The 72,089-nt window shown below is 37.6% G+C and overlaps 3 protein-coding genes across 3 annotated transcripts; 1 reads left to right on the top strand and 2 right to left on the bottom strand.

Annotated features, from left to right (window-relative positions):
• The first annotated feature begins 11,802 nt into the window (after positions 1-11,802).
• Positions 11,803-14,085, top strand: LOC107797587 (subtilisin-like protease). The gene has a single exon (XM_016620486.2). It carries the CDS (start codon positions 11,803-11,805, stop codon positions 13,990-13,992), a length of 2,190 nt encoding a protein of 729 aa, XP_016475972.1. The 3' UTR covers positions 13,993-14,085.
• A 26,458-nt stretch (positions 14,086-40,543) lies between these two features.
• Positions 40,544-44,994, bottom strand: LOC107831262 (uncharacterized). The gene is made up of 3 exons (XM_016659015.2): positions 44,838-44,994; positions 41,193-41,537; positions 40,544-41,074 (listed from the first exon to the last, which is right to left on the bottom strand). The coding sequence occupies exons 1-3, from the start codon at positions 44,938-44,940 to the stop codon at positions 40,743-40,745; spliced, it is 780 nt and encodes a 259-aa protein (XP_016514501.1). The 5' UTR covers positions 44,941-44,994; the 3' UTR covers positions 40,544-40,742.
• Positions 44,995-47,445: 2,451 nt separating this feature from the next.
• Positions 47,446-49,058, bottom strand: LOC107831261 (putative expansin-B2). The gene is made up of 4 exons (XM_016659014.2): positions 48,914-49,058; positions 48,433-48,545; positions 47,931-48,127; positions 47,446-47,776 (listed from the first exon to the last, which is right to left on the bottom strand). Exons 1-4 carry the CDS (start codon positions 49,056-49,058, stop codon positions 47,446-47,448), a joined length of 786 nt encoding a protein of 261 aa, XP_016514500.2.
• Positions 49,059-72,089: the final 23,031 nt, after the last annotated feature.

The following is a 72,089-nucleotide window of genomic DNA, read 5'->3' as shown; positions in this document are numbered from 1 at the left end:
CCTCAATGAACAGAACAATGGCATCACTGGGAACACACAGATCATCTTCTTCGTGCACACCGATTTCCTGTCTATCCCACTCAAACTTGACCATCTGGTGCAGGGTAGACGGGACTACTTTGGCGGCATGAATCCAGGGTCGACCCAACAGCAAATTGTAAGAAACAGCCACATCTAGCACCTGGAACTCAATGGTAAATTCAACTGGTCCTATTGTAAGCTCAAGCACTATGTCCCCGACTGAATCTTTCCCTCCACCGTCGAATCCCCGAATGCAGATACTATTCTTGTGAATTCTTTCATCATCCACCTTCAACTTGTTTAGAGTAGAGAGAGGGAAAATGTTCGCACTGGAAACATTGTCGAACAATACCCGAGTAACCACAGAATCTTCGCATTTCACCGTAAGATATAGGGCTCTATTATGCTCAGTACCTTCCACGGGCAACTCATCATCAGAAAAAGTGACTCTGTTTACCTCAAATATCTTGTTGGCTATCTTCTCCAAATGGTTTACTGAGATTTTGTCAGGAACGTGGGCCTCATTCAAGATTTTCATCAAGGCCCGTCGATGCTCGTCTAAATGGATTAACAATGACAACAGTGAAATCTGAGCATGCGTCTTCTTCAACTACTCCACATTGGAATAGTCTTGCACCTTCATCTTTCTCAAAAGTTCTTCTGTCTCTTCTTCGGTAACAACTTTCTTCACTAGCACTGGGTTATCTTTGGAGGTTTTAGCTTTTCTTAATTCCTCGGGGGCAAAGCATCTCCCCGACCGAGTCAATCCGTGGGTCTCATAGACCTTTTCTTTAACTTCTTTTCCTTTGTAAGTTACTGTCACATGCTCATAAATCCACGGGATAGCTTTGCTGTTGACTATCGGTAACTGGGTTACCGGCTTGATAATGATAGGATCTATGCGAGCACCCTCCATAATTACAACAGGCTTGTTCGCCACTCCCGGCACAACCACTTTTGCTCTTTCTTGTTTTACTGCAACATCACTTGAGGTCCCCTTCTTGACTACCGCAGATGGTTCACTGTTTACCCCGCTCAACCTAATTACTGATTTCTCACTAACAGACTTTTCAACCGACCTGGCTTCAATGGACCGAATCATTATGACGGTCTGCGAAGGCTTCTTAAGATCACCTCCCTTATGTACTATCTCGATCATATTTGTCTCATGATGGGCCGACAATGGGTTCTGGTTGGTATTGGGTGCCTCCGAAGCTTGGACTTCAATCCGATTGGAATTAATAAGCTCTTGAATAGCTATTTTCAATTTCCAGCATTTCTCTGTGTCGTGCCCCGGGCCACCAGAACAATATTCGCAACTTACAGAATGATCAAGATTTCTCAAGGGAGGATTTGGCAGTTTTGGCTCGATCGGCCTCAACATATCTAATTGTCTTAGCCTGTGGAACAAACTAGTATAGGACTCTCCCAATGGAGTGAAGGTTTTCCTCTTCTGCAACCTCTCGTTCTCAAATACTTGATTGGGCCGGAAAGCTGGTCTAGTAGGGTTTTGGTAGGCTCGTGGCGGTGGGTAGGCATTTTGTGGAGCTGGGTAGATATTTTGTGGGGCTGGCGCATGCCATTGTGCGTGGGCAGGGAGTTGGCTATATGCTTGGGCATGGTGGATAGAAAAATAAGGGTCTGATAGTAGGTAGTAATGTTGGGGTGGATTATACGGGGTGTGGGGGTAGGTTTGGTGGTGGGATCAAAGCTGATTATAGTGGTGAGGTGAGCCCCTGGGTCCGAACCAAGCTCTTGAATCAATCGTTGCTACATCCTCTTTCTTCTTCTTTCCAATTACCCCCCAGTTCCACTTTGAATGGCCTGGGTGGTTGCCTTAATAGCCGAATAGCTCATGATTTTGTTTGTCTTGAGCCCTTCTTCTACCATACCGCCCATCTTCACCACTTCATTGAAGGACTTGCCTATAGCTGATACCAGATGACCGTAATAAGTAGGTTCTAAGGCCTGCAGAAAATAATCCACCATTTCACTTTCTTTCATTGGAGGGTCAACCCTTGCTGCCTATTCTCTCAACCGAAAACCATACTCCCTGAAGCTTTCATTGTGCGTTTTTTCAATCTTTGTCAAAGACATCCGATATAGAATAATCTCAAGATTGTACTGGAAGTGACAAGCGAATGCCTGGGCTAGATTGTCCTATGTATACCACCTTCCGTGATCCTGCCGAGTGTACCACTCCAGCACCGAACCACTCAGATTTTGACTGAAATATGCCATTAGCAACTCGTCTTTCCCTCTATCTCCCATCATTTTGCTACAAAAACCTCTTAGGTGCGCCACTGGGTCTCCGTGCCCATCATACAAATCAAATTTGGGCATCTTAAACCCCGCCGGTAACTGAACATTTGGAAATAAACATAGATCCTTGTAAGCCACGCTTACCTGACCTCCCAACCCCTGCATATTCCTGAAGGACTGTTCCAGACTCTTAACCTTTCTAAACATCTCCTCTTGTTCAGGATTTTTAGACGGTTTCTCAGTTTCCCCAGGGAGATCAAAACGAGGAGTGTAGGAATAGGGTTCTGGAGCTTTGAAAGTGGGCTCCGGGGGGTTAATATTGGTTATCATGGGCTTGGAATAAGGGCTCGCTAGAGGATCGGCGGAGTGTAGCGGGTGGGGGTGCCACGAAAATAGGAGTGGCTGGTGGAGGAAGGTATGGAACTGGTTTGAGTGGTGGAGCTTGTGGTGTTTGGGAAGTAGTGCCTTAATAGTGGTGGTAAATGGGAAAGCTCGGGGATGAATCGGTAGCAGGAGGTTCCTGAGACTAAGCCAATGGAGGGACGAAGGCAGGGTTGGCAGGATAAAGTGGTGGTGGGTGCCCTTTAACCCATGTTTGATACATCTCGGCCATCTGTTGTTTCAATTTATACACCTCTTCTTTCAAATTGAAACCCGACTCTTCCCCCTCCCTCGAGGGATCGATAACACTCGCATCAATTTCCTGGTTAGCCATGATCAACTTGTTTTTAGACGGAGTGTTGTATGGGTGAGTTTCCAGAATGCCAACTTTTCCTTATGCATTTGATCGGTTGCTTGCGTCAACCCGACTTTTCCTTATTTCCATTTGCAACTTCTCTTTCTCTCTTTTCACTTATGCCTTTCTCTGCTTGATTTCTCATTGTTCTTTACTCTCTCATTTTTCTTTCTTATTTTGCCATTGTTTCTTTCTCACGGTTTCTTATTTTCTCTCTCTTTTCTTTTCTTTTCTCTCTTGTTTTTCCTCTCTTTTTCCTTTTTCTTTTCTCTCTCTTTTTTTCTCTTGTTTTTCCTCTCTTTTCTTTTCTTTTCTCTCTTTTTTCTTTTGGTTATGATCGAATCCTATGGAGATTGCCTACGTATCATGACCCCGCATGAATCAGACTAAGCGTAGTTCTGGGGGATAAGTGTAAAAATAAGTACTAAAATATTTTGGGATTTTCAAATTTTCATAAAAAGAAAAATGTTTTGCTTACAACAACTCAAAAACTAACAGACTCAAAAAGACACTGACAGACTTTGATGAAAATACAGACTCAAAAACAAACTAACAGACTCCAACAGAAAGATAAAAATACAGACTCGAAAATAGACTAACAGACTCCAATGAAAATCATGAATACATCAATGCATCAACTGCCCTTGGGCCCCGCGGGACATCATTCGGTCTCGCTACGGGCCTATGCGCTAAATCCCCTTGGAGGTGGTAGAGATCTTCCATTATCTGGCGGACAAAGGTCATCACAGTGGCAAAGAACATGGATCTAGTCATATCCTCACAACTACTGCACTTCATCGCGATGTAGTCGGCGATCCTTTTGACTCTCTCTCTTATGATACCCTTTTCTTGCAACAACTGCCCAATCTGCTGGGGCCTGGCTTCCAAAGTTTGTTTGGCTACATGATTCTGTTCTTGAAGTTGTTGCAAATCTCTTTCTAATTATGTCATTGCTGTATAACATTGTTTTCTTTCATCCTTAAAGTCTTTCGCATGCTTGATCATTTTGTTCTCAATGGTGATGACCCTTTTCTTCAACCCCGCAACCTCATTGTCGTATTTCTCTTTTAACTATTTAACCAGGCGCACTCGTTCTTCCACATTCTTAGCCAATTTTGTTCGAGCCCTGGCTAGTTCACCCTCTGCTTTGTTCAGATCAAAACCATGCTCACTCACCTTTTACCTAAGGTTATCTATGAGCTTTCCATCTTTCGTGCTTCTGGCGGGGTTTTTCATTTCTCAAATCTGGGCTCGAAGAACGTCATTTTCTTTGGCTAACTTTCTCTTCTCGCCCTCATCTGCGGCGGCCTGCAAACCATTCTCAAACTGAAGATCCCTGACTTGCTTTTCTAGCTTTCCTATTGTGGCCATGTACTCATTCTCCTTGGCCAACTAGTCCCATTGCACCTGTGCCCCGTCGGTAAATTGTTGGACATGGGGTCTCTTTGAGGGCCGTTCGGGCTCTTGATGGACTCGATATCTTTTAACGTACCAAGCAGTGTAATTAGGCTCCAACTCGCCTTTGGATAGATCTCGTACTTGAGTCTTAGGCTCTAAGAACCTGTACTGATGCCAAATCCGACGCACCCTTTCTTATGGGAAAATGGATTTTGGTTCCAACTCAATAACCTACTGACTCAAGTCCTCATCGTGTGGGATGGTCTGATATCTACCCAGCTAATATAGAACTCTGTGCGGAGCATAAGGCTGAATACTTCAAAGACCCATCAATAACAAAAAACACACTTCGGCCGACGTATAAATCACTTCATTGACCGAGAGCCACCCGAACGTCCATTCGATCTTGTTTGCAGTCAAGGATCTCAAGTGAGCATACCATGCTTTTGTACCATCCGGGAACTCATAACCCTCTACCTGCTTTTCATGTTTTTCAATGCATTCGAGGCCAATCATACCACAATTCAAATATCCGGGACAGTGGCAAAGGTGTTCCTCCATCCATAGTTGTAATAGCATATTGCACCCTTCAAAAAAAATTCCTCCTTCTCGACAGAGGGTCAGAGCTCGGTAAATTTCTGCCAAGATCAGCGGTACGATGATCCCATTTACCTTTTTCACCATAAAATCAGCTATTCCCACGAGCCCCAACTCTATGTTCCCATCTTTTCTGGGGCAAATCAAAATACCCAAAAATGCCACTATAAAAGCTAATCCTCTTTGGGCTTCCCACTTGTCTTTGTTTCCCGAGTGAGTAAGACCGGTATCTGGCGTCTCGAAGCCACGGGGATTCTCGTAACGTCGGTACAGAAAGTAGAAGGTACAGAATCCTTTGGCCAAATTTTCATCTCGGATTTCCCGACTGATGCTTAACAGATCCAAAAATTTGTGAGGGGTTACTATTCTAGGTGCCACTGGGTATTGATTTCTAAGATTCCCATCGGAATCAGCGTAACCTGCTATCTCTTCAAGCGTATGAGTTAGCTCAAAATCAGCAAAGTGGAATAGTGCTGACCTTCAAGAGCCCAACAAGACCACCCAATGCCTTTGTCACAATTTTTCTGCTATTTTCCCCCAAATCATGCCACCACATATGCAGCTCCAACGAGATTTCCTCGCGGACTGAGAAAGGTTCATTTTGAGTTGTGCTCATCCTGCACATTTATTAGGGTGATTTTAGGAGAAAAATTAAGACTCATTTGACTCAAGAAAAGGTTATCACTATTTTTTCAAAATTTTCATAAAAATATCCGGCTTTGCCAATACGGCCTTTCAACACTTCGAGGAAGAAGATTTTAAGGTTGTGTTCGCTAGCCGACCAAAACCTTGAAAAATGACTAAAGGCGGCTATTCTTGCAAAAACGGCATTCCGGCACCCTTTTGAGGACATTCAGCTATTTTAGACAAGAATGGCATCGCCCTGCTTATTTACAATAAAAATAAAAATTTTGTTTCTTTTTTGGCCTTTTTCGCAAAAGGGAAGTTGGACTCGATGGGGGTTGCCTACGTATCCCACATCCGGTTAGAATCAAACAGGCATAGTTCAAGCAAATTTACGCAACAGAAAACACAAACTTTGAAACAACTTTTTTTTATTAATTATTTATTTATTTTTTCAGAAAATTTCGGCAGAGTTTCGGGGTATTTTGGACACCAGGTTTTTCACCGGCGGGTAACTTCCTCTCTCTCACCTCAATTTGTTTTTTCTCAATTCTTCCCTTATTCTAGAAGCCGGTCAACATGCATTCTGAATCAAAATAAATGCGCAAGTAGCAAGCAAAATGCATCAGGATGGTCTTTTGATTTCAGGTGCACCTGTCCTAGACGGACCCAACCCCTGTGTTGAGTCCCCAAAGTCAAAATGCACATGATGCAAACAAGCATTCCTACTAGGGATCCGACATGAGGCTATGTTATACTAGGTTTAAAAACCTGGGTTTATTTGTTCTAGACCTGGCTTACCCGAGCGGACAGCTCGAGCCGAAGGAGGCAGCGTACCGGGAATACAGAAGCTTCACCGACTTTGCAACTTGTCCGAACCTCGTTCTAAAATTGGAATAACTCTAACAGAAGAGAAGTCCCACGAAGTGCACACTTCCCAGATGATTTAGAAGACTCAGAGAGAGGAGGGATTCGTAGCAATTTATATACAGTTCAACGATATCAAAGCGGTAAAAAGCAATATTTAGCACATTAGGCCCAAATATGTGAATAAAACCAGATAATAAATAAATCCAAATATAACAATTATTCTAAGCTCGAATTCTTGAACCCTGAACCAGAGATTCTGTGTTCGATCCCCAACAGAGTTGCCAGAGATGCCACACCTCTTTTTTCCTACACCCGAGAGGGTATAAGGGAGTTTTTCCAATTTAAGTGGCAATCGAAATGAGATTATTTATTTATTAAAAATTCAGAGTCGCCACTTGGGATAATTTATGGTGTCCCAAGTAACTAGTTCAAATCCCGAATCGAGGAAAAGATTGACTCTGTATTACAGTCTGCAAACCAGAAGTCCGGGTAAGGAATTCTGTTAACCCGGGGGAAAGTGTTAGGAATTCCTGAGTTCTGTGGTTCTAGCACGGTCTCTCAACTGTTATAGTTGGCCTATTATTTGATTTTAAAACACTTTTGAACCTATGTGCATTTTAACTTCAAACCGTTTTTAATTATTTTAAGGAAGATTTCAACGCCATCTAAAATATGTCTTTGGACCGCGCCACATGAAATACACCCGCAATTCGAAACACATTTTATTCAACGTTGTTAAGATTTGGATTTGGGTCACATGAAATGCACACCTGAGTTTAGGAAGGTAATATTATTAAAATAACGCGCCTAAAGCAACTACGCGTTTTTAACTTTGCGAGGGCCATGAGAAATTTGCTAAATGGCGTGCGTGGAGTTTTAAGGATTTAAAAGAAACAAATAAATGAGGGCCACGCATTTGAGATTTTATTTGGCACGGCGCACCTCAACTTATTTTAAAGGAAAACTAAAAGATTTGAAGGGGTCATAAGCTATTTGTGTTATCTAGTACAACTCCCCTCCACTAATTGATTAAAGGATCAAGGAAAAATGTCACCACTGCTTAAGCTAAAAGTTTGAACCATTTTAAAACAATAAATCCAAGTTCAGGCCAGCCTTATGAAAGAACATTTGCATTGAAGAGAGAAAACGGATTTGACTATTTGAAAACAACGAATGGCTCATGCCATAATTAAGAGAACCAATGGCATGAAGGGGGTAGGCCCAACAATGAAAAACATGCGTCCCTGCTTTGCAAACATCCTGGCCTAAATTAAGGAGAAAGCAGGAGCGAGACTCGAGTTCGAGTCTCTTGGCATGCATTTAAGGTCAGCAACAATTAAAGAGGGGGTCAATATCGCACCCAGCTAACTACCAAAGGCAAATCAGCATTGAACCTTCAAGCTTGGGCCTGAATGAGCCCAAGTCTTAGTGAAAAGCGGCAGTCCAAATAAACAAGTCCACCAATGAACGTGTATTCCCACGATTCCATTTTTGTTTTGTTCAAATTTGTGAATTAACACGGACTATTACTGATTTCAGATCAACAATTGAAGAAGTAACATACCAACTAAGTAAAATCAAAATCAGACCCAAAATTCAAAACTAATGTGAGACAATCATCAGAACATTTCCTGCTTTCACTTATGTGATCAAAACATGACAGTAGGCCTCATTAACAACTAAAAATCAGCACAATGCTACCATACAACCTATGCATTATTCCTTAATGGTATCCATATTTCAAGATCGATAAGAGTTCAGCTACTACACCTAAGATTCAGCATACATGTTTTAATAAAATCCTGAAAGTGCCTATCAAATTTGCATCTATAGCAGTAAAAAACCTTGTGACTTCAGTAATCAAAGAATCCACTCAAACTAAATAAACTACTACTACATTTGACTGATAGGATTCATGCATTGCAAACATTAAATACACAAGAATTTAAACAATTCCAGAGTTTAGAGTGATAAGCTACATTCACACAGAAGAGTATTCAAATGGCAAGTTTAATACACCAAAAAAACACGACTGATCTCTGAAGGACATGCAACTATGTTCAAATCCATTGTCATTTATATGCAAACCCAGGTTGTTTACATGGCTTTGATGTGCAATTCATAGGTTAATGGAATCCAGGGAGAACCTGGAAATTGAAAGAAAAATAAAAAGGGTGAAGAGTCAGCAGAACAACAACAGAGTAACACCCCACTTCAATCAAACAGTAACTTCAACAACCAAACTCAAACCAGTCTTCAAAAAACCAAATTCAAGCCATGGAAACCAAGATGTAGGACTCTAATCTTCTTAGAAAAGAAATTTTCTAGCCAAATGAAACCAGAAAATACCAAATATGCAAGAATTAAGCACTTTTCTAAGCTAGAAATGCAGAGAATTCAGAATTCTCTCAAAGGACCTAGCCGTTTCAATTTTACGGATTTTTTCTCTTTCCCCCCCGTCTCGCTTGATTGGCAAGGAAGTGTGCCTTTATAGGCAAGGAAGTAGGGCAGCAATAGAGAAGTTAGATTTGCACTTCTACCCTTCTCAAATTCTCATTTTAGCTTAGAAGCCAATTATCAGATTTTCCTATTAATCCCCCAACCCAGCTTCTTAGAAGCTTCCCCAGTTATTACTGATAGATTCCCTTGTCTAATTTCCAGACTACCCCTACAAACCCCTAAAATTACCCAAAGAAACCAAGTGAGTAAGGGTCAAGTAGACCCAGTGGCCCAGCTTGGTATGGGTGCATGTGTAACCCCAATCGAATTCCCTTCCGGACTCTTGAAATTTTTAAAAAAAAAAACCAATTCAAACCAAAGAGAAATCCATAATTTAAGAACTGGCCAAGTTGGGGGATTCAAACCAATTAGGAGAGAAAAATAAACAGAAAACCCTTTTAAAAGGAATCATGGACAGAAGATAAGATAGTGATGAACTAAATAACAAAACTAATGAATCAAAACGTGCTATTAAGCTAGACATGCAACACAGACAGACTAACAGATGAACCTAAAATGCAGAGAAGAAAACGGATACAACAAAGAATAAAATAAAATTAAAATGACAACAAGAAATCATGCAAGACCAGTAAACGAACAGAAATACCTAGCAAGGACAGCCAACCTTGAATTTCTTCCTCAATCTCTTGACCTTGACCGAAAAGGGTCTCAGTCATGTGTTCTCATATGAAAACACATGACCAAGGTCCATTTTGGTCTTAATCGTCACCAAATCGGCCGATTTTAGAGTTTAACATTTTTTAGGTCTCATCTTCAACTTAAGATTCGACGAGCTCGGGGCATATTCGAAGGAAAAGAATTATGGATTCGGAAAGAGGGGAGTGAGGGGGTTCTAGGATGTTACTTTGGTAGTGTTTGGAACCGGCGCCGCCGGTGGATGGTGGTGGGAAAAGGGGGCGGCTACTAGGGTTTATGCTTAATCTTTGAAGGTGAGATGAGATGAGAGAGACAGATTTGAGAGGGGAGGGGGGTTAGGGATTTCGACAATTTTATACCAAGTAACCTCCACTTCCGAATCGTTGGATTAAGTGAGTTTAACGGCTCAGATCACCTGCTTGCTGAAACGGCATCATTTGGATAAGTGGGGAGACCAGGTAATTTGGGAGTGGGTTTTGGATCGGGTTTGGTTGGTTTTCTCAATTAATTTTGGCCCAAAATTCTATCTCTTTAATTCCCTTTCCTCTTTTCCAAATTAATCCTTTTTATTTCAAACTCTTTTTTAATTAATTTCCAAATAAAACTCAAATAAAACCCAAACTAAATCTTAAATCAAATCAATCCTAACACATTAAATTAATTAATTCTAATTAAAACCAAATCGAAGGAAAAACTACCAAAATTCAAAATTAAAATGAAAAGTGCAAATTAAACCATTTTTCGTGACTTTTCCCATTTTTATAAAACAACTAATTTGTTAATTAATCCTAAAATGTGAAATTAAATTCTAAATGCAAATGCAACGTATTTTTTGTACTTTTTATTAATTAAATAAAATAAACATGCACAGACAAATGCAAACAATTGACAGAAAATGCTACAAAAATCTACGAAATTGCAAATAATGAAAAAATTTATTTTGTTTTGAATTTGTGGGAGTAATTCATATAGGGCAAAAATCACGTGCTCACATATGGTACTCTCAACTTAATGATTTATGATTAAGAAAAAAGTAATTTTGAATAGTCAACGATTTATTAAAAAAATTGAGGCTTTTACAAGGCTAGTTACATACAATTGCATAAAGTTCTACTAGGCGAGCCTAGTACGCTAAGCGTTGGGCGTGTCCAGGGCGTAAGCCCCGACGGCCGAGGCGTAAGTCTCACAGAACTAAGTCTCACATATAATCACAGAGGCATTTTACGAGTGTTCCGCCCCAGGGCGAGTCCCAATTCTGCCTTTTAAAAACAGAGGTTATAACTTTAAGCGACTTAATATCAATTATTAAAGTGTTAATTGCCACTCCTCTAAAATTTGATAGAATTTCTTTCAATTCTGTATTAATAATCTTTACTATTTATTTGTCTGTTTAGTCAACTAATAATTAATTAAGGATTATGATTAGCATAATTTTTTTTCTGAATCAGATTCCTATTTAATAAGTAGCTAAAGACGATTTTCTAGCACAAAATAAAATTGTTGACCACAAGAGATTTGTAATCTAATCACGAATATACTCTACAAATATACACACACAAAATAAAATATATCTTTGACTGTTTCTACTATAGTTAATTTATATGTTAATGTGAATGTCAAATTGATATTTAATTGATCCATATCTATAAATGGGGCATAATTAGTGATTTGATTTTTCTGCTAAAATTAATGCATGAGAATCTCTGATTTGCATATATTGTGGTAATTTGTTTAAAATATTAAATTGAGTTGAACCAAACAACAGCCTCGCGTAGTCCAAGTGTGATCAGCCTTATTTCAATGTCTGTTCAGTCAACTTATTAGTTATAGATTACCAGTAGAATAATTCTTTTACTAAATCAAACTCTTATTTAAATAGGCTAATTATAGGGATATTTAGCAGAAACTTTGATTTACTGCCATATAAGAAATACACGACCAAATACGATTAGACATACATATTAGGAAGAAAATTTGGAGTGTGTACACTATAACAAGTTTAACAGGTAATGTAATTGATCCAAATTTGGAACATCCATAAAAAAGAACGTAATCAGTGCAGATTACATATTGATGGAACTGCACAAAAAGCACTATATATGCACATCTTTGCTAAATGTGATAGTCACCTCAAAACCATGGATTTTAGATCTGTTTTCACCCTGGTTTGCATTCTCATCCTTCATTCTTCAGCAACACTTGCTGGTCATTTCACAAATCAAAATGATTTAGAAACTTACATTGTGCATCTTGAGTTTCCTGATGATATTTTTTTCTCTGATTCAGACGATTTATATCTCTGGCATCAGTCATTTTTGCCTACAACTTCAACAAATTCTGACCACTTGTCGCGCATTATATATTCTTATCGTCATGTGTTTAATGGTTTTGCTGCTCTGTTGTCATCTGAGGAAGTGAAGACGATGGAAAAGAAACCAGGTTTTGTATCTGCGCGTCCCCAACGGGTACTGCAGATGCATACCACACACAGTCCAGATTTCCTTGGCCTGAACCAGAATGTTGGCTTGTGGAATACCTCAAATTCTGGTGAGGGTGTGATTATTGGTTTATTGGATTCTGGAATAGCTCCGCGACACCCTTCGTTCAATGACAACGGAATGCCTCCTCCCCCTTCCAAATGGAAAGGCAAATGTGAGTTCAATCTCACAGCCTGTAACAACAAGCTTATTGGAGCACGAAACTTTGCACGATCAATCAATCTGTCACCTTTGGACGAGGAGGGACACGGGACACATACTTCAAGCACAGCCGCTGGAAATTTTGTGGAGGGTGCCAATTTGCTTGGTAGTGCTAATGGCACTGCTTCTGGCATTGCGCCCCGTGCTCATGTGGCTATGTACAAAGTCTGTACCAGCGAAGGATGTCAAGAATCTGATATCGTAGCTGGTATTGATGCAGCCATTGGAGATGGTGTGGATGTACTTTCCATTTCCCTTGGAGCATCACCTGTACCTTTTTATGAAGATAACATAGCAATTGGAGCGTATAGCGCGATTGAGAAGGGGATTTTTGTAAGTTGCTCGGCAGGAAATAGCGGACCATTTAACGCTACTGTATCAAATTCAGCCCCCTGGTTGCTAACTGTTGGTGCTAGCACAACAGATAGAAAGATAAGTGCAGTAGCTGTTTTGGGCAATGGACAACAATATGAGGGTGAATCAGTATTTCAACCAAGAAACTTCTCACGAAAATTATTGCCGCTCATAGATGGTGGTAGTTGTGAATTATTGGCCCCAATTGATGTCAAGGGTAAAATAGTGTTGTGTGATACCAGTGGTGTCATGTATACTAGAGTTCAAAAAGGCGAGCAAGTGAAAAAGGCCGGTGGTGCTGCCATGATTTTGATGAACATAAAAGCTCGTGGCTACACAACATTTGCAGATGTTCATGTCCTTCCTGCAACGCTTATTAGTTACAATGATGGACAAAAGATCTTAAATTATACAAAATCAACATCAGCACCAGTTGCAACTATATCGTTCAAGGGAACGAGAATTGGAGACAAGAATGCGCCAACAGTTGCTTTCTTCTCTTCCAGGGGACCATCTTTGGTAAGTCAGGGTATATTAAAGCCTGATATTATTGGCCCTGGACTGAATATTCTTGCAGCGTGGCCAACTTCTGTGGGCCAGAAAACATCTTCTAAGTCGACTTTTAACATCATTTCGGGCACGTCGATGTCTTGCCCTCACCTTGCTGGAGTAGCAGCATTGTTAAAGAGTGCACATCCCGATTGGTCTCCAGCTGCAATTAAGTCTGCAATCATGACGACTGCTGATTTCGTCAACCTAGCAAATAATCCAATTCCTGATGAAACACTTAACCCTGCTGATTTGTTCTCAATTGGATCAGGCCACGTGAACCCATCAAAGGCAAATGATCCCGGACTTGTTTATGACATCCAGCCTGAAGCTTATGTGCCTTACTTATGTGGCTTAAACTACACCGATGACCAAGTTAGTGCTATTGTGAGAAGGAATGTCCGTTGCACATCAAGCATAGCTGAAGCAGAGTTGAACTATCCTTCATTTGCCATTAATCTTGGATCAACTGCTCAAACGTATACGAGGACTGTGACTAACGTTGGTGAGGCTAATTCGACTTACACAGTTCAAGTATTTGGAGTGAAAGGTGTCAAGTTGAGTATCAAGCCTACCACCTTGACATTTTCAGCTTTGAACCAGAAATTGTCCTACAATATTACGTTTAAGCGTTCAGTTTCTGTAGATTCTTCCCAAGGATACATAACATGGTCTTCGACCAAGTACTCAGTTAGAAGTCCCATAGCAGTTTTTAGATCAGAGTAGTATATCAGTGGTGAATTCCCCATCGTTTTCTACATAAATTCTTGGAAGTTATGTGGAATTTTTCTTCTTCTTTTGGGAGATTAGGGAGGGGGATATGGAGTTATTACAATGATTGTTATAATTTATTCAATAGAATGAGTATATTTCGTTGATATGAATATAGCTTGCAGAAGTCATGAGTAATGACCCTCGTTTTATTCTAATCTGCTGGCGACTCCTCCGTTCTTATATTATTAAGATTTAACCTTTCCTAATCCTTATTTAAACAGCAATTACTTGCTTTTAATTTTCAAAAGCCAAAAAGTATGTAGTAAATTGACACATAATACTTTCTTTTTACCTTACCAAATAGAGCACTAGTTTAAAAATGAGAGATTTGCACAAAACTACAGCCAACACACTATATTGCAAATAGATAGCCATATTTCAAGTTTACAGCCGCATAACCCGTTAAACATACATCTAGTATAATGTTCCCTGCTTTTCCTTCTTTGTAAACCTCAATATACAGTATTATTTACTTATTATAATATTGTTAATTGTATAACAGCCCACAGAAAACCTGCGTGTATTTCAGAGCTATTCTTCAAAAGCTCTCCCCTATTTGCAACCCAAAGCCCAAATTTGAATTCCTTCAAATTATAAAACCCAACAATTTTAAAAAATTAAAGTTAAAGACGATATTACGGAGGAAAATAAAGAAGCATTTCATAGTAAAATGATCTGATTTCGTGTGCACAATCAGGTTTAGAATGGTGTTAGATCGCATCTGACAATGCAAAACCCTACTGGTGCATTGTTCTATTCTATAGAGAGGATATTGTTGGGCTCGGCCTTTATGGTTAGGTTGAGTTTACAGAGTAAAAATAGCACGGGACTGGTCATTTAAAAATAGACAGCGTTTGCAAAATTATTGAAAAAGAACAATTATTTTGCTTCAACACGAAAAATTCCAGCATAATATACTGGAGATCGGTGCACCTGCGTATGAACTTCCAGCATAATCTCCAACACGCGAAAAGTTCTAGCATAATATACTGGAGATTGGAGCACCTGCGTATGAACTTTAGTATATTATACTGGACGTCCAATATATTATGCTGGAGTATTTTCCTGATTTTGAACAGTGTTTTCGTTCAAATTTATCTTTATATAAAAAGTGACAAAATTTCGATTACTTTTGAAACTGTGACAATTTTTGAATTACCATTTGTAAATCTAGCTATTTTTGAAATTCTCCCATTTACAGATAGACTTTGGGTTTCAGCCCATAGGAAAGTAGTCTCTCGGCACGCACGTTGCGCGTGTACCGCAACACAATAGATGTATTTTTCTTAGAAAATTAATTTAAAAATTAATTGTAAACTCAAAATAATCATTTAATTATTTTTCTAATTTTTAGGACTTTAAAATTAGCTAAAATTTTACTTATTAACTTATTTTATTTAAACTAGAGAAAATGCATAAAGACCTCATTCAACTTGTCCTGAAAAATCATTTACACACCTAAACTTTATGGGTGTCCTAATACCCGACTACTGTTTAAAGAATTGTATTTATTTACTCCCTCCTAAGCCCTGGCCAGCTGCGCGTCTTAGACAACCGAATTGAGCGCGTCCTTACTCTCTTTTAATCGTTGAAAACACCCAAAAAAAAAGAAAGAAAGAAATTTTTAACGTTAATATAACCCTCAACCAATGGTAAAATCCCCTCTTCCCCAATATTTTACCAAACCCAATTGAAGAACCCTAATTTCTTCTTCTTCTAATTTCTGCCGAAATTCCATCAAATTGCCCTTTGAAGTTTTAATCTTTGAAGGAAAGGTTAATCTTTATCCTTATTAAGAACCCTAATTTCTTTCTTTTATTATTGTTACGTCTTTCTCCTAAAATCCAATTATCTGATCTTTGAAAGCAAATGCAAATTATCTGATTTTGATATTGTCTTTTTGTGTTGTAGTTGTTGCAATGCCTTCAAAAGGCTTGAATTTGTCAAGGTTTTGCACGAAAGAGGAAGAAAATGAGTCAAGTGGAGAAATTCGATGCAACCATGGTTATGTGCTGCCTTTGTTAACAGCTTGGACCCCTCGGAACCCAGGAAGAAGATATTGGGTTTGTCCATACTATGGGATAAATGATAGTAAAAATTCTTTCACTAATTGAGTTGTGAAAAATTATCATTCATTAATTTTCTTTTGTTATTCATCTTAGGGTCCACGATCTTGTGATTTTTGGGTTTGGAAGGATTCCGAAATTGATCCTAGGTCCAAATTTATTATTCCAAAATTGCTTGACAAAATGGGTGAACTTGATAATGCATTAAAAGGCTTTGAAAATCTTGCCAAGCCGAGGATAACTTTAAAGGTTGAAAACACCATAGAAGAGGACAAGATGAAGAAGATTGAGGCTCAATTGGTGAATTTGCAAGGTTATATGGATAAGATGAAAGAGAAGGAAAAGAAGTGGACTAAATTGGCTAAGTCAAAGGCTAGGGAAAATGTACTTTGGTTCATTATATTGGGGATGCGTATTATTCTTGCTGCTTGTGGGTATCCAGGAATCTCATTGAAAGAAGATGCAATGAGGTTGCCATTGTGAATCTAGTTTTGTCATCTCAATATGAATGTAGTTGTTGCTTGTAGGTTTTATTTTGTATGTTTACAAAGGACCTTTCATTTGAATGTAAGCCTTTTGTAGTTTTGTCATCTCAATATTTTGTAGTTTTCTCATCTCAATATGTATGTAGTTGTTGCTTATCAATTGTTGTTTCTAAAGAAGCGTTGTTTTTACATTGTGAAGTAAACTGCATAAACTTCAGAACCCAACATTCAACAATAGACACACAACAGTACTAAGTTTCCTTGTCACCAACCAAAGTATTTCATTTCATGGCCAACTCACATACTATCAACCTTGTGATCCCATCACATATCTGACTTGTACAACACATAGATCACCAAAATATCATATATGTAGTTGTTGCATAAAAGTCACAAAATAAGTTAACAAAACAACTGTTTGTTGTCATTGTAGCAGCAGCAAAACAGACACCAAATATAACAAAATGCAAAATGCAGTCTATAGCTACCTAAAAATCCTTATCAAAATACAGAATTGCAGTCTATAGCTGCTTAAAATTTAGCATAATGCAGTCTATTGCAATACAATTATCAACAAAATAATATCTTCATCCATTGGGTTGATTTGTAGTGGTACTTTCCTGGCTCAACTTAGCAGCCCTAGACCTTGTTTGAATGGGTTTCTTGCCTCTCAATTGTTGAAGCTGCCTTGATGTCATAGCTTCTTTACCTTTCCATTTAACACCTCATGTTGGTTAATGGCCTAGATCTCCAGTTACTTCTGCCGAAGACCTCACATTCTTAAAGTTTGTAAATGACATTCCAGGCTGCCAAAACCCAACAGAAAATCAGACAATGAATTCACCTAAATATGAGAGTTTGTGTTAGACTTACATTTTGAATTTTGAAGCCACTTTGAGTGTGTAAAACTCCCATCCCAACCATCCTTGGTTTCTTATATTGTGTTCTTACATCAGTGCTAGTACCAACATCCTACATCAAACAATCAAAAGTAATAATCTGGTAATTATTTAAAAAAGAGAAAGAAGACATTAAAGGGAAGAACTTCACCTTTTCTTTAGAACCTTTTGGCCTACCCCTTCCTCTTCCAGTACTTTACTTTGGTGGCTTTGAACTACCAACATTTGCAGGCACAGAACTTGCTGAAGTAGCAGCAGTATTACTTTCAGCAGTATTACTTTCAGCAGCTTTTGCACAGCCCCTCTTGTTATGACCCTTGTTATGACAATTGCTACATGTCATTTCCATTCCACTTTTGGACAATTTTCCTGTCTTATTTTTACCTGGCTCTTTTCTTCTAACCTTATTTGGACTTCCAGGCATATTCTTGACATGAGATGGTATAACAGATGGGTTTTGTGACTCTGGCCACATATTCATACCCAAGACATGCTGAAGAAAGTAACTGCATGTTTTCATGTAAGTGGCATTACTGTACCAGTGAGAAATATAGTTCAAAGACTCCAGATTTTTATAATGCAGGGCAGCAACTGCATGAGCACATGGTATGCCTTTTAACATCCAAGCTCTGCAGGTGCATGTTTGCCTGTTGATATCCACCAGATGCTTCACTTCACTTGCACCTGATCCTCGCTTCACTTCAAATCCATACTCACCATTCCAGAAAATGTTACATTTCATTGAGCTTTTTGTGTTCTCTTCCAAGACTTTCATGGCCATTGGTGAAAAATCAGTAATCCAAGTGTTTCCAAACTATCTGAGCTGACCTATTCTGTTCATCATCTTCACCCTTATTTCTTCAAGCATTGTCACTATAGTCTTCTGCCTTGCTGCCAAAATCCAAGCACTGAAACATTCTGCCATATTATTGTCAACACTATCACACTTGCAGAATATGTTGAAATGCATCTTACTCCATCTTTCAATGTTGTAGTACAATAGTTAATCAACTATCTTATTCCCCAATTTCTTCATTTCATCCAGATTTTTCTTCAACTCACACTCATAGGTAGACCTTGCACACCTCCAGAAGCAGTTCCTTCTCTCTATGCCCCGCCATTTCTTAGACCAGTTAGCTAGGATGTACCTTGCACACATCCTATGCTCAGAATTTGGAAGCAGATGTACTATAGCATTCTCAAGCCCCTGCAAAATGAACAATGGTAGTTAGTTTTAAGTGAAATAGCAGTAGGAAAATAACAATAAACTACAAGTGCTTACCTTTTGCATGTCTGTTATTATGGTCAGATTTGTACCATCTCCAAGCTGAAGATCACCCTTTAAAAGGTTGACAAACCACCTCCAAGTGTGCATATTTTCAATCTCAACAACATTCCAAGCAAGTGTAAGCATCTGATTATTTCCATCTTTGCAAACTGCTACAAGTAGTTGGCCTCTACATACCCCTTTTAAAAAACATCCATCCAATCCAATGCATGGCCTATAATCAGCTAAGTATGACTTCTTCATTGCATCAAAACAAATGTAGAACTCAACAACCATTTTCTTCCCACCTTCAAAAGTTTCTTCACTAAGCTTCACTACACATGTACTCCCTGGATTAGATCTAGGCAACTCATCCCTATAATCTAATATCCTGCCATACTCCAGTTTATGATCACCCATTATCTCATTCAACACAATATTTTTTGCCCTACTACAAACTGTCCTCCCAACATATAATCCCAATTTCTTTCTAATCAACTCCTGAAACTTGAATATTCTAATGTTAGGTTGTTCTTTTATCCTCTCATTGAACCTTTTGGCCAAGAACTTTGAATTACATAACTTGTTTCTGTTAGTAGGGTCACATTTGTGAACTGGATTGTAGTTCTTGACTACAAAATCCTTAGTCCTAGAATCATAACTAGCAACTAGAAGCCAAGGACAAGATACCTTCTTGCACTTAACCCTTACCCTTGTAGGTTCATTTACATACTTTTCTATAGAAACCTTTTGTTGAACAACATATTTAGTTACAGCTTCTCTGAAATCTCTCACACTTGCAAATGCAAGTCCAGTTTCCCAAACTATTTTCTTGCAAGTCTTGTCAAAGATTACTCTTCTTTTAGTCTTTCTTCTTCTAACTTTAACTTTCTGTTGAACCTCCCCTTCACCTTTATCATCAACATCATCTGGATCTATCTCAAAACTAGTAGCTTCATTTGAGTGGTAATAAGGCTCATCACCACCTATCTTACCTTCTAAATTCTTCTTCTTCCTAGATTCATATTCACCATACCCCACATCTGGCCCTTTCTTACCTAGTTTACCATGTTCTTGTTCATGAGCACTTTTTTTCCTCTTCCTCCTTTCTACAGTCCTTCTTTCTGCCCTAAATGCCCGGTATTTCTCATGTGTATCACTGCCATAATTAGCTTCTCTTTCTTCAAACAACTCCTCATGCTCTGAATCTGAGCTATTATCAGTGTCGCTACTAGATTCAGATGAGGAGTTTGAACTATCATCAGTAGTAACAGCTGTAGGCACACTGTTATTGGCACTATTTTCAGCTGTATTGGATGCCTTTTTAGAAGTTCCCAAACCCTCACAGCCCCCCAAATCTTGACCAGATTCCTTCTCAAAAGTAATATTACTATCACCCCCCACTTGGCTGACATATTCTAATAGAGGGGGGACCACTACAGCTTCATCAACCATGTGGTCTACATATACCTCCAAAATATTCTCACTTTTTAACTCTTCACAAATACCCATAAGGTCCATATCAACCTTAATTACTACCAAACTAGGACAATTAGGTGATCTAACATAAATAACAGCAGAAGAACTATTGTAACCAAACTCTTTTACATAGCCTAAAAACTCAAAATATGAGAACATATCAACATCGACATCAACACAATCAGTAATCATCCCACCAACATAATCCTCCACTGAAAAAGAATGTAACTTATCCATGGAGATTTTTCCACCATGGAAAAACCTTAGTGTAATAAGTACAAAAGACATTGAAATACCTGAATATAGTAGAAAATAAACTAATTAAGGATTAATAGTTACTATTAGACCTCGACATAAGAAGTCACAATACATGCAACAAGAAAAAACTGAAAATTGGTTATTATTACACCTTAAAAATTGTATTTCTGTTACTCGATTTTACATTGAAAACATTACAGTGAAGAAATTTGAAGCAAGTTCAAAACCCTAGATATGGATGGTATTAAACAAACTAAAACAGAGATAACATTTAGGGTTGATGATAGAAAAGGCTAGAGTTGATGTATTTACCTCCAAACTAAAACAAACATAACGTTTGAACTTGATTCTTCAAAGACCTTCAACTTCGAACGAGTCTTCCACCATCTCGTCAAATGAAACAATTGAGAACAAACGGGACCCTAAGGAACAACGAAATCGAAGGATTTTGCAATAAGTCCCTTCAATTTTGGTCAGGCAAATTGATTTTGGTGAGGCAAATCGAATCTTTGAAGGTGGAGCATTAGGGTTCTTCAATTTGGAAATTTTTTACTAAGGGGTTAACTGGGTGAATGGGAGTCTTTGAAGGCTGTTATGTTTATTTACTGAAGAATTTAATTACGTGGCTTCATAATAAAAGCGCGTGTTTCCCACTCAAGTTATTATAGTTGGGCTAGGGCTTAGGAGGGAGTAAATAAATACAATTCTTTAAACAATAGTGGGTGTTAGGACACCCGTAAAGTTTAGGTGTGTAAATGATTTTCCAAGACAAGTTGAATAGGGTCTTTATGCATTTTTTCTTTAAACTATTTAAAAACTTAATATATAGGATTAACTTACGTGCACCATATTTATTAAATCAAAACTAACGTAACTTTGCCATTAAAAGCAAAGTTAAACTGCTACATCCTACATGAATTCAAAAGTTTTAAATATGATCTGGATCATCAATGAAGAAGCATTTAGTTAAGTTAGTTAAACATTTTTAATTACATTAATCTATCCCATAAGATACAAATATAAAATAGTCATATTAAATTAAGTTAGTACTCTTTGATTCTTTAGTCACAAGAACTTGACTATATAGAATGAGTGAATGAAAGAATTACAAGGAGCAAAAAAGAATGACAAAAGGTGGGAATTTAGAATTGCTTTAATCTCTAAAGTAGAATGTCTGGCTTTTGGAGAATAGCCAAAATATAATTAAGGTTGTGTTTTTAGATTAACCAGCGGCTATTCAAAAATTCAATTGGGGTAGTTACTAACGGCTTGTTTGGATGGCTGTTACCTATTGTATTGTATAGTATTGTTACTTTAAATATAATATTTGTTTTGATTGTTACTTAAATTTTATCATATCGTATTGTTAAATCCGTCGTTACGTAACGAAGAAATGTGTCACTTTATGTAACGACCGATTTGGTGTGGTCGCGTCGTTACCTTGTCCTTTCTCTCAATTTCACCCTTCATTATTATTAAATAATTTTATTTTATCATTTATGCTACCTTTTTATATACTGTATCATAATTTTTTTTTATAATATTGCAAGCTTATTCATCATATCACTGGTGCGTGATAACATGAAACGACGGCAAAATGACACAATCCATCCAAACATTATATTCATCAAACGATACAGTACAATACGATACATTATGAAACGATATAAAACAACCATCCAAACAAGCTGTAAGAAAAACACACCCTTTAGTGAACTTACTTCAAATGGTTCCTTCTTTTCCTTTTAAAAAAAATATTATTATTAAATATCTTTCTAGTTTTTATGAAATTATTATTATTATTAAATATAAATATACATTATTAAAAGGGTATTTTGGTTCTTTTTACTTTTTCAAATATTTTCTTATTTTAATTCAAGAATTAACAATAAGTTCCTACAAGATGAAGAATCAATTCAGTATGTTTACAAATTATGTCTATATAATCCAGTTCATGATAATGTAATTAAAACATTGATAATAAAAATTTAAGCATAATGCAGTGCTAATAAAGCAATTAAACCTAAAGTCATATAAATCCTTTTAAACATAATGCTATACTTTTTTGGTAACTTAATTTAATTCAAGCCTTCTTAATTTTTATATGATTGTTATAAGCTTGCAGAAACTTTTATACTTTGTATTTTTTCAATAGTTGATGATGTTTGACTGTACTTTGTCCTTTATAAGGATGTTCATAATTAAACCTATTTTCATCGAACACATCAAAATGATAAATTACAATAGTAACAATACAAATACCTAATCGCTAATATATATATATTCTAATTTCGAATTATACTCTGAAATCCTTCTAAATATTTGGATCCTTATAAAAAAAATTGTGATATTTTATATGCTCTATAAATTTGTCTAAGAAAGGATATGATGAAAAGGTAAACATAAATTTTCTATTAACGGTTGATAAAATTTTCGGAGAGGAAGTACTACCATCTATCATTTGTTGGTGATAATAAAGAAGCATCATATATTGTGTAAATATTAAAAAGAATCCTTCATAAAACCTCAATAGATCTCACTACTCCAATTGCCAGTACGAAGTAGTACTTCTGCTGATAAAACCTACAAGCTCTAATTTCCAAACATTGTCAAGTTTTTCTTTTTCTTCTTCATCCTGATCACATGATTTTTTTTTATTTTTTTTACTTTTACTAAAGTCAACGTTTGAATACATTTTAAAAAGTGACATTTAGTTACTAAAATGAAAAGACACCACCTTTTAGAAAAGCCACTTCAAAACAAATTAGTTTTTTTTTATATAAATAATTAATTTTTTAAAAGGGTATTTTAGTAACTTAACTTTCTAGTTTAGGGTTTCCCACTTTTAATATAACTAGTTTCTCAAAACGTGCGTTACACGTTGTATCTTGTTAGTTATTAAAAAAAAAACTTGTACACTAAAAATATTTCGCTAAGAATCTGAGAATATTTATAAAACTACATTATCAAAAATCAATGTTATACAAATATTATATAACATAATTATAATACCTTTTATATAATTTTTTTAATAATACTTAGAGCATTGAAATTAGCTAACTATAGGAATCCTACTTTTGATTAAATTTACGTTATTATGTGAATGCCCACAAATTCGTCCGGCAAATACTATAATGTTTTAAAATAAATAGGTAACTTAAAAAGGCATAGGGTATTGTAAAGAAAAGTAATAGACAGAGAAGACCCATATCTACAAAGTTTTAGAGGCCAATACAATAACTTTGTGTTGTTGATATTAACCCATTCGAAATATTATCTTCTTATGATGCGCCCTAAATGAAAAATCAAAACAAAACATAAATAGTGCTATAAAAAGGCGCCAATTGTAGGAAAATATTGTAAATTGTCCAAATAAAAGTATTCAACAATACAGAAAATTAAGAAAAATCTAAGTTATAAGTACCATTAGATAGATTCAACATTTTCCTTTAAGAGAAAGATAATTTCAGATCTCCAATTTGAAATTATAACCTATTCTATAAAAGTTTTTTATTTTCACAGACAATTGATTAGAACGAAAATGGTCCACGTTAAGTTGTATTATTATCATTATTATTATTAAATTTAATTGTACTATTTTATTATGCGTTTATCCTGAGAAAAAGTTTTTATTTTTACCAACTTTAGAAACAACGCAGTACTAATGTATTGCATTCGTATACGTTTGCTTCTCCTTTTTCCCTACAACCTGATAAACCTTTTTAGGAGATACTATAAATAAAAAGTTAGTTAGAGTTTTTTAACTCCATAAAAATATTTAGGGATAAATAATAATCACTATGAAAGTAGACATCCATTAGAACTATAATTAAATTGAAGCTGGTAAAAAATTGTTGCATCTCAAATTGAAGATTGTTTCTCGGATTGAAATAAAAAAGTAAATAAAAAGTGGAATTAGAATATGAACTCGATTTTGTTTCCATCAAGTTCTTCCGGTCTACAAGGTGATTGGGTGACTCAGAAAATACCTTGCCAAACGGTGAGGGAGAAGTGATGAGGGGATTGCTTCTATCGGTTAATCTCCTCCTTTTGTTCACTGTTCTTGTTACATCGGGTGCCACTTGCACATAAATGTCTTCTTTAGATGATAAGACCATATCCTTTGCACATAAATGTCTTCTTAACTCTACGTCGCACCTTTTCGAAAATTTATTATTCTCATAAATAGTAACACAAATATGAATTGTAACACAAATGTTTATTTAACTATTATTATTATTATTATCTTTATATATTACTAAAAGGATATTTTGGTAATTTAACTTTTTAATTTTGACTTCCCCCTTTCAATTTAGTACTGGTTTCTCGGCACATACGTTGCACGAGCATATTGAGTCATATAATATGCAATTTTATAAAATAATATTAATATTATTTAAACAAAGCTTTTTGTAAATAGTTGTACAAGAAAGAATATGTCGAGACTAGGATGATTGATATAGTCTAAACCTACGAAGTTGAACAATCCAAATTCAGTTAGATATATGTGAAATAATTTTATTTATTTTGATTTTATGTGGTACAAACATGTAATGAATAGTACATTATCCAATACTTCTTTATAGACGATATTCTCAGTATATGTTCATTTCATTTGAATCAGTTGTTCTGTCATGACAGGACTCTTCTTGTCTATACTAATATTCCTCTTGAAAGTAGTACCACTGTTACTAACATGTAAATTACCTCACAAAAGTATGAAATTAAAATTAGTAATAAGTATCAAATAATTATGTGTGAAAATAGTTCATAAATTCCTTAAATGTTTTACCAAGATAGTGTCGTCACTATATTTTTCCCGTCTTCCAAGGATACAAATCATTTTGAATTTTTTTAAGATAGGAACGTCATTGTTGGATTCCTTTATAATGGCGTTGTTAGTAAAAATAATTCCAACTTCTCTGTGCATTGAAGAGTAATTGGGAAAACACGATCTGTTGGGTCGTTAAGAATATAGTAGCTCATATTTGATTCAAAGAAATCCTACTATTCTACATAATTAGGGAAAATATTGCTTGGATCTTTACCCCTTTTAAAAACTTTAACCAGCAGTTGAAGTCATTTATAAAAATAATATAAATTAGTAAAAAATATAATACAAATTTAAAATGGCATTACTCTTCGTCAACTAATATTATAAGACTAAAATTTACATTGTGACTTGAACTTTGTGTTTTACCAAAACCTCTTCGAGTTATTATACTTTTATGGTTGATCAGTCACATGAATATATTTTTTGTGCTGAGAAACAAAAGAATAAATAAATCAGACCTACAAAAAGCAACGGTATGAAGAAAACTTTTGTAAATCATATTTTTTTCTTTACATTTTCACCTTATCTAAGAATTTAGGACTTTAAACAAAGACTCTTGTTTAGAATAATTAGTGTAGAAACTACCTTTAAGGCTACAAAAAAAAAGAAGAAGGAGCAATCTCGAACTTTAGGATTGACATGTTAACAAAATTATATTAAGAAAGATTTTCTTAAAGATGATTTAGTAATAAAAGGAGGGTACATATTCAAATAACAGAGTGTTACAGTAGATGCGATGATATGTTCCAGGAACTTTACTGTTCTTTGTTCCAATACTCCCTGAAAACGAAAAGAAGATCAATGAAACAAGCAACAAAGAAACATTTTTAGAATCATGTTTGACATCCCAATTTAGGGGCAAAGCAACAAACGCAATTAGATCTACTCCATAACATTTAGACATCCAAATTAATAGTCTGTGTCAATCATACTTACCTTTAGAATTGAATTTTGAACTCATGGTTGATATTAATTTCGGGAAAGAAGTAACATAGTCTTAACTTTATATTATCTATCGTACCATTCATATAAATAGGACTTTACAAAATCACGAAAAATAGGGAATAGTTAAATAAATTATAAATGGAGGCTTGTGTATGGAAAGGTTGTGATCTTAAAGAAGAAGCATGAAACGTTGTTTGCTTAGCCGGTAAAAGTAGGCGTCTGTCACTTGCATCTATTTGTAGTTTTTTAATATTTAAATTAAATATGTTAGTTTAGTAAATAAGGAGGGATATTTTAGTAATTTAACTTTTGACTTAAGGGCTTTCCACTTTTAATATAGTATAGATATAAATATAAATATAGATAGATAGTAGTTTGCAATGCAACTATCCCGGTCTGCAAAATAAGTCCCGGTCAGTCTCATTCCTAGTATGGATTTTATATTTCTGAACGGTTTGGAAAAAAAAAAAGGTCTAATACTATTATGTTCTACCTCCAACTTCTGAGCAAATCCGTTGTAGACTAGTCGGTTAGGATACTCGGCTCTCACCCGAGAGACCCGGGTTCGACGGAATATCCGTTTTTTTTAATATTCTCATATTTTTTATTTTCTGACTTTCCAGTTTAACCTGTTAGCGCCGTAATACTATGAGTCCCCCCTATAATAATAAAGTGCACTTTAGCATCTTTATATCTGTTACTTAAGAATAGGAGTAGGCTTGAAGTGATTATTGATATTTATAATGTGATCTTAATTTGTCAAATGCATTTTCTTTATGTAAGAAATGTTGTATTATTTGTTTCTTCAGAAATGTCAGGTATTATTACCATCAGTTTGCCTGTCAATTGGTCACTCCGCTGTGAGCTGTCCCTTTGTTATTCAGTTGTTTCGATGGTATTGATACTTGGATGTACTTGTGGTTGGCATTACTTAGATTTGTTGCCAGACCTTTTAATGTATATTTCTAGTTCCAAGCCTTCAAGCGTGAAACACACCGTTTCTTCCTGCACCAGATAACTGCGTGTCGTTCTGTTTAATCTGGTTCCTATTTCTAATGAATGTGTTTGAACAAATAAGTGATCAGTCTCCAGTCTTCTCTAAAAGTAATGCAGTGTTGTACTCCTGGTTATTGAGTTACTAGTGAAGAGGTGGCCCAACGGGAATAGAACTATACTATTATAAGTAAAAGTATAGTGACAATGTCTCCAAAGGATGAGCTTGCATAGAGAAATGGGAGACCGCAAATTAGCTATTACTGAGATGTTAGTCAGAAAAGAAATAGAAGACTATACAATTGCAACAGAAATCTTATTCTTTTTAATCCTGCTCTTTGTAATCCATATGTTACCCAAAAAGCATATGGCTTTGCAGTAACACCTGATGATACAAATAAACTGTTGCAATAATAAAGTTCGAGTAAACATCTCAAAAGTACTCTTATGGCACTAAATGAGCTAAAAGAAATTCGAAAAAAAGAAAATTTTGCAGCACTTAGAAAGACTCGTATAAAATTGATACGAAGGTCGAGAAACAGGTCGCATGTGGTTAGCATTCCATTAAAAGGTGAGGAAGCCAAAAGGTGTCCAGAGACTCTAAGAAGACGCCAATTTCTCCCATCAACTTGTTCATTCTTATGCTTTTCTCATGTCATATGGATGAACCAGTGGTTGTGTATCTATGTGATGTCCAATGAATGCATAACAGGGTCCTGAGAGACTACAATGAAAACCATTAGTTGTTTTAGAGGTGTCGTATGTGTAAAATACAAAATACAATTGCTTGCACTGATAAAAGTGCAGAAGTGAAAACAAAAATGTATTGATGAGAAAGGAGACATAAATTAAATATGACTAAAGTTCTACCGTCTCAAAATATGGCTACTGTTAGACCTCCGCCAATTGAGCTCGACTTGACAACAAGAGTGTTGTCATGAGGCAGCAAGAGTGTTGCAAAGCTAGGTGCACGAGCAGCACCAATGTCAAAAATGGGAAACGGGCAAGTGATGGCCAAGGCTTTGACGGAGGCGAGGCAGCTTGGCAAGGGCTTGACAATGAGTTGCGGGCTAAGGATGATACTTAATCATGGCAAAGGCATCAAGGCATGAGGCAGTAATGCCAAGGCAAGGCAAAAACGGATGGGCAAAGGCAAGCAAATGTGCAACGGGAAGGCAGTGCGCGGGCAGACTTGTCAAGGCATTGAGTTGCGGCAAACGGGCCAAGTTCGTGGGCGATGGCAAGGCAAAATGCGGCACAATGCAGCTGGATACAATGGCATTGGCGCCTGGTCCAAGCCATGGCACGAAATTGGGCAGCAAGTCTTGGATTGACAAAGTCAAAGGTGGTTATCGGCATATGCTGTGCACATGGGCAGCAGTTGAACCTTGTCCAAAAAGCTGGCAGGAGTTAGCACGTTTTTGGGGCCATGATCTCATTATCTTTAGCATGATTTACATGATCCTAGTAGTTGGGGGTGTCAACTACACTAAGCTAAAGTAGTGGGCTGAGTGGGCAAGTGACTAAGCCTAAAAATAGGCAACTATTGTGTAAATGGGGCTGGTTCATATATTATAAATGGACAGCACCCTTTCCCTTTTTGGGGATGGAGTGAAAAAACGTGTAAGAGTACACAAAAGAGTTAGGAAGGACTCCTAAACCTGTTTTCATGAGTGGAAACAACCTAAGGCTAAGAGTAGTCTTGTGAGGGTCAAGAGTGATCTTCATTTTGTACGCGGATGTACTTTGAGTTTGAGTTTTCTTTGTATTCTCGAGTTAAATACAAAGTTGGGAAAAGAGTTTCATGTATATTGTGCCTTTTGTTCACTTTAATTTTCTGTCCCTTCATCGATTTTTCGTTGCCTAAAATCAGTATCTATTTACTACGTTGAAACGCTGCCTAAATAAATCTAAGTCCAAAGTTGCAGAATTTTGGCCGAGTGTTGGAGCAGGATGAAGTCAAGTCGAGACTTGGCTGCCGCGCGGGCTGTTTTTGTGTGACAGAAAACACGCCTGTAACAACTGGTATCAGAGCAGAGCAGTTCGTAACGGAGACACGACGGGCAGTGGCAGATTTCGTGGTCTTGTTCGAGAACATGGCTGGTGGTAACAATGAACTGCGGGAAAGGCTAACGAAACTGGAAGCATTGGTGGGAAATGTTCCTGATGGTGAAGAAATTCAGACCCTTATGACAAGGCTTGCCTACCTCGAGGCAGAATTGGCAAGGCTAAGTCGAGAGAATGCGGATCTGAGGGCTGAGACAGTGGTGCTACGACGTGCTGTGGGCGAGGATGCTCCTCAACGTGGTGCTGAACGTCTCAAGGTGAAAATTCCTGAACCTAAGGCATTTAGTGGTGCAAGGAGTGCACGCGAGTTGGAGAATTTTCTTTGGGATATGGAGCAGTACTTTCATGCTATTCGTGTGCAAGACGAGATGGAGAAAGTAACCTTGACTAGCATGTATTTGAGTGAAGATGCTAAGTTATGGTGGCGCACTCGTGTGGCTGAAGATGAAAGTTTGGGTAGACCAAAGATTGAGTCGTGGGAGCGGCATAAAAAGGAATTGAAGGATCAGTTCCTTCCTAGTAATACGTCTTGGATTGTTAGGGACAAACTAAAAAAGTTGAAACATACTGGATCAGTTAGAGCATATGTGAAAAAGTTCACATCTTTGATGCTGAGCATCAGCAACATGTCGGAAGAAGACAAGTTGTACAACTTCATGAGCGGGCTGCAACAGTGGGCACAACTTTAGTTGCGAAGGCAGAATATTCAAAACCTCGCAGGTGCTGTGGCTGCGGCTGATGCATTGGGCGATTTTCACTTGAGTGATGAGGCTTCTGCTTCAAAGTCCAAAGACGGAAAGAAGGACAAGGCAAAGGAGTGGAAGAAATGTGAAAATGGCAATGCAAATGAAGACAAGGGGAAGGGAAAGTAGGAAGCTGGAACTTCAAAGAGTAAGGAGAAGGGCAGCAAATTCAGTGGTTGTTTCTTTTGTGATGGACCACATCGAGCGAGGGATTGTCCGAACAAGGCAGTGTTAAATGCTATGACAGTCGCGGAGAAGAGGGCTGCATTGGAGGCGCTGAACAGTGACAAACAAACTGTTGGTGTCAATGCAATTGTAGCTGAAGAGAAAGGGGGTCAAGGTGCGTTGATTGTCAACCCCTTAGGACTCATACATTGAGTTGACCTCGACGAGGACGTCGAGTTTCAAAGGGTGGGGGTTGTTTGTTATACCTCCGCCAATTGAGCTCGACTTGACAACAAGAGTGTTGTCATGAGGCAGCAAGAGTGTTGCAAAGCTAGGTGCACGAGCAGCACCAATGTCAAAAATGGGAAACGGGCAAGTGATGGCCAAGGCTTTGACGGAGGCGAGGCAGCTTGGCAAGGGCTTGACAATGAGTTGCGGGCTAAGGATGGCACTTAATCATGGCAAAGGCATCAAGGCATGAGGAAGTGATGCCAAGGCAAGGCAAAAACGGATGGGCAAAGGCAAGCAAATGTGCAACGGGAAGGCAGTGCGCGATCAGACTTGTCAAGGCATTGAGTTGCGGCAAACGGGCCAAGTTCGTGGGCAATGGCAAGGCAAATTGCGGCACAATGCATCTGGATACAATGGCATTGGCTCCTAGTCCAAGCCATGGCACGAAATTGGGCAGCAAGTCTTGGATTCACAAAGTCAAAGGCGGTTATCGGCATATGCTGTGCACATGGGCAGCAGTTGAGCCTTGTCCATAAAGCTGGCAGGAGTTAGCACGTTTTTGAGGCCATGATCTCATTATCTTTAGCAAGATTTACATAATCCTAGTAGTTGGGGGTGTCAACTACACTAAGCTAAAGTAATGGGCTGAGTGGGCAAGTGCCTAAGCCTAAAAATAGGCAACTATTGTGTAAATGGGGCTAGTTCATATATTATAAATGGACAACACCCTTTCCCTTTTTGGGGATGGAGTGAAAAAATGTATAAGAGTACACAAAAGAGTTAGGAAGGAGTCCTAAACCTGTTTTCATGAGTGGAAACAACCTAAGGCTAAGAGTAGTCTTGTGAGGGTCAAGAGTGATCTTCATTTTGTACGCGGATGTACTTTGAGTTTGAGTTTTCTTTGTATTCTCGAGTTAAATACAAAGTTGGGAAAAGAGTTTCATGTATATTCTGACTTTTGTTCACTTTAATTTTCTGTCCCTTCATCTATTTTTCGTTTCCTAAAATCAGTATCTACTTACTACGTTGAAATGCTGCCTAAATAAATCTAAGTCCAAAGTTGCAGAATTTTGGACGAGTGTTGGAGCAGGATGAAGTCAAATCGAGACTTGGCTGCCGCGCGGGCTGTTTTTGTGTGACAGAAAACACGTCTGTGACAACTGGTATCAGAGCAGAGCAGGTTCGTGACGGAGACACGACGGGCAGTGGCAGATTTCGTGGTCTTGTTCGAGAACATGGCTGGTGGTAACAATGAACTGCGGGAAAGGCTAATGAAACTGGAAGCATTGGTGGGAAATGTTCCTGATGGTGAAGAAATTCAGACCCTTATGACAAGGCTAGCCTACCTCGAGGAAGAATTGGCAAGGCTAAGTTAAGAGAATGCGGATCTGTAACGACCCGATCGTTCGTTTTAAGCTCTGGCACGTCATTCAGCAGGTTGAGGCCATGAGCAGCTTCATCTCAGGTATATTGACTTGTGTGTATGGTCAGAATTAAAATTCAGGAAGTTTGTAGTCAAATCTAAATGGAAATTCTCATTTTGAAAGCTTAAAATTGAAGAAATGAACTAGGATTGAAATTTTGAGTAAACGACCTCGGAATTGGGATCCGAAGGTTCCAGCAGCTTCGTATGATGATTTTTGACTTGGGAGTATTCCCGGATCGGGTTTTGGATAACCCGGGAGCGTTTTGGCGCCTATTGTGGAAGATAGCATTTTAGGAGAAATTGCATCAGTTTGGCTTAAAATGCATTTTAGTGTTATTGATGTCCGTTTGGAATTCCGAGACTGGGAGTAGCTCCGTATGGTGATTCTGGATTTGGGAGCGTGATCGGAAGTAAATTCGGAGGTCCGTAGGTCATTTTGGAGCCGTTTGACTAAATATAGAAATTTAAAGGTTTTTGAGAAAATTCGACCGGAAGTGGAAATTTTGATATCGGGGTTGGAATGCGATTCCGAAAGTTGGGGCAAGTCCGTAATGTCGAATGTGACTTGTGTGCAAAATTTGAAGTCATTCCTGAATGATTTTGGCAAGGTTTGAGACACTTAGTCTCTTTTAAGGAAGCTTAAGTTGGAAAAGTCAACCGGATATTGACTTATGTGTTAGAGCGCTCGAAATGCAAATTTTATGGTTCGGATAGCTTTGTTAGGTGATTTGGAACTTAGGAGTGTGTCCGGAATATTTTTGTGATGACCGGTGTAGAATTAAGCTTGAATCGGCAAAGTTAGTATTTTGGCGAATTCCGGTTGATACGTAAGATTTTGATCCAAGGCTCGGAATGGAATTCCGAGAGTTGCTGTAGCTTCGTTATGTCATTTTGGACTTGTCTGCAAAATTTGAGATCATTCGGACTAGTTTTGACGTGTTTCGACATCGGATGTGAAAATTAGAAGTTTCAAAGTTCATAGGCTTGAATCCGAGGTGAATTTAGTATTTTTGCGTTGTTTTGGGTGATTCGAAGAAACAACTAAGTTTGTGTCATATTATGGGACTTGTTAGTATACTTTGTTGGGATCCCATGAGGCTCGGACAAATTTTGGAAGAGTTTTTGGAAGATTTTTGCCGTTTTGAGCATAAATGTAATGATTTAAAGGTTCATTTTTAGTTCTAGAGATCCAAATTTGATTCCGAGACTTCCAGAATTTTGATAATGAATTATAGGACTGATCTGGAAATTTTGGTCTAATTTCATCAAGTCGCGATTGGGTTTTTGACGCGAAACATAAGTAATTGTTTGACGAGCGAAATGGATATCGCACTGGGCAAATAAGCTCCGAATTGAGTTTCGATTGAAGGGTTGTGTTCGTATTATTATTTTTGACTCATAGGAACAAGAATTGTCTAATTCCGAGTTCGTATGAAGGAGTTAGAGCCTTTTTAGTGAAATTAAAGAGTGTTGGTGCATCAGGTCTGGTGTGGCACTTTTAGCGACCAGATTAGCACCTTTAGCGACCAGATTTGGGTCTTTAGCGACCAGATTTTCTTATTAAAAGCTACTGCGTTTCTGCTCATTTTTTTTTACCTATTTTCTTGCGAAATAACACGGTTTGGGGCGATTTTTGAGCAAGAAATCATGAGAAATCTTGAGGTAAGTCACTTGTGATTATTTCTACTCATAATATTGAATTATCATCGAATAATCCTACTAGATTACATGTGTTTGAGGTGTAAATTGGGGATTTTGGACCTAGGGATTTGAAAATAAGATTTGAAGATTTGAGGGGTCATTTGAACTCCGATTTTGGTAAATTTTATATGTACGGACTCGTGGCGAGACGAGGAATCAGGTGATGTGACTTTCGTAATTTTTCGAGAAGTGAGCCCGGGGCTCGGGTTTGTCCAACTTCGTGATTTTTAGCGTTTTTCGAGTATTTTCGATTGGGTATTGTTCCCTTAGCATATTGTGATATATTCGCTCTGATTTTGGTTAGATTCGACGCGTGTGGAGGCCGATTTGAGGGGCAAAGGCATCGCAAGCTATAGATTTCACTGGTTCGAGGTGAATAATGATTTTAAATGATGCACTGAGGGTTTGAAACCCCGGATTGCACAACATACTACTATGTTGAGATGAGACACGCGTTGTATGACGAGCGCGAGGTCATTTACTATTGGGGATTGTGACTTGGTCCATCCCAGTTGATATTTTTACCGCGTAATTGATAAAGATTTATTATTTTTCACTATGATTGGGGTTTATTGCCATATTTGGGCTTCGTGCCAATTATCTGAAATCTTTTGTGAATTTACATCACTATTTTCCTCACGAATTGAAATATTATTTGAACTCAGTCCAATTGAATTATATTATTTTGTGAACTCAGCTACATTTATACTCAACTCGAGATTTAATGATATTTATAATGTTGTTGAGCTGAGCACTATTGTTTTACTGATGCCCAAGAGGCTTATGATTATTTTCTGGACTGATTGAGGCCGAGGGCCATACGTGAGGATATGTTGAGTGATGTAGGAGGCTTTCAGGACTCGAGTGTTATGTGAGGAGGCTTTCAAGCCTCGAGTGTGATGTGTGAAGGCTTTCAGGCCTATTGATATTGTGCTTGGGCTGTAGGAGCCCCTCTGGAGTCTGTACACACCCCCAGTGAGCGCAGGGTACCCAGGTGAGTTGGGAGTGGGCCCGAGAGGCCGTTGCTTGTGTGTGGTGAGTTGGGAGTGGGCCCGAGAGGCCGTTGCTTGTGTGTGGTGAGTTGGGAGTGAGCCCGAGGGGCTGATGTTGTGTGCTGGTGAGTTGGGAGTGAGCCCGAGGGGCTGATACTATACTGAGATTTACATATTGAGCCCGAGGGGCAAGCTTTTGATTTATCCTTACTGTGGAAATTATTTGTCTTTACTGTTTTAAAAGAAGAATTATCTGATACTCACTGTTTTACTGTATAACTGATTTTACTGCTTGGGATAGCGCTATATTGTGCCGTTATGAGATTTCATGTTTTCAGTCGTTATTTATTTTTATTACTCACTGGGTCGGAGTACTCACATTACTCCATGCACCATGTGTGCAGATACAGGCAGAGCTGAGTTCGCTCCTGAGCGCTGATTCTTTCCAGACCAGGCGGTGACTAGGAGTAACGAGGTAGTTGTTGACGTCCGCAGCCCCGTTTTCTCCCTTATCTTTGTTATTTATGATAATTCCAGACTTTGTAAAATATTAGTAAACTCTATAGTAGCTCATGACTTGTGACACCCCGATTTCGGGCTGAGTTAGGATGGTTTTCCTTGTTCTATCACGTTTATTTCGCATTTAAGATTATATTGCCCATGATTTAGACTTATTCCTGCTAAGTAATTATAAAGAGATGTACTGTTTTGTAGATTCGCTGGCCTTGTCCTCACGAGAGGCGCCATCACGACCGGGTTGGGATTTTGGGTCGTGACAGGATCTAAGGGCTGAGACAGTGGTGCTACAACGTGTTGTGGGCGAGGATACTCCTCAATGTGGTGCTGAACTTCTCAAGGTGAAAATTCCTGAACCTAAGGCATTTAGTGGTGCAAGGAGTGCACGCGAGTTGGAGAATTTTCTTTGGGATATGGAGCAGTACTTTCACGCTATTCGTGTACAAGACGGGATGGAGAAAGTAACCTTGACAAGCATGTATTTGAGTGAAGATGCTAAGTTATGGTGGCGCACTCGTGTGGCTGAAGATAAAAGTTTGGGTAGACCAAATATTGAGTCGTGGGAGCGGCTGAAAAAGGAATTGAAGGATCAGTTCCTTCCTAGTAATACGTCTTGGATTGCTAGGGACAAACTGAAAAAGTTGAAACACACTGGATCAGTTAGAGCATATGTGAAAGAGTTCACATCTTTGATGTTGAGCATCAGCAACATGTCGGAAGAAGACAAGTTGCACAACTTCATGAGCGGGATGCAACAGTGGGCACAACTTGAGTTGCGAAGGCAGAATATTCAAAACCTCGCAAGTGTTGTGCTGCGGCTGATGCATTGGGCGATTTTCACTTGAGTGATGAGGCTTCTGCTTCAAAGTCCAAAGACGGAAAGAAGGACAAGGCAAAGGAGTGGAAGAAATGTGAAAATGGCAATGCAAATGAAGACAAGGGGAAGGGAAAACAGGAAGTTGGAACTTCAAAGAGTAAGGAGAAGGGCAGCAAATTCAGTGGTTGTTTCCTTTGTGATGGACTACATCGAGTGAGGGACTGTCCGAACAAGGCAGTGTTAAATGCTATGACTGCCGCGGAGAAGAGGGCTGCATTGGAGGTGCTGAACAGTGACAAACAAACTGTTGGTGTCAATGCAGTTGTAGCTGAAGAGAAAGGGGGTCAAAGTGCATTGATTGTCAACCCCTTAGGACTCATACATTGAGTTGACCTCGACGAGGACGTCGAGTTTCAAAGGGTGTGGGTGGTTTGTTAGACCTCCGCCAATTGAGCTCGACTTGACAACAAGAGTGTTGTCATGAGGCAGCAAGAGTGTTGCAAAGCTAGGTGCACGAGCAGCACCAATGTCAAAAATGAAAAACGGGCAAGTGATGGCCAAGGCTTTGACGGAGGCGAGACAGCTTGGCAAGGGCTTGACAATGAGTTGTGGGCTAAGGATGACACTTAATCATGGCAAAGGCATCAAGGCATGAGGCAGTGATGCCAAGGCAGGGCAAAAACGGATGGGCAAAGGCAAGCAAATGTGCAACGGGAAGGCAGTGCGCGGGCAGACTTGTCAAGGTATTGATTTGCGGCAAACGGGCCAAGTTCGTGGGCGATGGCAAGGCAAATTGCGGCACAATGCAGCTGGATACAATGGCATTGGCGCTTGGTCCAAGCCATGGCACGAAATTGGGAAGCAAGTCTTGGATTGACAAAGTCAAAGGCGATTATCGGCATATGTTGTGCACATGGGCAGCAGTTGAGCCTTGTCCAAAAAGCTGGCAGGAGTTAGCACGTTTTTGGGGCCATGATCTCATTATCTTTAGCATGATTTACATGATCCTAGTAGTTGGGGGTGTCAACTACACTAAGCTAAAGTAGTGGACTGAGTGGGCAAGTGCCTAAGCCTAAATATAGGCAACTATTGTGTAAATGGGGCTGGTTCATATATTATAAATGGACAGCACCCTTTCCCTTTTTGGGGATGGAGTGAAAAAACGTGTAAGAGTACACAAAAAAGTTAGGAAGGAGTCCTAAACCTGTTTTCATGAGTAGAAACAACCTAAGGCTAAGAGTAGTCGTGTGAGGGTCAAGAGTGATCTTCATTTTGTACGCGGATGTACTTTGAGTTTGAGTTTTCTTTGTACTCTCGAGTTAAATACAAAGTTGGGAAAAGAGTTTCCTGTATATTGTGCCTTTTGTTCCCTTTAATTTTCTGTCCCTTCATCTATTTTTCGTTGCCTAAAATCAGTATCTACTTACTACGTTGAAACACTGCCTAAATAAATCTAAGTCCAAAGTTGCAGAATTTTGGCCGAGTGTTGGAGCAGGCTGAAGTCAAGTCGAGACTTGGCTGCCGCGCGGGCTGTTTTTGTGTGACAGAAATCACGCCTGTGATAGCTACCGTAGTTATATATTACGATACTCCGATATTTTATATGTTAAATATAGTAATAAGAACAGTAGTTTGTCTTGAGTATTTTATTTTAGCTATGAATTGCTCAAGCTAAACTAAAATACTCAAGACCAAGCTAAAATAAAATACTCATCTTCATATTAGTAATTCAAGAAGAATTGTCAAACCTTGATAACCCTTTTGTTCTCAAGATTCATAAAAAAAAGTGTAGTTCCTAATAAGGAGTTGGTGACCCAAGTCCAGCATTGAGATTGTCATCTGGCTAATAATTCACCTGAGTTGTGGTCAGGTGCGTCACAAAGATATCTTGATCTTTTAAAACCTTTTCTAGCTTTGGTTTGCAGTCATCGGTTGGCTGCTTTATATAATCCATATGTTTTACACACTCATAGAGGAAAAAATAGTATTTAATAAGACATCAAAAGTGCTATCTGCTAGTGGTCATAGTAAAATTCCGAGAAAGTAAGTACTCTATATTTGTTTGTTTTACAAAATCATTTCCTGACCTAAGGTCAAAACCCTTGAGTTCTTAAATCCCAAAAAGCTTATTTAATCATCTAAGGCACATGGATATTTTATATCCCTGAATGATGGATGGGTAAGAAGACCCTTAACTTAGCCGGTGTCCATACAATTGAAAAAAGGGTCAAGAATTGCTCTTGTAAAGATATGATACCTATAACTGTCAAGCCAGTAATGGTATGACTGTGAGGACCACCTTGAAGTCCAGGAAAGACTGCCTCGTTGATTTTGTGGTCATAGTCGTACAAAAGCTTCAGAATTAACATAACATAGTTATGCTATTAGTTTCAACACTATTAAATCAAGTATGATGACTATGTCATACCAATATAACTCAAGAGCAATATTGTTGCCTATTTCTGACGAAGAACAAGACAGTCGAATATTAACATATCATCTACATGAGATGTTGTTCCAACGTGATTGACATGATTTATATTTGTCACAAGGCGATTAGATTAGTTGTTGCTTCGCGAAATTTTAGGCATCGACGCGTCGTTGCAATAAATTTTCTTCTCTCAAGGTCATTCCTAAAGAATCATCTATTTACGGTATTTGCTATCCTTATCATGAGATTCCATTACCGAGCGAGGGCCCCCTTTTTTTTTTATTGTCGAATATCCATTAATCTGAATTTTTTGCAACTATTGGAACTCCAGCTGTCCTGATGTCATTTTACAAGAGTAGAATTGTGTTTTTTTATCAAATAGCAAGAGATACTCAAGAAACAACAATTAAATATAATGAGCAAAATATCACAACTATTTCACTTTATTTATTCTGTTGTAAGCACGTATGATTATAAAGAATACTATTATAAGACACCGAACATGTAATATTTACACAACAAATATCTTTAAAGGAACTTAAGCTCTCAAATTAACAAAGTAAAATAAATTATGATAAATTACGTGTGGTTAGCTAAGAATTGTTAAACTTAATGCAAGAAAGTATTGGGAGAGCATGTAATAACTATTGACTTAAACTTAATAAAGAAAGTTTTCTCTGTCGGAAAACAATTGTATAAGCTAAATATAGAAAAGTATATTTATGAATACAATTGTGTGACTCCAGGGGTCATGTGGTACTCAAAAAATCAATCTTTCGAGCACAAAAACACTTGCAGGAACTTATTTTATTTTATTGAGTAGCAAGAAATAAAACTCTACGGAGAAGCATAGAGCAGGTATAGAAATTCGTACATCAACCCTTCCTTCCAACCCCTGGTCCACCACTATTACTGCCACCGAGTTATTCGTGAAAACTTCAATCATTACGATAACACTTTTAGATCTAATTTCTACAAGAATTAAGCATTCCCGTATCCCATAATTGCATCAGTAAAAACGATTATGGCATGTAGCTAAACTTTTATAAAAAATAAACAACATATAACGTAAGCCAAAAATAAAATAAAATAAGCAATCATAGATGAAACTTACCCCTTTAGGATGAGGCAGGAAACTCCAAGAAACTGAGTGTGTTGTGGGTAGAACAAATCAAGTTGGGAATTTATAGCAAGAATTGGAGATAAGGCACATGTATACAGGATACAGAATAGACAAAGAAAACAGAGGAGCAAGTCACAGACGACAACAGAGGAAGCGGTAGTAGGATCAAGATAACTCCACAGAGAACATGCTAAGCACGCACGCAAGAGAAGCGGGCAGAGCGTGTCTAATTTTGTAAGCGCATGAGGCCCTAGGGTTTTTTCAACCGCTGCTACATTGAGTATTAGGGGCAGAACAGGTATAAACTATAATTTTTTGTAAACTCACATTGACGAGTAGTAAATGTTGCATATTTTTGTGTTGCTATATGACTAATGTGTGATCCTATGGAATCAGAAAATTACTTGCTATGTGACTTAGGGGCGAGAAGGGCTATGGATGTAGCTTTAGGCTTCTCAAATGCAGCTATAGGTGCTACTGGAAAATGAAATGAATCCTTCAAAGGAGCAATCATGACTCTAATAGTATTGAAGCAGAAACAAACATGTATTTACCAAATTCCTGAAACTCATCTCAACAGGCGACCTTGACCTGTTGAAGAAAATTTCAGAGGAATATATTGTTATATACCCCTCTTGCAATAGATTAATCATGCAATCTTTATGGATAACTCTTGCTTTTCACCATATAGTTATTGCAAGCCATTTCCTAAATTGAAAAGGTGAATGCTCCTAGTTCAAAGGTCTTCATATATGGCCAGCGTTTCTACCAGTATCAGCTTTGTTATCAAAGGATGGATCCGTTTGCAGTCTTTGGACGCAAATACGAGAATGTTAGTCTTCCATTGCTATCAGCATTGGCCTGCGGTGAAAGAACAGAATAAACTAAACTGGACTATGATCTGATTTACATTGCAACTGGAAATGCTGGCCATCTGCTTGTTGAGTTGGGCAGATGATCTTCCATCATCGGGCTAGAGATCAAGTATGAATAACCCCTTTTCAACCATTGAAGCAAGTAAATTGTTGGGGAGGAGGAGCAGAGAAAGTATGCAACTTGAGAAAGAGATCATAAATGCAATTAGACTTAGAGACAACATATGCTACAAACAAACAACAACTGACTGTGTTAAAAACTCCCAGACTCTGCCTTCTCATCTTATTTCTCCATTAAAGAAAGCAGATATGAAAAGGAGACTAGTCCTTCAGTTAACTGTCAAGCATGTAAAGCACAGGACGGACGACTTAATCATCTTTGCATAGTCTCAACATCTGATGAGCAATTCCACAAGTTCACTTTTCTTCAGTTTTGAGTAACCTTTAAGTCCTCTAGATTTTGCCAGTTCTTTAAGCTGAGGAAGTTTCATATCCTCAATTTTGATTGCTTCCGTTTCACCATGATTACCTGGTGACGTCTCCGTCTTGAGCTCAACCTTTTCTTTGGAGTTAAATGATGATTGTAAGGGGGACCTTTTCACAAAGCTTGAGGGTGGGCGTGTTGATCTTGGATCTAATGTTGGTGAATAATCTGTTTTGTGTTCCTTTTGACCTCTTTGATGAGTCGACCCCTTATCACCCTTCGTATTTGACGTTGTACCTTCAAAAGCAAAGAGGTAATTATCTAACTGAGGTGTTATCATTTGCACTAGGATTAATTTTGGGAAAAAGGGAAATGCTGGATACAGGCTGAGGCAAAACTGAAAGAAATTCATTACCTTTTGACTCTGTCTTCGAATGACGAAGGATTTCCAAGACCGAATCAATAGTGGGCTTCTCTTCAGAGGACTTGGTACTTCTTTTCTTGGAACTTAAAGAATCACCTTTTGAAATTGAAGATTGTATTCTCTTGAAAAGAGAAATGATCTCTTCTTGGTTAAGTGAATTTGATGATTTACTGTCGGGGGATGACTGTATATCGATCTCATCTCCTTTGGATGTTTTCCCTGGTGTAGCATCTTTTGAAGACTTCCGCCGCCTGCTCCCCTCAGCTCTTATGGTCGAGAGAGTTGAACAATGACAATCCCAACGATTTGTACTCACGGAACGACCATATGCAATCTCTGCCAAATTGAACAAGCTGCATCAAAAATCAATACCTCAGTTTAAATTTCCAGAATTTCATGCCATCTAATAAGATGTTTGCCCATTGTGATGTCTGGATGAAATGTACAGCGTATCTATGGTGCCGGGTGTTATCATTTCTAGTGGACTGAAATAAAAAGTATCTAAAAGTGCATAATCACAAGATCCATATACAACCGTATGTCCAATTATCAAAAGTCATCTCAGCGAAAAAATAATAATAATATGCATGAACACAACGAAAGGAGATTACCAGTGGTTCAAATATGTCTATAAATTCATCGAGTCCAACAATCTCCCGACGAATATGTCCGCGAAATCAAAGAAAATGTGTTCATTGCTCCTTATGATTTAGACATAGAAAGGAAATATTTCCTTTCTTGATGCAAGATGAATAAGAAACGAATTGATGTTGAACAAAGTCCACCATGATAAAATTAGGAAGAGAAGCCAAGTGCTTGTTTGACGACATTCAAAATTGTTTTGCCCTAATTTGACAGGGACGGCTAGAGAAGGTGAGCATGCATAAGTGGTACGAAAGCCATAACGGAGGCATGGGTTTTTCTCATGAAAATGTGAAACTCAGAGATGAGTATTCCGAACTGACTGAAAAATACAGCATAGGAGGCTTGATGACAGGTTATAAGGTCAGAAAAGCTAAGTCAAGCCCAACCAAAGAAAAGATGGTTGAGACAAGGATTAGTGATCCTGCTATAATACAAAATACCTAATAGCTAACGGCCTTATGGTATCTATCCATCCATGCTAAAGCTTTTGAGACCTAGGGTTTGAATCAAGGTCTTAAAAAGCGTGAAACACAAATACACAATAGACACATTGATTCAGCAAAGAAAATAGACAAAGTGGTTTTCCATTAATCTTGGTAGCAAGTGTTAGCTGACGAGTATTTTGGATTTTAGCTGTGCAATGTGCAACACACATATGAATCCTAGTAGCTCAAAACTAAGGTACTAGTAGTGGTTTTCCATTAATCTTGGTAGCAAGTGTTAGCTGACGAGTATTTTGGATTTTAGCTGTGCAATGTGCAACACACATATGAATCCTAGTAGCTCAAAACTAAGGTACTAGTAGTGGTTTTCCATTAATCTTGGTAGCAAGTGTTAGCTGACGAGTATTTTGGATTTTAGCTGTGCAATGTGCAACACACATATGAATCCTAGTAGCTCAAAACTAAGGTACTAGTAGTGGTTTTCCATTAATCTTGGTAGCAAGTGTTAGCTGACGAGTATTTTGGATTTTAGCTGTGCAATGTGCAACACACATATGAATCCTAGTAGCTCAAAACTAAGGTACTAGTAGTGGTTTTCCATTAATCTTGGTAGCAAGTGTTAGCTGACGAGTATTTTGGATTTTAGCTGTGCAATGTGCAACACACATATGAATCCTAGTAGCTCAAAACTAAGGTACTAGTAGTGGTTTTCCATTAATCTTGGTAGCAAGTGTTAGCTGACGAGTATTTTGGATTTTAGCTGTGCAATGTGCAACACACATATGAATCCTAGTAGCTCAAAACTAAGGTACTAGTAGTGGTTTTCCATTAATCTTGGTAGCAAGTGTTAGCTGACGAGTATTTTGGATTTTAGCTGTGCAATGTGCAACGCACATATGAATCCTAGTAGCTCAAAACTAAGGTACTAGTAGTGGTTTTCCATTAATCTTGGTAGCAAGTGTTAGCTGACGAGTATTTTGGATTTTAGCTATGCAATGTGCAACGCACATATGAATCCTAGTAGCTCAAAACTAAGGTACTAGTAGATTTTACTCTAAATAATTACTTTTGAGCTACATGTTAAAACTCTTCCCCTCACCTCTGCTTCCTTCCCTACCTCCGAAAGACATAGCTGCAAGAAAATCAGAAAATAGCAAAATACGACAAACCAAAGGATAACAACGACTAGTGCAAGACAGGGCCGGCTCTAATGCCTTGTCAAATAAGGCGTGTGCCTTAGGCCCCAAATATGGGAGCCCATTTATATAATAATTTAAATAAAATAAAATTTAGAGTTTTTAGTACAAACTTAGACTTTTTCATATAAAACAAAAGAAATTTTTGTAAATATGTAAATAAAGCAACTATTTGGCTTACTTAAAATGGGTAGTATGAAAATATTTTCTAACGTGCGAATTGAAATTGATTTGACAAGAAAAAATAATACAAATAGAAGATACTATAAACTCAATCAAATAAAACGGCTTGATTCTTTTCCAAATATTTATACTCGTATTACTTGTAGAATAATGTTATTAGTTCATATAACAGTTTCTTTTTTCAAAACTAAAATTGATAAATCTTAGCTGAGATAAATAATTTCTCAAGAAAGATTAAATGGGTTGGTTATAGTGGGCGTTTGGACATAAGAATTGTAAAATTCCAAAACATGGTGAAAATGGTATTTGAAATTTAGAGTTGTGTTTGGACATGAATATAATTTTGGGTTGTTTTTTAAGTTTTGTTAGTGATTTGAGTGAAAATGTTGAAAAATAGTTTTTTGGAGTTTTTTAAATTTTCGAAAATTTACAAAATGCATCTTCAAGTGAAAATTGAAATTTTTATGAACAAAAACGTTGATTTCGAAAAAAAGTGAATTTTTTTTGGAAAAAAGGAAAATTTTTTAATGTCCAAACGGGCTCATAATATCAATTGAAAAGGAATTATTGGAAGAAATCGATTATAAAAAAATTATTAACAACTTTGCATCTCAAAAAGCTAGAAGAATAGATTTCAAATAAAAATATATATTATAATCTTTTAAAAAAATTTTGGCCTCATATTAATCTTTGGCTTTAGGCCACATATGAGCTTGAGCCGCCCCTGGTACAAAAACAGTATTACTGCTAAAGGTGAGGGCCTGGTTTTAGGTATTTCCTACAGTTAGTGTACTACTAGAACCACAGATATAGAATGAACTAACTCACTGATCAGTTTTCACTGCAATATATACCTCAAGCATATCAGTCATCCCCTTGAGTTTTAACAAAAATTGCAGGGATTTACATCTCACTGATACGTTTCCACAAATACCTGGAGTCCTATCATGAGACAAAAGTTTAATTACGGAGTAGTACTAAATTCCAACCTAGATCAATGTTCACATCACAAATAAGTTGGGGAAAATGGGCTGAACAATCCTACTTGCAATTCCAGTAGTCATAAAACCCAATTTTTTACACTAAAGTTCCCAATTAAATTCCCAATAATCGAAGAATGAACTCATTTCATAGAATATTTTCATAAAGCAATTGATTAAAGAAAGTACCTTTGGGTAATCGGATTTCCAACTTGGGTTTACATAAAGCAGAGAAGGACGGCAAGTGAGAGATGGAATTGGATGAGAAAAGTGCAGTTGCTGTTACACCCATATTTTCCTTTTTCTTGGAAAATTAATTTTCGATTCTTAAGAAATTATGAGTAGATATATAGTAGATTCCTTATTTTTATTTGATACATACATTCACCACCACAAAAAAGAGTACAACGCGTATGTGGGCTGACCACATTTTTGTCACGTGCCCCCTCTAAATGCAACTTGCAAGTACGAGCAATCCGAATGTGGTTTTGGATGAGAAAATGATTGGAATTTTTGGCTTGTTTATTCTTTTTGGGGTTGTTTATGTTTATTTGGAAAAAATAATAAATATCTAAATATTATGGTTTTATTCGTGAATCTTCAACTTTAATAAATTCTTTTTTTGTAAATGAAGTTTAAGTCTACACACGACTTTTGACTTTTAATTTTTTTTTTTAACTTTCACCAAATAATATTGTCCAAATGCCTATTTATTTTTGTAAGTGAAATTGAATATTGATTCTCTAATCCTTACATATTATAGAGACTTTCGGTCAAGTGGTATTTATGGGAGCCTCCTCCACAATAAGTATGATTCGATTCTTATGATTTTTCTTTTAAAATAAATCTTTTTGATATTACATATTTAGAAACTAGAACTTCACAAATTATTTTATAATTAATACTATAATTTATAGTTAAAATATTGTAGAATAATATAAAAAATAATCAAAAGATAAATTATCGACTCCTCAAATAATAATTAATTGTGCCTACATAATTATTTGCAGTTCAGCGGTAAATCTCCTCCTTTTTTCTTCTTCCAAATCCATTAGCTTGCTTCTATGGACAATGGGTTTGTTTCTTCCCCCTTATACATGGGTTAAATATGATGATCAACCTTTGAAGATTAATAGCGAAAGGAAAATTATATTGTATGTATTCATTCATTATCCCAAGCATTGTTGAGGTAAATACTCTTTTTCTTTTTTGTCGTAATATTTTTTTGAATTTGAGTTTTGTCGCAGGGTCTGGGGTGTGATTTTCTTAAATGGTTGAATCAACATGATTAATTGCTCTTGAAAAATTTAGTTTGAAGGACCAAGAAAGGGAAGAAAAAGGTAGAGTCAATTTGTTAGTTAAGATTTATATGCCTAAGAAATTGAATTGTATTGCACATCCTCTTTAGTATGAAATAATTGTCGTCGGTTACTTTTTACTTTTGTAAGTAGCACAAATTGTTTTTTTCGTTTGTAAATATGTATGTTAGGAGAAGCTTTTGTTAGACTATTTTATTGCTTTTCGTATTTAAATAGTTGTACTTGAACCGTTACAAAATGATGTACACCAAGAAAAATGAAAAGTCTTATTACTTTCTCAATCAATTACATTGAATGTTTATGTTATGATTTTGATGATTATAATATATGGATGTCATGTTGTTCTTGCTATTGTACTTCTAGCTAAGTTTATTATTGTTGTGATAAAGTAGTTATACCTTATGATAAAGTTATTGAACAATGTGGTTTACTACTCTGTCGCAATTCAGCCTTCTCATTTTATTTTGGGAATAATGTTAAGGTAAAAGCTGAAATTTTATTGTACCTGGTTGAATATAAGTGAAAGAAAAAGTAACGCTTTGAAAATCATAGGTCTTTCTTCCATGAAACGTGGGTCACATAAATAATCAATATTTTATTAATAATTTGAATTATATAGAAAATAAATTTTATTTTTCAAAAATGAACATATTTTATTTAATTTTTTACAAGGATAATTTTACTTTTCGAAATCGCATTAAGCAGGTGGACCTTTTTAAATAAATATCTAGAGAGTTGAGGGAAGATGACCATATATTTTTGAACAATCCAAAATACAAAAATAGAATTGAAAAGTGAAGTATTTTTATTTTACTTTATGATTTCTCTATTTGATAAGAGCTGAATATGTTAATACGGTGCATTTATTTAGTGATAAATAATAACTCTTTGGTACCGACTTGTCTCCTTTTTCTTTGTCATTTTTTTGTGGATTTTGATTTCGATATATTAATCGATATTTTAGAATTGAAAACATTTTCAAGCTATACAATCATATCATTTGTACATTTTGTGATTTCGATATATTTATCGATATAATACCATTGCTTTTGCATATGATTATTAAATGAACTTAAGCCCCTTGAATATTCTCGTGCGATTAGGTTCAAAAATTTTACTAACAATCTCATAGTCATAACTAAAATATAAAACTTTGGTGAGTAGTTAGATGAATTACAATAAAATCTAATCTTTTTAGATTTCGATACAAAAATCTTTAACATATCTTCAATATTTTAATATTAAAAAAAGATTAGTTTATAAATTTGATGAGGTCCTTCTATCACGCGACCGCAGACAAATTCACCAGTTTAAAATAAATTAAAGAAAAGGCATGAAATAGAATAGTCGCATATTCAAAATAAATTAAAGAAGGTATTTTTACTTTATTAATCATACTTGATAGGGCAGGTAAAATAAATGGTATTCAACAATCTACATCATACCCTAATATTATTCCATTCTTAATTACTTTCACCCTATAGATTATTGGGAAAGTTGACATTTGATTTGTAAATTGATCTTGGTTGCCAACCGTCTGGAATGACATTTGGAGCGGTGACACTCTGCTTTGTTTCTGAAGTAAGTCTAAGGGAAAAGGGAGGTTTCTGTGTATCTGGTTGTATGCCAACACTCCAAGTTGCCCCAATCATTCGCTGCATTGGTATCCAACTCGAATTGCTTGTTTGGATTTCAACTAAAGAAAGGTCACCATCTCCATCTACTGCTTCAGATGTAACTGCGAAGAAATTAGGATTGGAGCCTTTGTCCACCTTAAATAAGATATTTGTGTTGTAATTACATGCTACCCTGTAAGGTTCAGTAAAAATAAAAGAAATTAATGCATTACTGGTGTTCATCAGAAGGAAAATAAGAAGAAAAAATTAATTTATTGCTTCCTATATAAAAACTTCCTATAAGATGGAACAAAGAAGTAAATTTTAGTTTTTGTAAAACAACTCACCTTTGGTAAAAAATCGAGATTCTTCCTGCATTATATAGTTGTGAAGCCTCACCAGCCTTTGCCAATTTTCCAAAGGCAATTCCACTTATATCGAAGTGAACAGGATCATTATTGCATGCTCCAGGGCACTCATCTGTAAGGGTTACTATTATTGGATTCCCTGAACAATGCGGATTTTGATCTTGAGTGCACAACACCTGAAAAATAATACCAATAATATAGAGATGTCATGCATTTATGCATAAAAATAAAATATTCATACACATTCTCGCTTTTGTCTAGAGTTTAATTTCCTTGTCATCTCATGCAAAATAAGGTACATTTATTCTACAAATTATAGATTCATAAGATCAATAGCGGAATCAGAAATTCTGTCAAGACAATTCAAAAAGATCTAAAATGTTACATTTGGAATTTGCACCTATATTTTCTCTAATGAGGAGATTTAAAACTTTGTATATTTTAAATGTATTTTTATCCAATTTATGTTATACACACACACCTGGTAACATGCTCCACATTCAGAGCTTTGCTTAAAAAGAGCTTGATTTCCTGCAGTGATCATTGCATTATAGGGAGCGCTTGCTACGTCATTTTCGAGCCCACATGCTCCACCTAGAACAGAAAAGTAAGAACAATATATGGTTTTTATCATTAGGCCTAGAATCACTAATAAAGTATGTAAAAATCAAGACTATATTGATCAAGCCATTTCGGTGAATATTTGTCTACAAAATTCTATTCGTATATTTTCCTTTTATTATGTAGGGGGATGGAAGAGGAAATTGATAAGGGGATTAAAAGATGCAAATCAAACCTCACCAATAAGGTAAAATTCAGATAGCCAATAATTAAAATAACTATGATTTACCTTCAAAATTATATTTGAAATTTAAAGCAAGTTTAGTTTAATTTTAATCAAGTAAGCCAAATAAGTCTTATGAAAAAAGAGAGTAGAAATAAACGACATTTCAAGATATTACCACTCCCGGGACTAGTAGGATTTTCATAAAAAGTTGCAACAGCTTGTGAATAACCGCTTGGTTGGCAAGAGGAAAATCTGACCAAATACGAGCAAAAAGCTACAAAAATCAAAAGGAAAAGACACTGAGGAAAATTTGCAGCCATGACCTAATAATTATCTGTGATTAGTGATGATATAATTATTTTTGCTAATTGCTTATGTAGTGCCATGTTAATTGGTACTATTTATAGTAAAAAAGAGAGTATTAGTTAGTTGAGAATATTAATTATGAATAATAAACCATTTTGCCAAAGTTGAGGATAGGAATTATGAATAATTAACCATTTTGCCAATTTAAGGTAAGAACTTTATTGCCTCACTATTTAGTTTGCAGATTTATAATGCAGGATTATAAAGCATATAGCGATTGAAAGTTTACTGCATCTCATGATCATGATTCTCATCATCTCTTTAATTCTTTTATTTCTTTTTGTCATATGCCAACTAAACACTATATGATTTAAGATCTCTACACCACAAAGCAAGAGGCATGTAGTAAACATATCGAAATGCATAACAACTAACCATAAGTTGAGAAGAGCAGAAGAAAAAAGATATTGATTAATAAATACTTGAATTAATTTTTTCAAATGATTAAACGTTTTTCATAAGAAATTTTTGCAGTGCTAAACCTCCTCCTTTTCTTTTATAACGAGCATTGCTACCCTTATATAACAAATGTGTTTATAAGTTATTGAGCATGTAACTTGAGAGGGTTCCTGCAAGAAAATGATACACTCCAAATTAGTACAGAACACCTACAATATGAAACATTTGTTCAATGCAATTTTGGAAAATCATACACACGTCCATAAATTATTTGAAGCTCAAACTGATCTGATCTCAATTGTAACTTTAAAATCATGTATACGCTTGCTTCCACATATACATGACTATCCAGTAAGATATTAGAATTTTTCTCGCAATTTTCTAACTAATTGATATGTTAAATTTAGTCAAAATGAGCATTTAGAGGGTAACACATCTCCGCTTGTCCTTAGCTTAGACTACATCACAAACCTGTCAACAAGTGTCAATCTAAATAATTAGGCACCGTTAGTTGGTGTATAAAAAGAATTAATTTCAATACAATATCTGGCATAAGATAATATAGTGTTTGCTTACTGTATACGAATAATTAATTACAACATAAAATTCCTCATATAGTGTTTGGTTAATAATACTAGATAATATCCATATTAAATTATGCGAAAATCTAGAATGTGGAATAAGAATACGTGTATTAGTAATCCAGAAATTTAACCATTGGAAGACAACGGTACGGTCCTTCCCCGGATTCTGCGTGAATGCGAGATGCTATATGCACTGACTGTCAAATGTACAATAAATTAAAATAAGGGGTCAAGTGTACAAAAAAAAAATAATATATTGATTCATTGGCATTTAACGAATGTTTGATTCGTGAAATTGCTTCAAATACAACCATTATTCAACTCTTTTTCTTCAAATCCTTTTTATTTGGAATCGTAAGAAAGCATCGACATGCTTATAATTCCTAAGATATTTTTTTTCAATTTTTCCCAGGAAGAGAAGCTAGCTTTCACTGTATTCAGTAAAGAATTCGTCATTTATAGTTTGCTTATTGGTCTTTGACTTAGTTTCTCTCTCTCTCATTCGCCAAACATATATACGAAGAAACGTTTCTTTTATTTTCATGTGGAACATAATATTTTAGTATATATCTAAAATAGTTCTTATATAGAACCATTTCTTCATATCAAGTATCATATTTCAAACCCCTAATTTTCCGATGTTTTTTCCTTTAAACTTTCTAACGGAATCAAAGTCGATGGAAGTATGGAAAGCAAAAATAATGACTCGTGAAACGTTGGTTGGGAATATAGTATCTGTCACGACCCAAAATTCTCTAAGAATCGTGATGGCGTCGGACACCGTTGTCAGACAAGCCAATTATATATACTTAATTAAATTCTCATTTAAATAATTGTGAAAACTATGACCTTCCTTCAATTTGGCTAGTAAAAGGTAATCTTTACAAAATAAATAAATGTTTAGAAGTTAATATAGAATACCCCATAATCATCCCAGAACCCGGTGTCACAAGTGCATGAGCATTTACTAGGGAATGAAATAAAATACAGTAACTATCCGGAATACAAAGTGGACAGGAATGGAAATACAGTACAATACTCTGAAGGAGACTCTGCTGGTTGCAGGTCGCCTAGATAAATGCAGCTCACCTAAGTCTCCGTATCAACCGTGCCGCTATACTGCTAAGACACTAGCCACACATGAACTTGTGCAACAAAAATGTACAGCAAGTGTAGTATGAGTACGAAAACAACGTGTATCCAGTAAGTATCCCGTCTAATCTCGAAGAAGTAGAGACGAGAGGTCGACTTCGACACCTACTAGTAGTCCGATAATAGTCACTACTAGAAATCAGGTGATTTCCGTCCAAGGTATTCCAACCAAAATCAGTCGGATATAAGAGTATTTGGTCGCAAAAGTCAACAAAAATTGCCTGACAGCAAAAAAATAAAATTTTCGACCGATTTCGGTCGAAAATTGGTCAAATATTTGGTCATACTTGTATATTATGTAAAAAAATAATTATTTATTAAAAGTTTATCAAATGTCACGACACGGATTTCCCATCCTCGAGAGTCGTGATGGCGCCTACTCGTGAAAGTTAGGCAAGCCGTGTAATAGAGAATCACTAACCCTTTTATTTATCCCTTTTAATAATTTAAACTAACATGTGATTAACAGTGAAATATTAACGATAAATAGATACAAGCGGAAGACTTAATCTGGTAAATTAACCATAAACATTACAACAATGTCAACATACATCTTTACCCAGAATTTGGTGTCACAATATCACGGACTGTCTATGAATAAAAGAAAGTAAAATCTGTCTCGGCAGCAAATAAAAACAGAATACACATAGAGATAGAAGAGAACGCCGGGCCTGCGGACGCCTGTAGGACTACCTCGGGATCTCTAGCTGGACTGAAAGCAACCACCTAATGCTACGGTCCAAAAGCTGCCGCTCCGGGATCTACACATAGTACAGAATGTAGTATCAGCACAACCGACCCCATGTGCTAGTAAGTGCCTGGCCTAACCCCCGCGAATTAGTGACGAGGCTAGGACCAGACTACCAAATAAACCTGTGCAGTTATATAATATGCAACGGAAAAAATAAAATAGGAATAACAAGTAAAGATGGGAGGGGGTACATGCTGTGGGGGAATATCAGTACCAACAGTAAATTACGAGAAAAGCATAAGAACAATTTAGAATTTACAGCAAAACAATAAGGAACTTGTAACCAATCTATAAACACCTTGTATTATCAATTGTTGCGGCGCGCAACCCGATCCCAAAATATAATAACCCTGTTGCGGCGTGCAACCCGATCCATATCATTTATCACTGTTGCAGCGTGCAACCCGATCCCATTATATTATTGTTGCGACGTGCAACCCGATCCAAATATAATATTGTTGCGGTGTGCAACCCGATCCAAATATAATATTGTTACAGCGCGCAACCCGATCCACATATACAGTTCAACACTAATCACAACAAGAGTCCCGGCAAGGGATCAATAAAGAAACAACACTATCCCGGCAAGGGAAAATCAGCTATAACCAAACTTGTTCGAACGTCTAACTACCTCAACTAGCACTAATACTCAACCATAAGTAATTTCCACGAGGATAATCATAATCCTTATTCAACTCAGAGAATCAATAACTTAGGCATTCGTAGGAATTATCAAGAACACAACAATTTCAATTTAAGACTCACGGTCATGCTTGAGACCAACGTATAGATACTCGTCACCATGCTTATACGTCGTACTCAACAAATAACATGTAGCAAATATGACTCAACTCCTAATCCCTCAAGCTAAGGTTAGACCAAACACTTACCTCAATGCCACGAATACGATTCAAGCCTCTACTATCGCTTTACCTCGTGATTCCACCACCAGTTCACTCGTATCTAGCCACAAGTTACTTAATTACATCAATAAATGCTAAATAAATCAATTCTAATGCATGAAAATGAGTTTTTCTAAAGTTTTACCCAAAAAGTCAAAAATCGCCCCCGGCCCACATGGTCAAAACCCGAGGTTTGAACCAAAACCCGATTACCCACTCCCCCACGAACCCAAATATATAATTTGTTTTGAAATCGGACCTCAAATCGAGGTTCAAATCCCTAATTTTTGAAAAATCTAGGTTCTACCCAAAACACCCAATTTTCCCCATGAAAATCATTGATTTTGAGTTGAAATCATGTGAAAAGATGTTGAAGATTGAAGAACATTAGTTAGAAATCACTTACAATCGATTTGGAAAAGAAGTTGTCTTTGAAAAATCGCCCTAGAGAGTTTATGTTTTGAGAAGATGTAAAAAATGGTTGAAAATGCGTCTAAGTTATGAACTTATAGATTGTAGGTATCGCAATTGCAATTAGGGTTCGCAATTGCGAACCCAGTCTCTGCTAAGCTCGCATTTGTGAAGGGACTTTCGCATTTGCGAAGTCGCTTTTGCGATAAATTTGTCGCATTTGCAACGACTGGGGGAGTTCAGGGCATCTTCGCATTTGCGAAGGGACTTTCGCATTTGCGGAATCGCTTTTGCGATAAAGTCGTCGCATTTGCGACCCAAGGCATCCTAGGCCACTTCACGCATTTGCGACTCATTGTTCGCATTTTCGAGCTAGGCTTCGCAAGGCCTGAAGCATACCGGATAAAATCTGCAACATCCTAAGTCCAAATTCCAATCCGTGGCCTATCCAAAAATCACACGAGCCCTCGGGGCTCCAAACCAAACATGCACACCAACCTAAAATTATCATACGGACTCGCTCGTGCATTAAAATCATCAAAATAACATCAACAACTATGAATTTAGCATCAAAATCATGAAATTTCTTAAGAACTTCAAATTTTCTAATTTTTCTCAAAAACGATCCGATTCACGTCGTTTCAAGTCCGTTTCTTACCAAATTTCACAGACTTATCTTAAATCACATGTAAGACCTGTACCATGCGCCAGAACCAAAATACAGGCCCAATATCATCAAGTTTTCAACACATTTTATTTCAAAAACTCAGAAATAATTTCAAAAAATAATTTTCTTTAAAAATTTATTTCACGGGCTTGGGATCTCGGAATTCGATTCCGGGCATACGTCCAAATTCCATATTTTCCTACGAACCCTCCGGGACCGTCAAATCACGAGTCCAGGTCCGTTTACCTAAAATGTTGACCAAAGTCAACATAAACTCATTTTAAATGCAAAATTCATCATTTTTCACAAATTTTCACAAAATGGCTTTCTGGCTACGTTCCCAGACTACTCACGCAAATCGAGGTAATGCCGAAAGAGGTTTTTAAGGCCTCGAAATGCAAAATTTACTTTTAAAACAAGTGATGACCTTTTGGGTCATCACATCAAATTTCCTACCGAATTCGGTCGGAAATTGGTCAAATATTTGGTCATACTTGTATATAATATACAAAATAATTATTTATCAAAAATTTACCAAATTTCCGATCGAATTCGGTCAGAAATTGGTCAAATATTTGGTCATACTTGTATATAATGTACAAAAATAATTACTTATTAAAACTTTTCCAAATTTCCGATCGAATTCGGTTGGAAAGTTTGAATTTTTTGTTTCCCGCCCAAGACAAAAATTATATATATTTAATTAACCAACCAAAATAATTATAATTCAATATTTCCGATCGAATTCGGTCTGATAAATGCTTTTATACAAATTAAAATATAAATTTAATATATATTTAATTAACCAACCAAAATAATTATAATTCAATATGGTCGGAAAAATGCTTTTATACAAATTAAAATATAAATTTAATAGTATTTGTGTGTGTAAATAATAAAGAGGTTTTAAATACTTTTATATGGACGCTATGTCCTATATCTATGTATGTGTGTGTATAAATATATATAAAAAAATAAATGAAAAAGAAAATAAAGTTATCGACGTAGTCAATCCTACTGCATTTACATAATAATTTGAATTTTGTTCTTACAGTACCGATGGACTTCCGTCAGTAATTTAAATGTATAATCATATAGATAATTATTTTGTATTTTTTATTACACAATATAGAATGAGGCTGTCGGTAAGTCCCTCGGTAAAAAGTGTATTAGTCGTTTCCGTAAGAAATATTAGTGAAGGTTTATCTTACAACAACAACAACAACGACTCAGTGAAATCCCACTAGTGAGGTCTGGGGAGGGTAGTGTGTACGCAGACCTTACCCTTACCCCGAGGGAGTAGAGAGGCTCTTTCCGAAAGACCCTCGGCTCAAGACAAAAAGACAAAAGGAGACAATATCAATAACACCACAGAAATCATAGTTTCAGAAACAACATGAAAGCCACAAGAAAGATACAAAGCAAAAGCAAAATAGTATTCCTACCAAACTAGTCTCTCAAAATAATGACGTAAGGCAAGACTCAACTGCCTCCTAACCTTCAACCCTAATACTCGCCCTCCACATGTTCTTATCAAGTGTCATGTCCTCGAAAATCTTATAAATTGATAATTACTGTAAGTAGAAGTGTATTAACGGTGTCCTTAAGTAACGTTAATAATTATTAAACTAGTGATATCCTTATATAAGTAACGTTAGTGATTGATTAGCCGATACATTGATAATTATACACTAAATGGAAGTGTATTAATGATATTTGTGAGAAATGTTTGTAATTGTTTACCTTTAATTTGATAATTAAAGTAAGTGGAGGTTTATTAGTGGTAACGTTAAGTAATATTAGTGGTATCCTGAAGTAGCGCTAGTGATTCATTAGCCTATACATTGATAATTATACTAATTAAGTATGTATTAGTATAGTCTTAAAAACTATTACTGATTCATTAGATTATGCATTAAGAATTACACTAAGTAAGAGTGTATTAGTAATATCAGTAAGAAATGTTAGCGACTGATTAGCTTATAAATTGATAATTACATAAAGCAGATGCATATTAGTGGTATGCTTAAGTAATTAATGATTGATTAGCCTATCTATTAGTAATTACACCTATTAACTAAAAGTTTATCAGTAGTAGTCTTAAGAACTATTACTAATTAATTAGCTTATACCTAAGAATTACACTAAGCAGAAGTGTATTAGCGGTATATTTTGTGTGTGTGTTTTAAAATTACTTTTATGTGGACACTATGTCCTATATCTATGTGTGTGTGTATATATACACACACTATACTATACTATACTATATATACATCTATATACAACTTATATAAGATGTACATATAGTGATTATTAGTAGGTAGAATAATTAATGAGAAATTTTCAGAAACCACTATGTTTTAGTGATTATTAGCTTGCCATAGCTACCATTTACTAAATTACTACATACATACATACATACATACATACATATATATATATATATATATATATATATATATATATATATATATATATATATATATATATAGATATGAAATCTACTATATATACTATACACACTACTAAAAAACAGTTGTTTACCGACGCAGCAGTACCGACGGACCTTTTTCTGTCGCTTATAGTAATTAGTAAGTGTATTAGTTGTAATTAGCTTATAGATTGACATTACACTAAGTATAAGTGGCTTGGCAGTATCCTTAAGTAATGTTAGGTTCAATTCGATCGTAAATTGATAATTACATTACGTAGAGGTGTATTAGTGACGATTAGCTTATATAAATGGATAATTACACTAAGCATAAGTGGATTTGCCGATGATTTATTCTAAATTGATAATAACACTACCTAAATGTGTATTTCATTGAAAATTCCTTAAGATTATTTTGTACGTAGTTTATAATAATTATTGATAATTACACTATATATCGAATATAGCTTTTATACTATACACTTAGTATTAAATATTGAATATTAAAATTTAGAATCTTAAATCAATTTAATATTATATATATATATATATCGAATATAGCTTTTATACTATACAGTTAGTATTAAATATCGAATATAGCTTATAGAAAAACGGGGCTCTAGTTTGTTTTTAAAACTCCTCTTCTTCAATTTTCTTAGCCGATTTTTCTGTTGGTTTGGGTTCTAAAGTCATAAAAGGTTAAAAAAAAAAAAAACTTTCTGATTTCGGTCGTGTACTCGTGTTTATTGGAGAATTTATGGGATTCTCAGCTATTTTTGGATTGAAGTTGAGGTTCACTGTTGTTCTCTGCCGTTTGCTATCAAAGTCATAGCTGAGCTTCCTTCATCGCCATTTCTGCCCTTTATCGTCTGTTTCAAGGTTTATTTGTGCCATTTCTGCCCTTTATTGGCTGTTTCAAGGTTTATTTGTGTCATTTCTACCCTTTATCGGCTGTTTCAAGGTTAGGTACACATTCTTGAATCTATACTATTTCTTCATAAAAAAGGCTGAAATCATGAATGAAAATCTTACTTGTTCATTTTCCGATTCTGTTCAAGTTCACAGATCTAGCATGTATAATTGTTAAATTGGTTTGAAATTCCATCTTTATTAAATTCTGAAACTATCACTATGCTAAAGTTATATGTTCGAATTGTTAAATGTTAATGGATGATTTGATGGTTATTGTTGATGATCATTCAATTTCTAAGATTGATGATTCACGCTTGAAGTGATATTAGCAAGGTAAATTAATCTTAATTGTTGTTTGTCTGATGGAATTTTGCTGGTTGCTTCGTTGTAAATCGAGAATATCCTAGAAAAAATAAAAGTGCGACTCAGGAAAGTTTAGTTTCACGAAATCGTTTGGAATGAAGCATAGATGTGGATCTGTATTAATAAACTTTGTCATCCATATTATGATTATCATCATGTATGCTCAATTCTAAATTTATTATTCATGTAATAGGATGTGTATGTAATGCAATCAAAAACGATTTAACTCTTTTGTTTAGAATAAGAGTGAGGCAGATCAAATTTCTAGGTAATCAATTTTCACCGTCATATTATCACTTTGCTTTACAGTATAATTATCAGTCTCTATATTGACCTTTTTATTTTTATTTTTATAATATATCTAAATATAAATTTGTGTTTAACAAACTATGCTGTCATATATAGCAGTAGTATTTATTTCACATTTTGCTAATTCAGCTTGCACTTTTTAACCTTTAATATGATTGTAAAAAGTTTGTACTAATTAACAGGGATACACGTGCAACGCACGTATCCAAAAACTAGTAATTCATAAACATGCGTAGTTACTTGAGGCTCTGTTGTAGGATTTAGAAACCAACTATGCATATATTGCTTCTGCAAGTTTTGGTGCTGCTTTAACATCATTTCCTAGTTAATCAACTTGGATGAGATCAACGAAATGATCGTATATGGTTATGGTTATGGTTATGTTAGGAACTAGATTAATAAGTTTTATTTTGCGAAAAAAATTGTCTAAGTATTGGGCGGGCATTCTTTGTCATTCTTTAATGAGAATTTTTCATAAAGCATCATCTTTTTGGTCTAATTAGCTATTTATAGATATCCTTTGCTATATTACGTGTTATAGATACCTTTTATATTTTTATACAATGTATTTCATGTATTTAAGTTGTTGTATTCATTAATACAACTAAAAATATAAGCGTAAAAACTGAAATTCCAGCTAAGTTTGACATGTATTTAGCTGTATTCAAGCGACATTAACATTAAATACAGTAACGTATCTGCGCTAAAAATGGAAGGAAATAAAATCACATGATATTCTCCTAATTTAACTCAACGAACTAAAATGATCCCTCATTAATCTGTATTTGAAAGATACATAATAAAGATTATAGTTGAATAAAGAGAAATACATATGAATAATACAGTTGAGTAGAACTGTATACAGTTGAATACAACAAAATACAACTTAATTCATCTAAATAAAACAATTGAATACAACAAAAATACAATTGAATACAGCCGAATAAACTCTTGAATGCAACAAAATACAACTAACTTCTGCTGAATAAAATAGTTGAATATAACTAACTACAACTGAATACAGTTGTATAAAACACTTGAATACAACTAACTACTGCTGAATAAAATAGTTAAATACAACTGATTAAACCTGAATACAAATGAATACAGCTGAAATATACATTCGAATACTAAGATTTTCTATAGGGTGTAAAATTTCTTAAATTAAAATTAAAATTAAACTAATAGGAGTGTCGTTCTCGGTTTTGCTTTCTAACTTCGTCGTTCGCATCGCCAAGGGGCAAAGCTTCAAGCTTTTACCAGCAAAACTCGCCAAGGGGTAAGAGACTTCGCGAGTGATTTCATTCGAATGCCTTTCGCTCTGATTTTGCTTGCTCGAGCTCGAACGTTTTTAATCTTCGAGCAGTAGCACTCGACTTCACCGCCGACGACTTCATAGGGTTTGTGGGAGAAGAGAGTCTGGTTGTGTGCAAAAAGAGAGAGATTGCATTGGGGTTTATAGATACACGGTAATTATGTGAGAGAAAATACAAAAAGGGAGAGAGAAAAATAATATTTAGCATATATGGTGCCTTAATTATAGGATGTAACTATATTTAGATTTTTTGCTATAAAAGATAAAAGGTATTTATAGGATGTAATATTTTAAAATAGTATTTATTTAAAATAAATAGGGTACTAAGGTTTTCTATATGGTGTAAAAATTCCTTCTTTAATGTGACATGTAAGTTGAAGAAGAATTATCTTCTCTTTTTTCTTGGTTCTCTTACTGCTTACTAGTATAAGCTACTCTTTTGCCCATTCATACTTGTATTATGACTTTGAGACAGGTGTTATTCTTTGCTGTACAACTAAAAGATGGAGGGGTTTATTAGTGTTTTAAAACGAAATTTCATGTTCCGAGGCCTTGAAAATCTTATTTAGAGTCACCTCGATTTGCGTGCGAAGTCCGGGCGCGTAGCCGGTAAGCTTAAATACGATAATCAGTGAAAAATGATAAGTTTTGATTATAAAATGAGCTAATTTGGCTTTGGTCAACGTTTTGGGTAAACAGACCCGGACCCATGATTTGACGGTCCCGGAGGGTCCGTAGGGAAATATGGGACTTGGGCGTATGCCTGGAATCGAATTCCGAGTTCCCAGGCCCGAGAAATGAATTTTCAAAGAAAATTATTTTCTGAAATTGTTTAAGGAAATTTGAAATGAAATTTGAGTAGAACATGATGGTATCGGGCCTGTATTTTGGTTCGGCGCCCGGTACAGGTCTTATATATGATTTAAGACGTTTCTGTGAAATTTGATGAAAAACGAAGTTTATTTAACGTGAATTGAACTTCCGGTTGAGGAGTTACGAACTTTGAGAGATCTTGATGAAAATGTTGAGTTTTGAGGTTTAATTCATGATTTTACATGTTATTTTGATGATATGATCGCACCAGTAGGCCCATATGATATTTTTGAGTTAGTATGCACACTTGGTTTGGAGTTCCGAGGGCTTGGGTGAGTTTCGGGTAGGTTCGGGATGTTTTAGACTTAAAAACCAGAAGTTGCAGGTCTCTGAAGCCAGGCTTCGCGGTCCGCGGTGGAAGCTTCACGGTGCGGTGGGGGCTCCGTGACCGCGATGGGATTTATACGGTCCGCGATGAGCAAGGCCAAACCTTTGCGGCCGCGCTCAATTTCTTGCAGTCCGCGGTGGGCTCCACTGCGGCCGCGGTCCATTTCGTGCGGTCCGCACAGGGCACTGGACCGTAGTACATCAGGAAGACCTGTGCGGCCGCAGTCTATTTTGTGCGGTCCGCACAGGGGGTCTGAGAGGGGTACAAATAGACAGGATTTTCAGCCATTTTTTATTTTTCAAAACCCCCCAAAAACATAAGAGGCGATTTTTCAAACAACCTTTCTTCTCCAAATCAATTGTAAGTCATTTTTTAACTAGTTTTCTTCAATCATTAACATCTTTTAACATGATTTCAATTTCAAATCAATGATTTTCATGGGGAAATTGGGTGTTTTGGGTAGAACTTAGGTTTTTCAAAAATTGGGGATTTGGACCTCGATTTGAGGTCAGATTTCAAAATAAATTATATATTTGAGCTCGTGGGGGAATGCGTAATCGGGTTTTGGTTTGAATCTCGGCTTTTGACCACGTGGGCCCGGGGGCGATTTTGACTTTTTGGGTAAAACTTTGAAAAACTCATTTTTCATGCATTCAAATTGATTCATTTAGCGTTTATTGATGTAAGTAAGTAACTTGTGGCTAGATACGAGCGAATTGGTGGAGGAATCGAGGGGTAAAGCTATAATTGAAGCTTGAGTTGTGTTCGAGGCATCGAGGTAAGTGTTTGGTCTAACATTAGCTTGAGGGATTAGGAGTTGTGTCGTATTTGCTATTTGCTTCTTGTCGAGTACGACGTATAGGCATGATGACGAGTATCTATACGTTGGTGTCAAACATGACCGTGAGTCTTATCTTGTGATTTTCATGATCTCGTTGTATTATTCATGCCTTGGTGAAGATTTCTATTTATTGTGTAACGTTGTGGAAGAATTTGTGACCTATGAACATTGAGGAGCGTTGGCTCCAGTTGTATAACGAATTGTGAAAGTATAAGTGATAATCGAAACCTTAGAGCATTGGCTCGAGTTGTGAAGTGAATTGTGAAGGAAAAGTGAGAAAGAAAAGAGATCATTATGTTGCCCCCTTGCCGGGCTATTGTTGAGTTGAGGTTCCCTTGCATTGTGTTCTTAATTGATATTACGGACGCTTAAGTTGATGATTCTTCGTGTTAGGTATTGTAAAAAGTTTGGTTATAGCTGGGTAGCTAGGTGTTGTAACAAGTTTAGTTATAGCTGAGGTAGTTAGATGTTGAAATTTGTTGAGTTATAGTTGAGATAGTTAGAAGTTGGAACAAGTTTGGTTATGGCTGTTTCTCCCTTGTCGGGACGTATATACTTGTACTGTTGAGTTCCCTTGCCGGGATAATGTAATCTATTGTTGATCCCTTGCGGAGACGGTTAATTATGATTATTGTTGACAGATATTATATATGTGGAACGGGTTGCACTCCGCAACAGATATTATATTGGATCGGGTTGCACGTCACAACAGATATTATATTGGATCGGGTTCACGCCGCAACAGATATTATATTTGATCGGGTTGCACGCCGCAACATATATTATATTGGATCGGGTTGCACGCCGCAATAGTTACATATGTGGATTGGGTTGCACGTCGCAACAATGTTAAAGGATAAGGGATCGGGTTGCGCGCCCAACAGTAGTGTCGTTGTATTGATTGTAGACATCGAGTGTTCTTTCATACTTTATTAAGTTTCTGATAGAATTGATATGTTTCCCCGAAGCATGTTTCCCCCTCCCTTTTAAACTGTTATTACCTGTTTATATTTCCATTGTATATTATATAACTGCATAGATTTATCTGGAGTTTGGTCCTAGCCTCGTCACTACCTCGCCGGGGTTAGGCCAGGCACTTACCAGCACATGGGGTCGGTTGTGTTGATACTACACTTTGCACTCTGTGCAGATATCGGAGTAGCCTTTGGTCAGCAACAGTAGCTCGGGAGCCAGCCTTCAGTCCACCGAGACACCGAGTTAGCCTTGTAAGCGTCCGCAGGCCCGACGTCCTCTATCTTATTTTATATCCTGTTATCTCATGTATTCGAGATAAACAGTTTTATATTTCTTTCAAACGGTTGTATTTAGTACTCTTAGTAGTTCATGAATGTTGTGATACCAGGTTCTGGTTAGAGGCACGCGATGGTCTTTGAGACATTTTCGTTTTCTATTTATTTAAGACTTCCGCTAAATTTTATATTCCGCTGTTATTTAACTGTTTATTCCCTTGTTAATATAATTGGTAAGAAGTTTTAAAATAAAGGAGTTAATGATTTCTAAGTTCATGGCTTGCCTAGCTTCTACGAGTAGGCGCCATCACGACTCCCGAGGGTGGAGAATCCGGGTCGTGACAAGTTGGTATCAGAGCTCTAGGTTACATGGGTCTCACAATTCACGGACAAGCTCAATAGGGTCTGAGGGATCGGTATGGAGACGTCTGTATTTATCCTCTAGAGGCTACAGAGTTAAGAAAACTTCACATTTGTTCTTTCTCGTCGTGCAATTTGGTTTCTCAATGCTAATTGAACTTCTACTCTGTTCTTTTGCAGATGGGGAGAACACGCACTTCCTCATCTACCTCTCAACAGCTCGAGCCCCCAGCAGTAGCTCCCGCGAGGGGCAAAGGGCGAGGTCGAGGCCGTGCCAGAGGCCGAGGTAGGGGTAGAGCTCAGCCCCGAGCAGCAGCCCCAGTAGTGGAGCCTCAGGTTGACTTTGATGATGAGGTTCCGGCCCCAGCAGCTCCGGTGGGCCCAACTCAGGTCCCAGAGGGGTTTATTGCTACCCCAGTCCTTTAGGATGCTCTTGTCCGATTAGTGGGCCTCATGAAGAGTGTGACCCGAGCGGGCTTGCTTCCTGTAGCACCAGCCATCTCTTAGGCTGGAGGAGGGGCCCAGACTCCTGCTACTCGCACTCTGGAGCAGGTAGCTCCTCAAATTCAGACTCCAGCGGTTCAGCCAATTAGAGCAGTTTAGCCGGGTGTGGTAGCTCAGACCGGTGATAGAGCGGCTATGTCTGCCGATGCTTTGTGGAGGCTGGATAGGTTCACCAAGCTCCACTTCCATTTTTAGTAGTGCATCTACTGAGGACCCCCAGGATTATCTAGATAGCTGCCACGAGGTTCTCAGGAACATGGGTATTGTTGAGACCAATGGGGTCGATTTTTCTATATTTTGCTTATCTGGATCCGCCAAGACTTGGTGGAGGGATTATTGCTTAGCTAGACCAGCCAGATCGCCTTGACTTGGGAGCAATTCACACAGCTATTTTTGGAGAAGTTTCTCCCTATTACTCAGCGAGAGGCTTATCGAAGGAAGTTTGAGCACCTCCAGCAGGGTTCCATGACGGTTACCCAGTATGAGACCAGGTTCATCGACTTAGTTCGCCATGCCCTTGTCATACTTCCTACCGTGAGAGAGAGGGTGGGGAGGTTTATTGATGGTCTTATTTAGCTGATTCGCCTTCAGATGGCTAGGGAGGCTGGGAGTGAGATCATTTTTCAGGAGGCGGCTAATGTGGCCCTAGAGTGGAGATGGTCTTGTCGTAGGGAGGTGGTCATGGGTCGAATAAGAGGCCCCGTCATTCAGGTAGATTCAGTTGTGCCTCGTCTAGAGGCAAGGATTCATATGGTAGAGGCCATCCTCCTAGGCCCTTTCAGTCAGCTCTTCAGGTCTCTCACGACACTTCAGATAGCCGTGGTCCCCAGATACGGTATTCCGATCAGCAGTCCTACAGTGCACCACCAGCTCCTATCAGTGCACCGCCGCTCCAGAGTTTTCTGGATGGTCATTCGGGTCGCTAGGGTCAGTCTCAGTTTCCTCAGCCACAACACTCAGGTGGATATTTTGAGTGTGTTGAGTATGGTCATATCAGGAGGACTTGTCCGAGGTTGGTGGGTACTCAGTCGCAGCAGCAGGGTTCTTGTGCTATGGTCCAAGCACCAGGTGTTCCACAGACCGCCAAGCCAGCTAGGGGTGGGGGTAAAGATGCTAGAAGTGGAGGTAGAGGATTTAGAGGTGGAGCTCAGGCCGCTAGAGGTGGAGGCCAGCCAGCTGCAGGTCATCCCAGAGATGGAGCCCAGGGTGGTGGGGCCCAGCCCGGATGTTATGCTTTTCCAGCCAGGCCTGAGGAAGAGGCTTCAGATGCGGTTATCACAGGTACTATTCTGGTTTGTGATAGAGATGCTTCAGTGTTATTTGATCTAGGGTCCACCTACTCGTATGTGTCATCTTATTTTGCGCCGTACCTGGTTATGCCTAGCGATTCATTGAGTTTTCCCGTTTATGTGTCTATACCGGTGGGTGACTCTATTGTAGTTAATCGAGTCCATCGTTCTTGTATTGTGGTGATTGGGGGTCTTGAGACTCGTGTAGATTTGTTTCTTTTAGACATGGTTGATTTCGATGTTATATTGGGGATGACTGGTTATCACCTTACCACGCTATCTTGGACTGTCATGCCAAGACTGTGACCTTAGCCTTACCGGGTATGCCTCGCTTAGAGTGGAGAGGGACTCCTGGTCATTCTACCCGTAGTGTCATCTCTTATGTGAAGGTTCGGTGTATGATCGAGAAGGGGTGTTTGGCCTATTTGTCATATGTTCATGATTCTAGTGCCGAGGTTCCCTCTATTCATTCTGTGCCCGTTGTTCGAGAGTTTCCTGATATTTTCCCTTCAGACCTGCCGGGTATGCCTCCCGATAGGGATATTGACTCTTGCATTGATTTGGCTCCGGGCACTCAGCCTATTTCTATCCCGCCGTATCGTATGGCCCCACCTGAGTTAAAAGAGTTGAAGGAGCAGTTGCAAGACTTGCTTGAGAAGGGTTTTATTAGGCTAAGTGTTTCTCCTTGGGGTGCGCCGGTGTTGTTTGTTAAGAAGAAGGACGGATCGATGAGAATGTGTATTGATTACTGGCAGCTGAACAAGGTTACAATCAAGAATAAGTATCCATTACCGAGGATTGATGATTTGTTTGATCAGCTCTAGGGTTCCAGGGTATTTTCGAAGATTGACTTGAGATCTGGCTACCATCAGTTGAGGATTAGGGCATCCGATGTCCCTAAGACAACTTTCTGCACCCGGTACGGGCATTATGAGTTCTTGGTTATGTCATTCGGTTTAACAAATGCCCCTGCAGCTTTTATGGATTTAATGAACCGAGTGTTCAGGCCTTATTTGGATTTGTTCGTGATAGTATTTATGGATGATATTTTGATATATTCCCGTAGTCGGGAGGAGCACGAGCAACATCTTAGAGTGGTTCTTCAGACCTTGAGGGATAGTCAGTTATATGCTAAATTCTCGAAGTGTGAGTTCTGGTTGAGTTCAGTTGCATTCCTGGGTCATGTTGTATCATCCGAAGGTATTCACGTGGATACGAAGAAGATTGAGGCAGTCAAGAACTGGCCTAGACCAGCATCAGCTACAGAGATTCAGAGTTTTCTGAGATCAGCATCCGATGGTCAGACGAGTGTGAGGCAAGCTTTTAGAAGCTCAAGACAGCTCTGACTACAGCACTGGTGTTGGTTTTGCCCACAGGTTCGGGGCCTTATATAGTTTATTGTGATGCTTCTCGTATTGGGCTTGGTGCAATGTTGATGCAGGATGGCAAGGTCATTGCCTATGCTTCGCGACAGTTTAAGATTCATGAGAAGAACTATCCAGTTCATGATTTAGAGTTGGCAGCCATAGTTCACGCATTGAAGATTTGGAGGCATTATCTATATGGCGTGGCATGTGAGGTGTTCACGGATCACAAGAGTCTTCAGTATTTGTTCAAGCAAAAGGAGTTGAATTTGTGGTAGAGGAGGTGGTTGGAGTTGTTGAAGGATTATGATATCACTATCTTATATCACCCAGGAAAGGCCAATGTGGTGGCCGATGCCTTGAGTAGGAAGTCAGCCAGTAAGGGCAGCCTTGCTTATATTCCGGTCGGTGAGAGGCTGCTTACTTTGAAAGTTCAGGCCTTGGCTAATCGGTTCGTAAGGTTGGATATTTCTGAGCCTAGTCGGGTATTAGCTTGCACGGTCGCTCGTTCTTCTTTATTGGAGCGTATCCGTGATCGACAGTATGATGATCCCCATTTGCAGGGTCGAGTTTTTGTGCCTAATGTGGATGGTCTTCGAGAGTTGATTTTAGAGGAGGCCCATAGCTCCTGGTACTCTATTCATCCGGGCGCCGCGAAGATGTATCAAGATTTGCGGCAGCATTATTGGTGGCGGAGGATGATGAAGGATATCGTTGCATATGTAGCTCGGGGTTTGAATTATCTGCAGGTTAAGTACGAACATCAAAAGCCTGGTGGTTTATTTCAGAGGATTGAGCTTCCCGAGTGGAAGTGGGAGCGGATCACTATGGATTTCGTTGTTGGACTCCCGCAGACTCGGAGGAAGTTCGACGCAGTATGGGTCATTGTTGATAGGCTGACCAAGTCAGCGCATTTCATTCTTGTGGCAGTCTCCTATTCATCCTAGAGGTTAGATGAGATCTATATTTGGGAGATTGTTCGTCTTCATGGTGCGCCTGTATCTATCATTTCGGACCGAGGTACGTAGTTTACCTCGCGTTTCTGGAGAGCAGTTCAGCGAGAGTTGGGCACCAAGATTGAGTTGAGTACAACATTTCATCCTCAGACGGACAGGCAGTCCGAGCGGACTATTCAGATTTTGGAGGATATGCTCCGAGCTTGTGTCATTGACTTTGGAGGCTCGTGGGATCAGTTTTTGCCTTTAGCAGAATTTGCCTACAACAACAGCAACCAGTCGAGTATCCAGATGGCTCCTTATGAGGCGTTATATGGTAGACGGTGTCGGTCTCCGGTTGGATGGTTTAAGCCGGAAGAGGCTCGGTTGTTGGGTACAGAGCTGGTTCAGGAGGCCTTGGACAAGGTCAGGATAATTCAGGATAGGCTTCGTACAACTCAGTCCAGGCAAAAGAGTTATGCTGACCGCAAGGTTCGAGATGTGGCTTTTATGGTTGGAGAGCGGGTATTGCTTCGAGTGTCGCTTATGAAGGGCGTGATGAGTTTTGGGAAGAAGGGCAAGCTTAGCCCTGGGTTTATTGGCCCGTTTGAGATTCTTGATCGAGTGGGAGAGGTGGCTTATAGACTTGCATTGCCGCCGAGCTTATCAGCTGTGCATCCAGTGTTTCGTGTGTCCATGCTCCGGAAATATCACGGCGACCCATCCCACGTGTTAGATTTTAGCACTGTCCAGTTGGACAAGGAATTGTCTTATGAGGAGGAGCTGATAGCTATTCTAGACCGGTTGGTTCGTCAGTTGAGGTCGAAGATTTTTCCTTCTGTTCATGTTCAGTGGAGAGGTCAGCCTCCTGAGGCATCGACCTGGGAGTCCGAGTCCGATATGCGGAGTCGTTATCCCCATCTTTTCCCTGACTCAGGTACTTCCTTCTTCTGTCTGTTCGAGGACGAACGGTTGTTTTAGAGGTGGAGGCCTTGAAAACCTCATTTAGAGTCACCTCGATTTGCGTGCGCAGTCTGGGCGCGTAGCCGGAAAGCTTAAATATGATAATCTGTGAAAAATGATAAGTTTTGATTATAAAATGAGCTAATTTGACTTCGGTCAATGTTTTGGGTAAACGAAACCGGACCCGTGATTTGACGGTCTCGGAGGGTCTATAGAAAAATATGGGACTTGGGCATATGCCCAGAATCAAATTCCGAGGTGCTAAGCCCGAGAAATGAATTTTCAAAGAAAATTGTTTTCTGAAATTGTTTAAAGAAATTTGAAATGAAATTTGAGTAGAACATGATGGTATCAAGCCCGTATTTTGGTTTCGGTGCCCGGTGCAGGTCTTATATATGATTTAAGACGTTTCTGTGAAATTTGGTGAAAAACGGAGTTTATTTGACGTGAATTGAACTTTCGGTTGAGGAGTTATGAACTTTGAGAGTTCTTGATGAAAATGTTGAGTTTTGAGGTTTAATTCATGATTTTACATGTTATTTTGATGATGTGATCGCACGAGTAGGCCCATACGATGTTTTTGAGTTAGTATGCACACTTGGTTTTGAGTTCCGAGGGCTCGGGTGAGTTTCTGGTAGGTTCGGGATGTTTTAGACTTAAAAACCAGAAGTTGCGGGTCTCTAAAGCCAGACTTCGTGGTCCGCAGTGGGATTTGTGCGGTCCGCGGTGAGCAAGGACAAGCCTTCGTGGCCGCGCTCGATTTCTTGCGGTCCGCGGTGGGGTCCTGTGCGGCCGCGGTCCATTTCGTGCGGTCCGCACAGGGCATTGGACTGCAGTACCTCAGGAAGACCTGTGCGGCCGCAGTCCATGTTGTGCGGTCCGCACAGGGGGTCTGAGAGGGGTATAAATAGACGGAATTTTCAGCCATTTTTCATTTTTCAAAACCCCAAAAACATAAGAGGCGATTTTTCAAACAACCTTTCTTCTCCAAATCAATTGTAAGTCATTTTTTAACTAGTTTTCTTCAATTATTAACATCCTTTAACATGATTTCAACTTCAAATCAATGATTTTCATGGGGGAAATTGGGTGTTTTGGTAGAACCTAGGTTTTTAAAAAATTGGGGATTTGGACCTAGATTTGAGGTCCGATTTCAAAACAAATTACATATTTGAGCTCGTGGGGGAATGGGTAATCGGGTTTTGGTTCGAACCTCGGGTTTTGACCACGTGGGCCTAGGGACGATTTTGACTTTTTGGGTAAAACTTTGGAAAACTCATTTTTCATGCATTCAAATTGATTCATTTAGAGTTTATGATGTAATTAAGTAACTTGTGGCTAGATACGAGCGAATTGGCGGAGGAATCGAGGGGTAAAGCTATAATTGAAGCTTGAGTTGTGTTCAAGGCATCGAGGTAAGTGTTTGGTCTAACCTTAGCTTGAGGGATTAGGAGTTGTGTCCTATTTGCTATTTGCTTCTTGTCGAGTACGACGTATAGGCATGGTGATGAGTATCTATACGTTGGTGTCAAATATGACCGTGAGTCTTATCTTGTGATTTTCATGATCTCGTTGTATTATTCATGCCTTGGTGAAGATTTCTATTTATTGTGTAACGTTGTGGAAGAATTTGCGACCTATGAACATCGAGGAGCGTTGGCTCCAGTTGTATAACGAATTGTGAAAGTATAAGTGATAATCGAAACTTTAGAGCATTGACTCGAGTTGTGAAGTGAATTGTGAAGGAAAAGTGAGAAAGAAAAGAGATCATTATGTTGCCCCCTTGCCGGGCTATTATTGAGTTGAGGTTCCCTTGCATTGTGTTCTTAATTGATATTACAGACGCTTAGGTTGATAATTCTTCGTGTTAGGTGTTCTAACAAGTTTGGCTATAGTTGGGTAGCTAGGTGTTGTAACAAGTTTAGTTATAGCTGAGGTAGTTAAATGTTGAAACTAGTTGAGTTATAGTTGAGATAGTTTTCGACCGAATTCGGTTGTAAATTATGAATTTATATCTATTTTTTAAATAAATTAACAATTTATAACTACTTATTTAATTAAATAATTTTTTTTAAATTTCCGACCGATTTCGGTCGGAAATTTGAAAATTTTAAAAAAATATTTAATAGTTTCCGACCGATTTGAAATTTCCGATTGGTCAGAAACTAATGTTTGACAGTCAGTCAACGCTTTGAAATTTCCGACCGATTTCCCTCGGTACACGTTTGCGACCATCGTTTTCCCGACCAATTAAAATTGGTCGGAATTCAGTCAAAAATTATCAATTCGGTCAGAAATAGCTGACGGAATTACACTATTTTTTAGTAGTGAATATACCAATAATATAGTAAATGGTGGATTTTCATAAAGATGGCTGTAACTCAATAGCATGAAGCAAGTAAGCAATTCTTTCATTAATAGGAGATTTTCAAATTCATTTTTCATCATTTATATATTTATCTCAAGTCAGGGAGAGCAAATATCAACATCTATAAAACCCAAGGCAAGCAATACAAGCATGCGCAAATCATGCCGAGGACGTACGACTTGATCCAACAATATTTAAACTGTGCACTGCCACAGGGTCGAATGACGCGAACCATAAATGCATCTATTACCCCACTCGCGAATCATACTTGCGACGCGGTCAAATATAAATAAACACAACAATCAATCAATCAAGGATTCATCAGAGAACGATTATCCAAAGAAAAGCCAATTCTCTTTTAACAATTCAAGAAAACGAAGTTAATTTTTTTTAGAAATTCATCTACTAATCCGATGTGATTTAAGCAATTCAAACTTTCAATAAAATTATAAATATTCCAAGTATAGTATGCTTTTGGGTCCTAGACTACCCGAACTTAAACATAATAGTAGCTACGCACAGACTCTCGTCACCTTGTGCGTACGTAGCCCCCACAAATAGAAGCACAAATCCAATTAATTCACCTATGGGGACAATTCCCTCTTACAAGGTTAGAAAAGAGACTCACCTCGCTCCGAAGCCTATATCCCAATTCACGAATGCGCTTAAGCCTCCAAATCGAAGCCAAACTATCCAAAACTATTCAAATGGGTAAGAACTAGTCAATACATGCTCAAAAGTCCATATTCTAATTATTAAACCAATTTCACAACTCTAAATGCAAGGTTCCTAAAATTCATCCCCGGGCTCACGTGCACGGATTTCGAAATTTTTTGAAGAAAGTTGTTAACCATAACCTAAGGATCATAAATATATAATTTCTACCAAATTCCATAACAAATTTCGTGGTTAAATCCCATTTTTGTCAGAACCCTAGGTTCTTACATAAACTCTTGATTTTTCCTAATTTTCACATGTTAATCGACCCATAATTTATGTATTTAACTTATGTTGTGTATAAATTACTTACCTCTTTGATGATGATGGAAACCCTCCTCAAATACTCTCAAAAATCGCCTAAGACCAAGTGGGAAATGGGCAAAGTCTTTGAATAAAAAGCCATTGCACCAGACGCAGAAGTTGCATTTGCGACCTCCGGATCACAATTGCGACCTCCGGCTAGCCATTGCAATGGTCACATTTGTGATAATGGCATCGCAAATGCGAAGCCCAGCTTCCCCCTTCCATGGTCGCATTTGCGTCAAAATCCTCGCAAATGCGAAGAGGATAGCATCGCAAAAGCGATGACCCCCTCGCAAATGTGATCTCCCCTCAGCAGCCCTAGGTTTGGAAATGCGAGCTCCCTCTCGCAAATGCGATGGTTGCATTTGCGATCAAAACACCGCAAATGCGGTCATACCAGTACCAGCAGTCCCATTTCTTAGCAAGTCACTCCGATGCCATCCCAAATCTCACCCGATCCCCCGGGGCTCCAAACCAAACACCCCCACAAGTCCAAAAATATAATGCGGACTTGCTCGAAGCCTCAAATCACATCAAACAACATCAAAACCATGAATTGCACTATAATTCAAGCTTAATGAACTTTAAAATTTCAAACTTCTACTTTCGTTGCTTAAACCTATCAAATTATGTCCGATTGACCTCAAGTTTTGTGCACAAGTCATATTTGACATTGCGGACCTGCTCCAAC

This window comes from Nicotiana tabacum, chromosome 3, assembly GCF_000715075.1.
Source record: "Nicotiana tabacum cultivar K326 chromosome 3, ASM71507v2, whole genome shotgun sequence".
NCBI classification, from domain to species: Eukaryota; Viridiplantae; Streptophyta; class Magnoliopsida; order Solanales; family Solanaceae; genus Nicotiana; species Nicotiana tabacum.
Note: the sequence above shows the minus strand (reverse complement) of the source record. Positions and strands in the feature narration are given on the sequence as shown.

Excerpts from the sequence above, each read along its gene's own strand:
- LOC107831262 (XM_016659015.2), bottom strand. The coding sequence starts at position 44,940 with ATGGGTGTAACAGCAACTGCACTTTTCTCATCCAATTCCATCTCTCAC. Across the intron at positions 41,538-44,837 it reads GGAAATCCGATTACCCAAAG|AGATTGCATATGGTCGTTCC; the intron begins GTACTTTCTTTA and ends TCAATTTGGCAG. Across the intron at positions 41,075-41,192 it reads TTCGAAGACAGAGTCAAAAG|GTACAACGTCAAATACGAAG; the intron begins GTAATGAATTTC and ends TTGCTTTTGAAG.
- LOC107831261 (XM_016659014.2), bottom strand. The coding sequence starts at position 49,058 with ATGGCTGCAAATTTTCCTCAGTGTCTTTTCCTTTTGATTTTTGTAGCT. Across the intron at positions 48,546-48,913 it reads TCCTACTAGTCCCGGGAGTG|GTGGAGCATGTGGGCTCGAA; the intron begins GTAATATCTTGA and ends TTTCTGTTCTAG. Across the intron at positions 47,777-47,930 it reads ATCTCGATTTTTTACCAAAG|GGTAGCATGTAATTACAACA; the intron begins GTGAGTTGTTTT and ends TGAACCTTACAG.
- LOC107797587 (XM_016620486.2), top strand. The coding sequence starts at position 11,803 with ATGGATTTTAGATCTGTTTTCACCCTGGTTTGCATTCTCATCCTTCAT.